Source organism: Moschus berezovskii, chromosome 26 (assembly GCF_049115385.1).
Source record: "Moschus berezovskii isolate FMDL1 chromosome 26, NW_MosBer_1.0, whole genome shotgun sequence".
Taxonomy (NCBI): domain Eukaryota; kingdom Metazoa; phylum Chordata; class Mammalia; order Artiodactyla; family Moschidae; genus Moschus; species Moschus berezovskii.
In genome coordinates this window covers 30,757,522-30,829,610 of record NC_142485.1, presented here as the reverse complement: position 1 = coordinate 30,829,610, position 72,089 = coordinate 30,757,522, and the positions used below count along the sequence as shown (strand labels likewise).

Genomic DNA, 72,089 nt, shown 5'->3' with positions numbered 1-72,089 from the left:
ATCTCTAGCTGCTGGAGAGGCTGCTGGAAAGGGACGTTGTTGTTGTTTAGTCGCTCAGTCGTGTCTGACTCTTTGCAACCCCATGGAATGCAGCACCCCAGGCTTCCCTGTCCATGGGATTTCCCTTGCTGGAGTGGGTTGCCATTTCCTTCTGCAGGGGATCCTCCCAATCCAGGGGTTGAAACCCGGTCTCCCACATTGCAGGAGGATTCTCTACCCCTGAGCCACCTGGGAAACCCCTGGAAAGGGAATGATAGCCCCCAAGTCAGGCACAAGAATCAACCACTCCCAGCTCATCCTTCTGAAGACTGCCGGATCCCAGGACCCTGATGCAAGGCCGAAGGGTTGCAAAAAACTGGTGAGACAGAGACCCTGTCGCAGGTGAAACCACCCACAGTGTATGACCTGGCTACCTGGCTGGGTTTGCACGAGGCCAGGACACCCAGTCAGTTCAGGGAAGGCTGTCACCTGTGTCCAGAGTCACCTGGTGGCTGGTGCAAGGCCCCTTTCCTCCTCCTCATTACCGTTACTGACTCCCACACAAACTGGTGGTCTAAAACTTTACTGGGTTTTTCTTCCTGAGAGGATCTTCTCACATTCACCCTGTCTCTCTCAATTTAGAGAGACAGTGAGAGCCACAAAATTCAAGTTATTCCCTGAAAGGTAGAGCCTGGGTGGGCCTCCAGACACCACATCAGCAGACGTCTACCAGCCAAAATGTGGCACCCTGGCCATCCTCCCTTTCTGATGTATAATTGCTTCCTGATTTTCTCTTTCCAAATGGAAAGGAATTTTATTTGGTCATTCAGAGTTTTACAATAATGCAAAATTAACATTAGGAATTCTGATGAAGGAAAAAAATAGATAAACCAAAAGCAGAGCATTTATGTTTTATTATTTTTATTACTAATAGTTTGATTATCATTATTAGGTTATTTTCTTTAAAATTATTTATTTTCAGATTATCATATTATTTTATTATCATAATTATTTTTGATTGGTGTAAAACTGGCTTAACATTGGTGTAAAATTTGCTCAACCATTTTCAAGGGAGCGACTCAGTGGCATTTGGTTAATTCCCAATATTGAATGACCATCACCTCTATCGAATTTTTCTCAGCCCCAAAGGAGCCCTCAGACCTACTGGCAGTCCCTCCCCATTCCTTCTTCTCCTTGGCCTCTGGTAACTATTAATCTGCTTTCTGTCTTTATGGATTTACCTATTTTCAATATTTCATGTGAATGGAATCACACCACATGTGATCTCTGGGCCTGACTTTTTTTTCCCAATGATTATTTTAAAGCACTGTTTTCTACAGCAAGAAGTAGCTAAATGGAAAACATTAAGCTTAGTAGGATTATTAAGTATTCACTCCTGAATAAACTTTCATGTTCAAGGGTGTAGTGGTGTTTTATTTAATCTTTTTTTTAACCATGCTATACTTTACATGCTCAGGACTAATTTGTCTTATAACTGGAAGTTTGAACCTTTTGATCACCTTCACCCATCCCCCACTCCCTGCCTCTGGCAACCAGCAATCTCTTCTCTGCATCTATGAGTTTGAGATCATTCAGTATTTATCTTCATCTGGCTTATTTCCATTAACACAATCCCCTCAAGACCCACTAAGGTCCAATAAATAAACAGATGTTTCGTTTATCCTTGGTGCACCCCTCTGCCTGGGCAAGCTAGTACCACTGTCTTTTGTGCTTTATTACTACTGTTATTGGGCTTCCCTGGTAGCTCAGTCAGTAAAGAATCTGCCTGCAGTGCAGGAGACCCGAGTTCAATCCCTGGGTCAGGAAGATGCCCTAGAGAAAGAAAGATGGCAACCCACTCCCATATTCTTGCCTAGAAAATCCCAAGGACAGAGGAGCTTGGCGGATTACAGTCTAGGGGGGTCACAAAAGTCGGACACAACTTAGCAGCTAAACCACCACTATTGTTATTACTATTAATAAAGCACAAAGGGCTTTATTAATTAATAAAGCACAGAAGCCCCCAGTGGTACTAGGGGCTTCCCTGGTGGCTCAGCTGGTAAAGAATCTGCCTGCAATGCAGGAGACCCTGGTTTGATTCCTGGATTGGGAAGATCCCCTGCAGGAGGACATGGCAACCCACTCCAGTATTCTTGTCTGGAGAATCCCATGGACAGAGGAGTCTGACAGGAGGCAGTCCATGGGACTGCAAAGAGTCAGAAACGACTGAGCGACTAAGCACAGCACAGCATTACTATTAATACACTTTATTTTCAGAACAGTCTTAGATTTATAGGAAAATTAAGCAGGTAGTACAGAGAGTTAAAATAGAGAGTATATAGGAATGTACTACCCTCTGCCCTTCATACGATTTCCCTTATCATTAGAATCCTACGTTAGTAATGAACCATTGTCACAATTAATGAGCCAGTGTCAATTTATCATTGTCAAAGTCCATAGTTTATTCAGATTTCCTTAGTTTTTACCTAATGTCCTTCTTCTGTTCTAGGATCCCATCCAGGACGCCCCATGGCAGAGTAATGTCATGTCCTCTGAGACTCCTCATGGCTGGGACAGTCACCAGCCATGTGATTTTGAGGACCTTGACAGTTTGAAGGAGCACTGGTCAGGTTTATTATGGTATCTCCCATTACCAGGATTTGTCTGATGTTTTTCTCAAGATTAGACTGGCATTGTTATGGGTTTTTGAAAGGAAGGTCACAGATGTAAAGTACCGTTTTCATCATATTTATATTAAGGGTACAGATCAACATAATGTATGACTGTTGATCTTGACCTTGGTCACCTCACTAAGGCAGTGTTTGTCAGCTTTCTCCACTGCAAAGTTACTCTCATGGTCCATCCTTTCCTGACTTTTAAATTTAAAAAAAAAATCTTGTTCTCAGGACTAGATTGCACTGTTTATGTAACCAAGTGGATGCTTTGTGTAGATGCAGCCTTGAAGGCTGGAGTGGCCTCGCTGTCTGTTCAGCATTGCGGCCATCAAAACAGAGGCAAACCTATTCAGGGGCTGTGTGTGCCCCAGAACTGCAGCCCCAGCGATGAACACAGGGCACCATCCACACTGACAGGAGACCAAAGTTTCTGCTGGGATGCTGGACACTTCCCGAGAACAGTCAGCGGTTCTTCTCTGCTTGAATTCTGCTTTAAAGCTCTTCCCAGTTTTATCAGTCATCACATCAGAGCTAGTGTGAGCAGGCGCAGGAATGCAGGAGCAGAATCATATTTCATGTAGTCATTCAACAAACATTCCTAAAATGGGTCCAGCATCCAGCAAGGGCGCGTCATTAGGGTCATTAAGCTGCCTGTGACAAACAGGTTTTTGTTCTGCTTCAGTGTTACAAACGCCCCTTCACAAAGTAAGGAAATCTATTTAATACATGGCATATAATAGAAGCCCCAAAGGTATGGTTGGAAAACCTATCAAATAGTCATGCTGTTGCTTTCATGAAAATTCAAGTAAATGAGAGATGAACTCTGGGCTCTTGACACCCAGATTTAGGAATAACCTTTTTTTTTTGGTTGCCTCGGGTCTTCTGGCATGTGGGATCTTCCCTTGCAGCGCTCAGACCCTCTAGTTGCAGTGCTCAGGCTTAGTTGCTCCATGGCCCGTGGAATCTGAGTTCCCCAGGGATCAAACCTTCGTCCCCAGCATTGCAAGGTAGATTCTCAACCACTGGACCACCAGGGAAGTCCCTAGGAATAAACTTTTGCCTGGATGTTTTCAATTAGAGATAAAGTGTAACAGGACAGATTCGGATGATGGAGTGAGAACGTCCAAGGTCCTTTTCATTATACTTTGCTGATACTTTCAGAGTTCTTCAGTGAAACACTTGAATGTCTTGCTTGCCGTTAATAAAAGCTTCGGAAAAGACAGGAAGAAAATAAGCACCCCTCTTTGTCAAATAAGACTGGGAGGGAACTGAATAAAGTTATCTGGGTAACTGGAGACTTTATATAATTATGTGGAACGTAACTTTCTGGCTGGGAGCTTTACATTCAGGACAGCACGTGGCTCCACTGACCCACCCTCTGGCTATGGCCCCAGAGCATGGGAGGAAGAGAGAGGAGGAGGGCAGAGCGTGTGGAGGTGGAGGGTGGACTCAGCTGGTAGTTTGAGTCTCGGGGGGGAAGTCGTTCTGGGGCTCAGGTGACAGATGATGAGCAGCAGACAAAAGCCTCTGCCCAGTAAACACACTTAGAAAGGTGGACAAGCAGAAGACCGGCTGATGGTCCGTTATCACCGTCACCCTGGTCAACACAGTATGGTCAGCTTGCACAGGGCATTCTGCTCTCCAAGGGCTGTTCTATCTATTTTCTCAAGAGATATTTAAGAATGGAGATTTCAGATTGGTCAGTGCCTTTGACCAAGTGATATAGCTGTTACAGACTGAATGTTTGTGTCTTCCCCAGTAAGCCCCAACCCCCTAGTGTGGCTGGATTGGAGGTACAGGAAGGAATTAAGGTCAAAGGAGGTCATAAGAGTGAGGCTTCCATCAAATAGGATTACTGTTCTTATAATAAGAGACATCAGAGAGCTTGCTTTCTCTCTCTGTCCCTGTACAGACATGCCAAGAAAAGGCCACTTGAGGTCACAGTAGGAAGATGGCCATCTGCAAGCCAGGAAGAGAGACCCCACCAGAAACGGAACATGGTCTTGGACTTCTGGCCTCTAGAACTGTGAGCAAACGAACATCTGTAGTTTAAGCCACCCGGCCTGGTCTTTTGTTATGTCAACCTGAGCAGACCAAGACATTTGGAGACACATGGAGCCTTTCAGCTGGAGCTGCAGGACTATGCCATGCTTGCCACTGAAGGTGAGGAAGTAGGCTTATAGGCTTAAAACCTTCTTATATTGGGGTACTTTGCAGTCACTGCTCAAGACGTGTTTCAGCCTCTCAGGAAAGAGTGAAAGGAGCTCTGAGTTTGGTTCAGGTACTGTCTCTGGTCCACCCGGCAGGGGGCTGGCTTGTCTGAGTTTGTCCGGTTTCATCCCTGCAACTCCACTTTGGTCACCTGCCCCCAATAACTTCATTTTAATAACCTGGTTTATGAATAACCTGGATTCCCCTAGTCTGAAATTACCAGCTGACTTTAGGGTGGGTCTCTCCCGACTCCTGTAGGGCAATCCGGTGAGGGATTGGGCTGCAGGCACAGCTGCACTGGGAACCAAGGTCAGGTATTGGTCAAGAAAACTATTACCATCTAGTGACCCGGTAACACCATTGTTCTGATCAGCTGATCACATCAACTCTGCTGAAAGCAAAATGCCCCCAAAGCTGGAACTTGGGGCCAGAGAAAATTATGGCAGAATAGTTGGAAAGCTCTCAGGTTTGTGGCCGAGTTGGGAATTCCTGAAGAGGAATTCCTGGGAGAAACTGAGTTGCATCAGGGTCCCTAAGACCTGGCTTTGATAGAGGGGGAACTAGGAAAGGGCAGGCTGATCCCATTTCTAGGGGAGTCGCCTTTGGGACTGTCAGCCACTCCATGACTCCTACCAGCTTTGATCTCCAGGGCAGGCCAAACGGACCCCTTCAATTTCCCTGAAATGGTAGGATTTATTTATGTCTGTATTGTATCTACAGATGTGTATGATGTGGGTTTCCTCCACTGTGTTTCTTCAGCTGCACTTTCATAATTTATTCTGCCAGGCTCGGCCTGTCCTTGACATACCAAGCCATTAACTTGAAATCAGAAAAGGTCTGAGAGGCCTCTACATTCTTTCCTCTGATTATCAGGCCCTATGCTAGCTGGATATAAAGTCACTGGGCTGGAAGGGGAAAAAGAATTGGCCTAAACGGTCATGGAAAAGTCTAAACAGAAGATTTTCTTTCTCTCTCCACTGGCAATGATTTATTTTCATGGTTTTATGAGACTTTAATGAGGAAACCTTATCTCTACGCCTGGTAATTATCAACCAAATTCCCATTTCCTGTCAGAAAATCCACCATAAGTAAAAACAAAAAAGGTGGAATCGGGAGACTCTTTGACCTCCACGAGCTGTATGTCTGAGGAATCACTCACTGCCACGCAGAGAATGTGACGGCAAAGCATGTGTGTGATGTCCCTTGTACACTTACCGCTGCCGCAACTGGACTGATGTACAAATCAATTTAGTGTAACTCCGTGCAAGCAAAGATGCCCCAGTCCTGCTGAATGCTGTCTCAAGACACAGCTGATTAGAACAAAGGGAAGTGCCATTCCCCTCTTCAGTGCTTAGTCACTAGGTCGTGTCTGACTCTGTGCAACCCCATGGAGTATAGCCCACCAGGCTCCTCTGTCCATGGGATTCTCCAGGCAAGAATACTGGAGTGGATTGCCAGGCCCTCCTCCAGGGCATCTTCCCAACCCACCATCGAGCCCAGGCTTCCCACACTGCAGGTGGATTCTTTTATTGTCTGAGAGCCACCAGGGAAGCCCATGAATACTGGAATGGGTAGCCTATCCCTTCTTCAGGGGAACTTCCCAACCCAGGAATCAAACTGGGTTCTTCTGCATTGCAGGCAGATTCTTTACTAGCTGAGCTACCAGGGAAGCCCCATGTCCCTCTTTATGATTTAACCTAATTTCTACTCCGGTTCAGTTCCTTCCTGCTGGGTAAATGAGTTCACACCTGAAACAAATGCCTGACAAGATGCTATGAATTTTGCCTTTTGAAAAGTTGAGTTTGGGTTTTGTTGTTGTTGTTGTTTTGGGGGGTTTCTCTGGCCACTAGTCATAGCTCTTGCCTGTACATAAAGAAGCTACAATGTCAGTCACCTGGTGAAATCACCATGATTCAAGCCACCAGGATGGATTCTCCCCAGAATCTTGGGATTGAAGCAGAGAGTTTGTCAAGCCTCCAGACCTCTAGGATGGAAGAGGAGCTCAAACAAGCTCACCAGAAAGGAAGAGGCCAGTGAGAGTGTTAGAATCTTTTTAGAATTTTAAGGTGCCATAGCACCCAGAGCAGCCGGGAAGTCAGAACACATCAAATCTTTATTTTCAGTTCCAGTTTTGTTAACAAGGTGAGAATCTCTTTTTCTTGCACTTTCCTCAAGGTGTAAAATTTGTCATGCTCCCAAATAACCTACGAATTTCTCCCTGCCTGTTCTGTCATTTAAAAAGAATTATGTTCATGCTCTCATCATATCTTCACTGACACCCGGGCCAGTGATAAGAGAACCATTAAAAAGAACGTAATGACTTAGTTTAAATTAAAGAAATACTCTTCAAAAAGGTATTTTCAAGTCACTGCATATAGGACTGAACAGCCTTGTTTCAGGTACAACAAAGTGAACTCCTGGAGAAACGGAGATGGCCTTCGTTTGCTCTTGCCCTCACTAGAGCTGGGTACCACTTCCCTCACCCCATCACTGCATCCCTTCCCCACGAGGGTAGGTAGGAACAGGACCCTTGACAACAGAGTTAGTCTGTAGCACAGGAGTGGTCAACAGGTTTAGACATCACTGCGATTTTTATTGTCTCTTCAGTGATTAATTCATTTATACCCTTGACTGTGTATATTGCAGGGGTATTCATGCCTGGCAGCCTTTTTTGGACTAATCAATGAGCTGGGTCAGGCTTTTTTCTTCTTCTCTTTTCTCTCTTGAGGAACCATTATATTTAATCACCTTGCTAAGATCACAATGAAGAACAGGCTCTTGACACACCAGTATTATCCAGAAGAAGCATATGGCAAGAACAAGGACTTCTATAAATTAAGACCCAGACAGTATATGGATCTAGAACAATACTATCCAAGAAAAATATAATGTGAGTCACAGAAGAAATTTAAAAGTTCTGGTAATGTCATTAACAACAGAAAAAGGAAACAAATGAAATTCATTTTAACATATTTTAGTTCACAATGCATTTCTAAAACATCACTGTTTCCACATATATCAATGACAAAATGCTAATTAAATATTTTCTTTTTTGCATTGAATCTGTGAAATCTGGTGTCTTTCATACTTATATTAAATCTCAATTTGGACTTAAATTCAATCTCACATTTTAAGTTTTCAGTAGCCACATATGGCCAGTGGCTACCCAATCACACAGCCTGAAGACACAATATTTATCTGCTCCAAATAACTATACAACCTCAGTCATTTACTTGCTGCTCTAGGTACATGAATGACTGTACTTAGTAATGGTGTGGAGTCTCCCTCAGAAAATTCTGCCTGCCCCGTCCTCTCCACTATCCATTCTGAAGCAGAATTTAGGGACTTACCTGGTAGTCTAGTAGCTAAGACGCAGTTTAACCCCTGGTCAAGGAACTAGCTCCCACAACTAAGATCCTGCCTGCTGCAATTAAGACCCAATACAGCCAAATAAATAAAATATTTTTTTAGAAATAATTTAGAACAGGGGTTAGAATTCAGTCAGGCCCAGTCTATCCCTGCCTGCAGAGAATCATGCCTTAGTTCACCAGCTGGCTGTAAAATTTAGATCCCTGATTCTCAAAGGTTGGGATGCAGAAGAATCAGCTTACTTAAATTCAGATTCCTGGGCAGAACTCCAAACCAAACTGGAAACCATGGTGGTTTCTAGAGGTAAGGCCACCAAGTGATTTTAATTCTCCCTTTAGTTTGAGAACCATCCCTTCAAACAACTTAGGATGGCGTTTCTCTAGGGACTTCCGGGTCGCTATTCATTCAGGGATTCGTTCAACTTCCCGCGACAACTCGCATCCCACACGTCGTCCTGGGCGCGCGGAGCCTGCTGGGAAGGCTGCGGGTCAATTTCCTCCCTACACGTCATCTTCGCCTTGCTCTCAGCCAGTTGCATCCAGAGACCTATGTAACAGCCACGCCCACCGAGGAACAGCCCTGGGGGGTGTTTTTAAGGCTCCAGCTCTCCTTTTGAACTTTCTCCCCTGTATTTTTGTGTGTGCCAACAGAGCTGGCCATGTGCAGCACCTGATGCTTACACAACCGCAGTCCCGGGGGCTTTCAGGGTATTTAGAAACATCTCCTCATTAATCTTCAGGGCACCCCTGTAAAGTAAATGACATGTGAAATTGTCTTCATTTGGCAGGAGGGAAACCGAGGCTTCTGGTAGTTGATGTGTGAAGAAAATTGGGGTCTTCCCCTCCTCCCACCACCCACTCTCCATTTCCCAGCAGCAGAGGTAGGTGGGACTCAGAAGGTGTAAGAGGGAGGGAGTCAGTGACTTGAACGTCTCCTCTTCGTCCACGTGCTAGGACTTGAGCACCCAGGGCTCTGAACTGCCTTCTGCTGTCTCTTTCAAGCCATAGGGAAATGACAGTGCAGGCTTGGGTTAGCATCTTGTTGAAAAGTCGAATTAAGCATGGTGAAGACAGGACTCATTCATCTTTTCTTTCTTTATTCCCATCTGCTGCACCTCCTAGTGTTCATGGCTAAAGAGGGGGCCTGCTGAAATGTTGAAAAAGAAACCCCTGCCCCCTGGATTCCATGTCACACATTAGTCATTTGTCAAATCCTGCTACTTTCTACAAAAGATTTCCTGCCTCTGACTTTTACAACTTATCACTACTGTGAGAAGTTCTGTCCAAATTTAGGTGATCTTCTGACCAGAGTGTCCTAAGCTTTTCCATTCCTTCCTTCCTTCTTTCAGTAATTCATTCATTTCACCAGGCAATTATCAACTGTTGTATGGGCAGACTGCTGGTGCTACAGATGTGGTCTGGTGACTTCATGAGAAGATACAATCCCAGCATTCTGCTTAGCTTACATCCTCGTTGGAGAACACTTAACAACAGATTATTACAAGGCAATGTGATTTGCTCTGCAATAAATGAAACAAGAAAAGCCTTACAGAGAAGGCTCTGAAGGATAAATGAAAGTTTGCTAGACAGAGAGTGGGAAGGAGCATCCTGGACATGGGACCAAGGTATGAGAGTTGACAATGTTTTGTCCGGGGGCTCAGCTGAGAAATTTGACATAAAATATCTAAGATATAGAGGGACGTTAAACCATAGAAATGGATGGGAGGCAGAATTTGGAGTTTAATTCCATAGGAATGAGAGACAAGGGTGGTTAGCTGATGCCTTCTTCACTGTGTTACTCCGGTTTCCTGTGAAATTCTCTCCTTGCATTGCCCATAGCAACCAGAACATTTAATTCTACAGAAACAAGAATTCGACTCTTCTCAAAAATGGAAGAAGTGATACAGGGAACTATATTCAATATCTTATAATAAACCATAATGGAAAAGATTATGAATCTAATCAGAAACTAATACAACATTATAAATCAACTATACTTCAATAAAAAATAAAATTATTTTTTTAAAATTGGGAGAAATGATATGACTACCTTGTAAATTCTGTGAGGACAGGAAAGACAGTCTTTCCTCTATGCGTCCCCAAAAGGTAGCCCAGTATCTGGTGTGAAGGAGGAGCTCAAGAAATCTTTGATGAGCTAGATTGACTACTCTGAAAGCAGTTTGAAAGGTGTATTAATTTCCTGTGGCTGCTGAAACAGATGACTAGAAACTGGGTGGCTTAAAAGAACAAATGTATCCTCTCATGGATCTGGAAATGATAAGTCTGAAATTGAGAAGCCGTGCTCCCTCTAAAGGCTCTAGGAGAGGACTGTTACTTGCTTCTTCCAGCTACTGGTATTGTGATCCATGGGGTTGCATGTGGCTGGTGTAAAGAGTGTCAGCCAGCGGGGCCTGATCTGGTCCAGAGTGTAAGGAAACATTTGGCCTGAGTTCTCAGGGAAGGGGCACTAAGTAGGTGAGGATGGGGTACAAATCAAGGAGAAAGTGACAGGATGGAAATGCCCTAAGGCAAGAAGCGCTTAGGGAGTGAAAGGGAGAGTGACCCGAGATCAGGTAAAAGGACACACAAGGTGCCAGCCCCAGGAAGCCTGCTGCAGGAGTAATATTAAGATGGTAGTGGGGTGGTGGGGGCAGTCAATGACGGGTTCGGGAAGGGGAGTGGCCTGGTCAGAATTTGAGCGGGACCCTCAAGTGGGAAAGAGGAAACCGAGCCAGAGCCAGCCTCCGGCAGCTCAAGAACACCTGTCAGGAAGCTGACGCACAGTGATACGCAGAGGTCCTGGCTGGGCTGCTGGGGAGAAGGGGTGCGTGGACTGTTACTGGTTTCTGGGGTGATGCCATAAGGATGCTCCAGGAGGGACTTCCCTGGTGGTCCAGTGTTAAGACTTTACCTTCCAGTGCAGGGAGTGTGGGTTCGATCCCTGGTCAGGGAACTAAGATCTCACATGCCTCATGGCCAAAAATACCAAAACATAAAGCAGAAGCAACATTGTAACAAATAAATAATGACTTTAAAAATGATCCACATCAAAAAAAAAAAAAAGAGAGAGAGAGAGAGATGCTCTGAGAGAGACTGACTGTATTTGAATAGTAACATTGGCTAGAGCCTGGACTCAGATGGTCACAGAGTTCGTGGCTTCTTGAAATATCCCCAAGAGGCAAATCTGTAGGGATAGAGTGTAGTTTAGAGCTTGCCTGGGGGTGGGTAAGGGGAAAGGGGGGTGAGTGCTAACATGCTCATGGATATGGAGTTTCTTTTGGGGGTGATAAAATGCTCTAGAGTCGATTGTGAAATAGTTGCACAGCTCTGTGACCATACTGATGTCATTAAATTGATACTTTAAAAGGAAGGGTTATAAGGCATGTGAACTGAATCTTGATAAAACTGTTGCATTTTTAAAAAAGTAAATATGCTTAGTACATTCAAAATCTAATCGCCTGCCTTCCTTCCACCAATCTGTCAAGTTTATAAGCTTGGAATGGAATATGCTTAGTCCATGAAATGAAGTGTAATTATATTGTCACTTGGGTGATAAGAAAAGATAGCAATCCAAAAAGGAAAGGTTTGTTTGAAAAAGTACAGACAAAGAGAAAGAATATATGCTGTGTAAGCAAGTCTCCTCTGTTTTATTTATTCTTTTTTTCATTCAACACATTTATGGGACATTTACGAAACATGTGAGGCACGGCATTAGGTGCAATTTTATGATTTCAAAGCAACACATAAGCGTATCTTCCATCACATAGACCTGAGACCAAGTTTCCTGTGGTTTATAACTAGGCTGTCAGGCCTACCATCTTTCTTCCTCCTTGCAAGTAGCTTACAAGAGCTGACTTTGGTCTATCACCAATTGCTTACAAAGATTAAACACATAATCACATTTGGAAATCTCTTGAGATTTACAGACATGTAAAACACTTTCATAGAAAATTCGTAAAAGAGCTGTGTGTCTTGAACAGCGAGTTTGTCTGATAGCACCCTTGAGGATCTTAAACTCACGGGGATTGGGTGTGGAAAAGCCATTTCGTCACCGGAACTTACAGATCTGCTGTGGTTTTAGAAGGGCAGGAAGCTGACCCAACTGGGATCAGTAGCCAATGCCAGGCTGATGGCCCCTGAAGAGACCAGCAGATCATGAAGTTGCTGTGGGAGACTCAGGTCTACCAAAGTCAAATCAGAACCCACCACTCCATAGGGCAAACCCAGACCTTAGATCCATGTGACTTAAAAGTGTTGTCGAAGGCCCCAGGCCAGGTCCTCAGAACCTGCATCTCTGGAAGAGGGCCAGTGATGCTGGCAATCCCAGAAGGTTTGCAAACTACTGTCTATGACAACTCAGATCTGCTGTGGATTTCAAAGAGCCCTTTAAAAGTAAAGAGAGTTGGGACTTTGTAAGTCAGGCCTCTTGGAGGTGAGAAAGAATTCCCTGGGCCTGCTCTAATTTATGCCAAAGTCTTCAGAACGTAGTTGAGTTGGGTTCTGGTGATTCTGCATACAGCAAGGGACAGTAGCCATTCATCTTATCTTCAACTTAAAGATCACTCTTTTCATCTGTCTTTGGTACTTGCAGGTCAGTCCAATGAACTTCCTCCCAGAATTAGCGATGAAGCAGTAAAATAGGAGTAAAGTTGTGTGTATGGTCCTAGCAAATGTTACTCTGATGGAACAAAATGAGTTTAGAGAAAGTAGAATTTTCCTTGGGAAAAGAACATAGCTTAGAACAAAAATCAAAAAAATTCTAGCTAAACAGTTAAGCCACTAAAACATATGAATTACTTTAGGTTTAAGGTTTTTCCTCCATTCAATGTCTGAATTTTCTTTATTATTCACCAATATTTATGATTCCAAAAGTGTCTTATTCTCATTTTTGTTGTTCAGTTGCTCAGTTGTGTCCGACTCTTCTCAACTCCATGGACTGCAGCATGCCAGGCTTCCCAGTCCTTCACCATCTCCCCGCATTTGCTCAAACTCATGTCCGTTGAGTCAGTGATGCCATCAAACCATCTCATTGTCTGTCATTCCCTTCTCCTTCCTTCAATCTTTCCCAGCATCAGGGTGCTTTCTAAAGAGTCGGCTCTTCGTATCAGATGGGCAAAGTATTGGAGCTTCAAAACCACTTAAAGAGTAACTACACCTTGTCAGGCAAATGTCTGAAATTTCATTATGTAACTTGAAGATTTTAAGAATGCGTGAGGGGAAAAATTGGTAGAACAGAGTGGGAAGGACAAACTCAAGACCGTGTATCTGTTCGTACCCCTCTAGACGTGGATAATCCATTTTTAATAGAATCACTGGGTTTCTTTTAGGGCTCCTTCCTTCACATGGGAGCACAATGAGCTCCACCGAATTAATTAGAACACAGTCCTTTACAGAGAAAGAAAATTTCAAACAATAGATGCTGTTTCAGTAAGCACCACAATGTTCCCAAAGCACTAATTGGCTTTCAGACAGATAACAAAGGCTGATTTGCCTTTCCTATTGACTTGAAGGTTTGCTAGCGCTTTAAAAACACATTACATAAAACCTTTAAATCTTTTGTGAAGATAAATGTGATATTTTTAAGCAGTGATCCTTTGCTCTCATGATTCAAGGTCTAGAGATGGCTCCCAGACTTCTTGAATCAGGGTGAGTGTAGATTTTCGTTTTTCAAGGTAAACAACACAGAAGGGGCTGTATGGTCCTATTGAGACCTGATCTGTTGTCTTTTCTTGATGAAAAGTCTCATCTGCAGGTGGGCTTCATTTAGCGCAAACTCATTTTTAATGCAGTGATACATGTCTATGATTCTGATCATATAGAAGTGCAGGTATCCCTTGTTTTGCAACAAGATCTCCTATAGCAGACTTAGAAGACTAAAAACATTTCAGTTCAGGCTCGGTGCCTCTTCTTTGGGGTTTCTTAAAACCAAGGTCTCTGAGGTGTCACTTTGCCCGAACAGTTACCTAATCAAATGGCCGAGTGGTTAGTGACTGGGATTCAGCTGTGTCACACTGACTCTGTTCCCTGTGCTCCACCATTTTTCTTGGAATTTTGGGTCACTCAAGGGTCCACTTTGCTGTGGCTGTTGCAGAAACCTTGCTCTCAGGGACATGGGTGCATCAAACTTATGCTCAATACGTCACCATTTCAAGCAATGGAGTGAGATTTCTGCAAGTATGTTCACACTCATCAGCGAGACATCCCTTTCCCCACCTGTGATGATAGTTGATTTCTCAGGTGTTGCTAGAGTTTACGGTGGCACTAGTGGTAAAGAACCACTTGCCAGTGCAGAAGATGTAAGAGACCTGGGTTTGATCCCTGGGTTGGGAAGATTCCCTACAGTAGGAAATGGCAACCCACTCCAGTATTCTTGCCTGGAGAATCCCATGGACAAAGGAGTCTGGGGGCTGCAGTCCATGGGGTTGCACAGAGTCAGACATGACTGAAGTGACTGATCACGCACTCACATTCTATATGGGATCCTCTGAGTCAGCCTTCCCACAGGCCGATGGGCAGACAGGCAGTCCAACTCCTGTCATGTGTGTGTTCGCACTGCGAATACGCTAGGAGAAGGCTCATAGAAACCCGTATCTATGGTAAACTCTTCTGCTCCTCAACGCAGGGAGAACATTTTGTGCACTCAGACTTTGGGAAGGAACCCATATCTTTCACTTTGTTCTCTGAATTCTGCAATTCTTAGTGAGTTTGACTGATGGGTGAGTCAAGCTAAGATACACCCTTTCTGGGACTTTGTATAAGGTGAAGAAACCCCATGAGCTGGATCAGAAATAGACAGCAGCTACTGCTTTCAAATGGGCCTCCTTTTTCCCCCCAATGGAAGAAGCCATACAGGATGGCTCCCAGGTGTAGACAGACCCCAGACAAGAGCCTACTTTGTGCAAAACATAGGGGCCAGGACTCCACAGAATACCTACCTGGGGTCTGGTCACTACAGTGGGAGGCCCTGTTCAGACGAGCCATCTGAGTACATGAAAAAAAAAAAAAGAAGAAGAAGAAAATAACCTATAGTAGAACAAATTAAAAACTAGAATTTTTCTTACCACTAGAAAAAACAAACAAAAATTATAAAGAAATATGGACTTTTGTGTGTGGAATCACCCAAGAATAGATTAACAGTTGTATGGCCTTGCATGAATCAAGGAGGTGGTTAATTCACCCACTGTGCGGAGTGTTGGGGACACGGCACAAGCAGTTAGGCCAGCATCGCCAGCAGGGCCAGAAGGATGGTAACCAGTGCACAGGCACTCGGCGGGGCGCCTGGGGCCGAGCTGGCCGGGTCCTTCAGCATGCACATCACCCGGGACCAGGACCCGTTGTTGGGCAGGGGGACGACGCCTGTCACTTTGCACATGAGGTTGTAGATATCCACGACTTTGATGGGAGCAGCTCTGAAGTCAGATTTGAAATCTGCAAGGGAAGGAAGCAAGTGGTCAAGGCCATGCTGGTCTGGGTAGGGCAGAGAGGGGTGAGTCCCGTGTTGGAGGGGTTACGCTTGGCATTTTAGCAACTCTAGGACTGGTAGATCCCCTTGTCCACAGAGCCCGGCCAAGGGATTGTGAACCTGGAAGGAGATCTGGAAGGTTCTAGGTTGTGAAAGGAAGCTGCTTTCTATAGTTTACGAAGATGTGAGTGGGTGCTAAGTTGCTTTAGTGTGTCCGACTCTTTGCGACCGCATGGACTGTAGCCCACCAGACTCCTCTGTCCAGGGGATTCTCCAGGCAGGAATACTGGAGTGAGTTGCCATTTCCTTCTCCAGGGGATCTTCCCAACTCAGGGACTGAACCTGCATCTCTTATGTCTCCTGCATCTGCAGGTGGGATCTTTACCACTTAGCGCCATGTTTCTTTGAAAGACAAATCAGACAACAAACTGATTTGTGCATAACTATGCACAAATCCATGCATAACTGTGCTTCCCTTGTAACGACAGAGCTTTCCTTGAGGACCCAAAGGCCACTTGAAACTGCTCATTTCTGCACGCCTCATCTTGCCCAGCTCCCCAAACCCCATTCGGTTGCATAGTTCTCTACCAGGCCACCTATCTATCAGGGAGTGGTTAGCCTGGATGCCCCCAGCTCAAGAATGTTTCCCATTTTTCTGCCACGTGGAGGTCCCAGGACTGGACAGAACTGGCAGTTGTAGAGTTTTTCTCAGTGTGGCTAATGCATAAGCCACAGAGATGGTCTCCTGAGTATGTCCGAAAGATCAATTGAACATTCCTTGGGAGCTTTTCACCAGCAGATAAAGTAACTTAGCTGTGGGGAAGATAAAGAAGCTGGTATTGGAGCCGGGGACCCGAGTGAAGGCTGGAAGCCATCTCATGAAGGAGAGTGCTTCCACCCAGACGCTGCTCCAGACTCTACGTGGACACAGGCCCCTGGGGGCAGGGCTGGCTGTTCACAGCATAGCAAGTAAGGGCGCTGAAGAGACCTTCTTTCTCCATAGGAGGCAGAAAAGATGCTGAATGAAATCATTGACTCAATGGACATGAGTTTGAGCAAACTCTGGGGGACAGTGAAGGACAGGGAAGCTGGGTGAGCTACAGTCCATGGGGTTGCAGAGTCGGACATGACTAAGTAACCGAACAACAACGAAGAGTGAATATGAGACATTAGTGATATTTATAAGCCGCTTCACATTTAGGTTCCAAACCAGTGCTTCCAACAAAATACCCAAAACTATTGAAGCTGAATTTAGGAGGGACTTCCACCCATCAATAGTGGCTTCCCTGGAGGCTCAGTCGGTAAAGAGGCTGCCTGCAGTGTGGGAGACCTGAGTTCGATCCCTGGATCAGGAAGATCCCGTGGAGAAGAAAATGGCAAGCCACTCCAGTCTTCTTGCCTGGAGAATCCCACGGACAGAGGAGCCTGGTGGGCTACAGTCCATGGGGTCACAAGGAGTTGGACTTGACTGAGTGACTGATTTTCACTTTATCCGTCAATAAAGGCCCAGACATGTGCTCTTTTTAAAATTTTTTTAAAAGGTAGTTTTGGGGCTGTAAGGACAAGTTTTCTATGTTAGAAAATAATCTTTATAATTGCTTTGCTAAAACGATCACATATCCTTGATTTTAAAAGAAACAGTGACAGTGACGTGACCCAGAAGGGTCCACACCAAATTCTGCTCTTACGTTAACCCTGAAATTACAGATACAGAAGCAACAGAGAGAACTCAGCCAGAGGGTGTTAGATCCAGGGCAACGTCTCAAGTGATGGGTTTTGCTCATTTTGAGGTGTATAAGTAGAATTCTATATAGAGAAGTTCACGGGTCTTACAGAGCAGCCTGCAGCCACTCACCAGCTGGATAACCTCAGAGGATGGGCACAGAGATGCTGCCTAAATCCTAGTTGCAGGCTCATGTCTGTGCTCAATAGAGGGGAGCTATTGATACTAATAGAATAAGTGCCCAGCAAGGGAATGTTCGCATTGAAAATATTTATCCATAGCTTATATGAACTGTTCACTTACTTTTAGGGTAGGGAGGGTAAGGATCTGCATTGCCTCAGGGTGAACACTAATTTCAAACAAATCCAGAGCCACCCTGCGAAGGAGAGCGTAGAGGCTGGAGTGCCAACCCTTCTCATCTGAAGGAAAACATTACAATCGGCTGAGGATGGTGGTTACACCTCCACAGAGAAGAATCAGCCGCAGCTGAGGAATCAGTGGTGAGGTGGTCCCGTGACACGGAAGACTTATCTCCCTGACTTGCTGTGGATGTAAGGGCATCCTGCCACATCACGTGGTGGCCGTGTCCTGTCACGTATGCAGGTGGAGGTCAATAGCAAATCCAAGACAGCCATCTCCAGCCTTTCAGACATCTCCTTCTTTAACATTTGGCAAGAAAAATTGAGGTCAAGCTCTTCTGACCAAAAAAAAAAAAAAAAATGTTAGTGGATGGACTTAGAGATTGTCATACTGGGTGAAGTAAATCAGGCAGAGACAGAGAAATTTCATATGTGCTTAGTCACTCCATTGTGTCCGATTCTTTGCGACCTCATAGACTGTAGCCATCCACGCTCCTCTGTCTGTGGGATTCTCCAGGCAAGAACACTGGAGTGGGTCATGCCCTCCTCCAAGGAATCTTCTGGACCCAGGGATCAAACCTGCATCTTCTGCATTGTAGGCGAATTATTTACCATCTGAGCCCCTAGGCCACCTAGAAATAATGTATGATATCCCTTATATGTGGAATCTAAAAAGAAATGATACAAATGAACTTCCTTACAAAACAGAAGGAAGACTTACAGACTTAGGGCAAGGTTAGATTGTTTCAATTAGGAACTGGGATTAACCAGAGAGAGCCTGTCTTCCAGAATGATTTCCCTTTCGCTTAGCTGGACCAGACTTCCTGACTTCTAAAGCTGTGTCTGGGCAGCTGTAGTGATGCTCAGCATCCTGTATGAGCAAGAATTACCTCCAATTAATCAGGAGGGCAGTACGTTTATCTCAAAGTGCGGCTAGATTGTTATTAAAGACCTCGCTCTTAAATTTTCTTCTGCGTAAACAGTCAGCGTGTAGAGCTATTCAATCTTGCATGCGAAATGAAGCCAGAAACGTGATGGTTTGCGGGAGGCTGTATCTGCCTGGAAACAGTTTTGCAATTAGCCCAGTCCATTTTCATCTGGGGTCGTCTTTCTGTCTATAAAAGACTTGGGCTTTTAGTTTTAAAGGAGCGTATGATGGAGGCCTTTGTTAATGGACAAAAAGCTCCCCACTGAATTTCAGCTGTTGCAGCTCTGGATACTTGGTTTAAAATTTTGGTTTGAGGCTAGATTCATTTCTGTTTTAAAATCTGCCCAAGATGCTTACTCATAAACACTCCAGCTGACAACTGTTTTGCATTCATGATCTGATTCCTCTCTTTGGGGGAGGGAGGAGGCGATGCCTTTGCATTTAGGCACCCCTGTCTCATGTTCCTCTGTGTAAAGGCCATGGCCTGGGATGTCTCCACCCTGATCTAGGGGTTGACCTCACAGCATCCTCAAGGCTCCATCCTGAACTCAGTTGGCTTCTGAGCTCCGCAGATCTAACCTGGGGCTTGGCTAACAGGTAGCTGTTATCGGTTGACGGTATTATGCGGGAGCATCATCTGAACTCTCTGAGGCCAATGTCGTGAACCCAGCTGTGCCCTAGAAATGCTTGCGGCTACTAGTCCTGTTGCTTACTTAAGGACGTGGGGACTTGGATGATTTGTGGGCAATGATCTGGACCCACGTGTGTTTCCTAACCAAGCTCAGCCTCCCAGAGGCACCCGTGGAGGGGGCAGAAGTGTCAACCTTATAAGTTGACACCTTATAGCTCTCAGCAGGTTTTTTTTGTGGTTGAGAGAGTGACCCAAGGTGGATGGAATGAAGGAGGGCTCACAAGCATCTCTGTCCCGTATGTTGAGGAGCAGGGCAGGGCTTCCAGGTGTGACCTCTAACCTATCACCTGATAGGAAAGCATGGGCTTTTGTGGGCTGAAACATTTTGATCAAAACATCCAGAAAGGGGAACTTGGACTGGATATAAGGGTAAGCTAATAAGCTTAATGTTTAATAAGGAGTGTGGACAGCAGGAAGGAAGATGAGGAGCTTGTGATCTGATCAGCTGACCCTTGGTGGTTGTTGACTGCTTTTCACCCCCTTTTTTTAAAGGGAGTGTACAGGTAGTAGTATGATTGTTAGAGCATTTGATACACTTTTCCAAAATGTGAATTTTACAGTGCTGTATTAATTAAAGCAAATGACCAAATGGGCCGCCCTCCGCCCCACCTCTCTTCCAGACCCAAGAAGGCATCAGGTCCAAGAAGGCAAAGTCAATCCGGCCTCATCTTAGACACTGCAAAAGTCATTCTGGCTCATCCTCAAAGTCAGTCACAAAACCGTTTTCTAGCCTGCCGTGAGCACATCCTAGCTTCTGGTGGGCCCTAGACTGGATGACCTGCACAGGGGTGGCCGCTCTAGACACGGAGGAAGAGTGGAAGTGTCAGACCCCGTGAAGCGAGCACATCGACTTTGGGACTTGTGGCTGTCAGCAACCTGGTGCTGGATAAGCTTTCCTGGACATCAGATGGCTGCGAAGGGATGTTTTGATGAATTAAGTAAAAAATGAATCACAAACATGTGGAATACATTTTCCTCACTGCGCTTGAGATTTAAAACTTACAGGGAGAAGTATTTGGCCACGTTTGCCAAAGCCAAGAAGCATTTGAAAGCAAGCCAGCCAAAGACATTTCGTGGAGACTGGCTGGCTTTGCTCAGCTTTGCTCATAAAGAGGATCCGTAAAGAAATCGCTCCAGCCTTTCCGAGTGCCGTCAGCCCCTGATGCCTTGGGGGAAGAATGACTAAGATCTCGCCTACCGGGTCCAAAGGCCAGGAAGATACCCCTCATGGCTCTGAGCTCGTTGTCGTATCCGTGCCAGCCCCAGTGCCAGCCTTCCGCCTTGCGGGTGACGGTGCTGTTCATCCAGAATGGAAGCGACTCTCGATTCTGAAACCAACAAGGCATTGACATCACCCTGTGACCAGGCCAGGGAGTGAGCGAGCATCAGTTTCAAACTACCACCCACCCAGCACAGGGCTTTCCTGCTCAGGGGTCTCAGCCAGGGTTGTCCGACCTTAGCCGGATCACTTCCCACTCCAGGTAGCTCGGACCTTTGGAGGTGGCCCATTAAATTTCTAAAGAGCCCTAGTTCTGAAGGTCTCTTCTTACACTGGGCTGAACTGTGCCTCATAATCAGTTTCAGAGCCACTAAATATAGCGTGTCAGAGACAGAAGGGACGGGAAAGTGTACCTGTGGTATAGTAAAAAATAGAGTTGGCCTTTGTCCCAGGTTCCCTGGCCCAGAGCACTTAAACGCTTGGAATTTCCTGAGTGCTGGGGGTGTTTTGTTATTCATGATGAGTCCTTAGTTCCCATACCTGAGTTTATGCTAATGGGATGGGATGATATTTGGGGTGGGGGGCTACATAGCTTCAGGATGGGGGGCTGGTCCATCCTGAAGAACCAAGGAGAGAGTTAGAACTTCCAGCTCTATCCTCTGATCTCTAAGACTGAGTTCAACCATGTGGGTAATGATTTTGTTACCCAAGCCAACACAATGAGACCCCATGTAAACCGTCAGGAACAGCAGGGTCCGGGGAGCGTCTGGATTGATGAACACACAGTGGTGGGAGGCTGGTGCACCCGACCTGGGTTCTCGGCACCCCTCACCGCCACACTGTGCCCTGTGCTTCTCTGCCCCTGCGTAGCATCCTTTATAAGAAGATTGTAATCATGGGTGTAGCAGCTTCCCGAGTTCTACGATTCATCTCAGTGAATTCTCAAAGCCAAAGGCGGGTGGCAAGAACCCTCAGATTGGTGGTCAAGTCAGACACAAATGTGGGCAGCCTGGGGACCTGGGACTTGGGATGAGCATTCAAATGTGCGGGCCGTCTTGTGGGATGGAGACTTTAAAGTATGAGTCTGCTCTAACCTGGGATGGTGTCAGAATTGAATTGAAATAGTAGGACACCTGATTGCTGTGGGAGGAATGTTGCTGACAAACACAGCGGCTAATGGACTTGCTTCGTTTTTCCAGCCCAGCCTCGGAAGCCCAGAGGCAGCAGGCCTGCACCACCCTAGGGGCCCCTCCACTGGAGGAACCACCCCTGTCCCCTGTTTTTCCAGCTCCACCCCGAGGAGCGACTCCAAGCACCGAAGTCCTCCTCCTCTCCATTGAGCCAGACTTTGAAGATGGCCCCGTGTTCCTCTCCTCCACGCCTTGTGGATCTTCAAGTCCTTTGACCATTCTTCATTCGGGATGGCTTCCAGACCTATAGCTGCCCTGTCACCTGTCTTTCCTTCAGAACTAAATTTTCCTAGACTTTACCAGCTTACTTGAGAGACAACAAAGCTCACAGGAGGTTTTGCAAATCCCGTGGAGACTAGTCAGCTGGACACAAACCGAGCTCTATGAGGCAGACTGAGCCTTCATTCGTGATAGTCCGATCATCTTCTGGCTCAGCAGGGTTTAATATGACAAGTTTTCCAAATGCAGGAGGTAGAACTGACTGGTTGTGATGAATGCATGGAAGCAGCACAGCTCAAGGACCAGGGATTTACAGGTCGGGTTCCCTGGTGGCTCAGATGATAAAGAATCTGCCTGCAATGCAGGAGACCTGGGTTCGATCCCTGGTTCGGGAAGATCCCCTGGAGAAAGGAATGGCAACCCACTCTTGTATTCTTGCCTGGAAAATCCCATGGACAGAGAAGCCTGGCAGGCTACAGTCCGTGGGGTCGCAGAGTCGGACACGACTGAGGGACTAACACTTTTGCAAGACTTGTAACAGCACATGTATGTCGTTTTGTGTGCTGTGCGGTTCACCAGGAGCCTCCCCCAACATCCACTTGGGCGTCAACACCTCTGTGGACGGTATTTTTTTCTCCCATTTTGGCACAGAGCTGTTAAGTGCCACTCTTAGAGTCATCAGCTGTTGGGAGGCAGGGCTGGGCTTGGAACCCGGGGTGTCAGTCTCCTGATCTTTGTGCACCTTCCAGGACCCCACAGCCAGAGGTCACCGCAGGGCCTGTCCCTTGCCTCTTCATTCACCGAGTGGCAGCCAGTTTGGAGACGAGAGTTTGAATAGGATGTGGGTTAAATTCCGCTTTGTTGCTTTCCAACTCTGTGATCCTGGGCAAGCTGCATAACTTGTCCGAGCTTCCGCTTCCTTGCTGGATGTGACAACACCCGCCTCAGAGACTCTGAGGGGTAAGCCCGACACACAGTAGGTGCTCGATAAACAGCCGGGGGCGGTCTCCAGATGCCACCGGCTGCAGGGTGAGGTGCTCGGGGCTTGTGCAGCACGGTTGAACCCTCCTTTGCTTATTTAGCTGTCATATCACATTGCACGCCCGTCCCGTCTCACCCCATAAATCGCTCCCTGGCATTACTACTTTCCAAATCACACTGTTTCATTGACTCTCTGTTTCCTCAATTTCCATCCCTCTTTCTCCAGCTGTAGCTTGTATTTTTCCACGGGAACCTATTTATTAACTTACTGCTTTTCTGGCTTGTACCCTCTTTTGTTCTTTGTGGTCATGCTCACAGCACATGCCAGCTTAGCTTCATTTGCTAATTTCATGTGCTGCTCCCCTCCCCACTCCATTCTACAAGGCAGGGATTCCTGAAGGACTAGGTAGGACGTGTCACTAGCGGTGTCACTAATCGTGAACCCATGGGACACATATGTCCCGGTGGGGAGGGACAGGCGGAAGGGAGATGAAGACTGCCTGATTTGAAAATCCCAGTCTAACTTCCACATGCAAACACACAGCAACGAGGCATCTCAGCCCTGAAGTTGACGGGAGATCTATATGATTGCAGGTAAAGCCACTGGCATTTTTATTAACATGACAGGTTGCTCTGGTGAAACAACTGTTCTTGCTTTTTTTTTTTTGGGAAACAACTATGTTTACTGATTTTAAAAAGTAATAATAACCTGGCTAGTTATGTGAGAAGCTAAGTAACTGAACAGATTACGTGACATAATCAGACTGAGTGGATTACATAACATAATCTAATTACATGACTTAATGAACCTCAAGAAGGGAAGTTGATGAATTTTTCCCTTGTCCTTCCTGGTGGCTTTTACTGATTCGCTTGGTCCTGTGTCTCCTCCCACTCCCCCCCCCGCCCCCGCCACATTATCGCAGCCGTGTAATGCACACCTCACACGTGCAGCCCTGCTGGTGGGGCGCTCCACACCTCCCACGTCCCCAGGCTGGGGGTCCTCAGGTTACTGGTTGAGGAGTCTCCATCCGTCCTGAACCTCCTAGGTCCAGGGACCGCCACACAGCGCCACCTAGCGACATCCTGGGGAGGTGCCCGGGCCCTCCAGACGAAAGCGTGTGTGTGTGTGTGTGTGTGTGTCTGTGTCTGTGTCTGTGTCTGTGTGTACCTAGCGACATCCTGGGGAGGTGCCCGGGCACTCCAGATGAAAGCGTGTGTGTGCGTGTGTGTGTCTGTGTCTGTGTGTACCTAGCGACATCCTGGGGTGCCGGGGCCCTCCAGATGAGTGTATGTGTGTTTGTGTGTATGTGTCTCTGTGTGTGTGTGTGTGTGTGTCTGTGTGTGTATATGTCTGTGTGTGCCTGAGTTGGGGCAGTGTGGACACAGAGATGTCCCTGCGAGTCCTGGGGACCTTGTGTAGTGACTGCACGTGGGAAGAGCATGAGAAGGAAGCAGCGTGGGGACGCTGGAAGGAGTGAGGCGGTTTCTCCAGGAGGTTGTGGCAGTCAGAGGGGCTGACCAACCATCCTGGTTTGCCCGGGACTGAGGAGTTCCAGGGATGCAAAAACATATGACTGACCTGGGCAAGCCGGGACAAGTTGGTGACTCTGTAGTGAACACTTTCTTGGTAAGTCAAATAAAATCTTCGCTGAGGGTCATTTGTCCAGCACCTGCCGGTACCCCTCCTCTGTATGGGGTGGATAGCAGTGCCAGGAGCCCTCCCCCCATTATGAGCCCCTACACTAGCTCAGTGTTTCTAAGGGAAGGACCGGGACAGCGTTCCGAGGAGGAACACTGAGGAGCGGCTGCTCCTGTGCTTACAGATTATGCTCTAGTATTTGCGCCTTGCGGTGATGCCTCACGACACAACCAGCTCACCACCAAACGCCTGCCAGAAGCTTGCTGAACTGGGGAAGCCAGGCGATTACTTGTGAGATGAGTGTTTTGATTTCCAGACTAGATCTTTGTCTCGTTTGTCCATGGTATTAACAACAACAAGTAGCCTTCACCGTTTACCCCCCAGATCAGCAAACCAGTTAATGACGTTTGTTCGGCACTTGCCAGGACCCATCTCTTTGACTCGGCATTTTTGGAGTCCTTTCTAGAGCCGAGCTGAGCTGTCGGGGGTGGGGTGGGGGCACTGTCAGAAATGGGGGTGGCGCTGGGAAGGAGGGTCAGGGTGACAGGAGTGATGGGAGGCCGGGGAGCAGCAGAGGGCGGCCTGGACAGTCAGCAGTCACTGCCGTCTGTCTGTGACCGAGGCATGTGCTTCGGTGAACTGTCCAGCATTGACTCACTTCGTGCTGTTGCATTTGGAGACTATATTAGCACATGCTGTTCTCACCGTTTCCTTTCAATTTTCCCTGGGTGCAGATGAGAAAATAGTAGCTAAGCCACAGAGAAAATTATTCCTGAGGAGGCAGGAGGGTCACCAGGTCTGGGGAAACATCTGGACGCCAGCTCTCGCCTCACACCCCAAAGTGACTTCTCCCCTGATGGCCAAGGAAGTGGAAATCCGTCCTCTGTGGGTTCTGTCCCCTGACCACAGGCTCTGGTGGGGGCCTTGTCTGCGTGGCCCTGCTCTGCCTGGATGATCTCCTCTCCCGTCTTTCTCTGGAAACATGCTGTCTACACCACTGGATCCCAAGCCTGGCTGTGCACACTGCACCCTGAGCTTATCCCGAGTCTCACTTTGGGTGTTTGGGTTTGCAGGTGGGTAAGGCGGCAACCCTGTCTGTGTAATAGTCATCCCCTGGGTGGCTGGGATGCATCGTTCAGCCTGGAAACAGCTGGGAGTCTTTCACCTGGCATTTGTCCTGGGCTGTGTTCAACGATTATCTGTCCTTTCCTGAGAATGCTTCGTCTTAACGCTGGTTGCCACGCTGAGTCTGTGTTTCAGCCGCCGTGGGTGCCGAGTCAGGCTTGGAGTCGCTCACATGGGGTGCTTTCCAAAGAGGAATCATGGCGGCCGACTGGCTTCTCCCAGTATCATTGGCCGGAGCCAGGTTCACTGATGGTTACAGATCTTGACTGTGATCCCTCAAGTCAGCCCCTGAAAGTGTAATTCCTGCTGAGAAGTGGGGTCAGGGACCCGAGTGTCCCTCCTTCTCTCTGGATGAGGCCTCTAACCCCAAGTCTGGGGTGCTGGGGAACAAAGGTGAAATCAGGTCCAATTAAAATCAGTAAGTAAAATGTGAACCCCTCTCTAAGGTGTGTGACAGGCCTAATACAAATTAAATCGACCTTATTCCCCCAGGACAGGGTTCTAGCAGGAGCTTCCCTTGCCCTCCATGTTGCAATAAGCTCACAGCATCTCAGGCTGGAAAAGGCACCTGGTGACGTCTTGGAAGAGGCCTCAGTCAGGACACTTGTGGAAGGGAGCATGGTTTGGCTGGCTCCGGGGTTTTGCTGCCAGGGTTAAGGTCAAGCTAGGTGACAAAGCGCCATGTCTCAGGCTTTGTGGCATCACCATTTTAAACCCTCCTCCCAAGAGGCTTCTTGTGGGGTGACTCCTCAGAACCCCCAAGAGCGGTGGTCACAGACCCTTAGATGTGTGTTTGCCACACTGCTGTGAAAACAAGTCCCCCCAATTGTTTCTCCATCTTAGAAGGCTGCCTCTTTCTAGAACAGAATTTAATGTCTTAGCCCCAGGCCTTGGGCAAGCCCACTGCCATGCACAGCCTCGTTCTGGAAATTGGGAAATGCCAGACAGCAGGAGCAGCAGGGCCCAGAGGCAGCAGAATTCCTTAGAGAAAAGAGAAGAGCTGGAGCAGGGCGCCCAGCGGGTGAGCTTGCTTTTACTTCTTCTTTCCCCCAAGATCGTGTTTGCTGAAGCGCGCCGAGGGTGAGGAGGGCATCGCGTGCCCTCCGACGGCTTATGGTGACAACCCTGGTCACCACCAGAAGGCAAGTGGCTTCCAGCCCCCAACACAGGCATCCTGGACCTCCGGCACCTTAGGCCCGCAGGAAACCGCTCTGGCTGCCACTAAAACTCAGGAGCCATGCTCTCCAGCTTGTCTTGATTTCCCCAAGTATTTTGGGCCCGGGCCTAACTGCTGCTCAGTCCCAGGCCTGAGAATTGAGCCTGGCATTTCATATCCTTTGCCGGTTTTTGAAATAAATCTTTCCCCAGGAGACCAATATGGGCCTTTTTTTGGAAGCTGAAGCCTGCATTTGCTGCATTTCTCTCCACACAGATGAGAGTCCGGAGGATCCACAATGAAGTCCACATCTCACAGTCTTTCACAGCTTCTGACCGCATTCGGCCGCCTTTCTGAGCACGTTGTCAGGAGGGGGACACTGTCCAGGAGAGGCTGTGGGAATCAGTCCCTGAAGCTGAGTGGGGACTGGGGACAGCTGAGGTGTCCGCCCACCCCTGGACTCCAGCTGGGGGCTGACTGGGCCAGGACGATGGCCCCTGGTGGTTTCAACACCTTTTCTCTGTTGAAATCTCTTCTAGGGCTACTAACAGTTCGCTCAGGTGAAAGGCCTGACTTAGCTTTCCTCTCTGGGTACTTAGTCACTGATTTATTAGCCTACAAAGTAAACAATCTGTCAAAAAGACCTTGATGCTGGGAAAGATTGAGGGCAGGAGGATAAGGGGGCAACAGAGGATGAGATGGTTGGATGGTATCATTGACTCAATGGACGTGAGTTTGAGCAAACTCCAGGAGATGGTGAAGGACAGGGAAGCCTGGCCTGCTGCAGTCCATGGGGTTGCAAATAGTCGGACAGATCTGAGCGACTGAACAATAACAACAAGTAATCAAGAACCAACTGTCTATGTTTATGAATTCATTTCCTGATTTCATATTCCACAAATAGGTACTGAGTCTCTGCCATGTACCAGGTTCTACAGAGGAAAACACAGCCTAGGATGCCACAGACCTGCCCTCAAGGAGCGTCCACCCCGGGAAGCATCACTGGGCCTGCCTCCTGAGGGTCTTTGGACCACCCTAGACATTGTGACAACTCCAGTGGCTCAGTGGGTGAAGAATCTGCCTGCAATGCAGGAGACGCAGGAGACGTGGGCTCGATTCCAGGGTCGGGAAGATCTCCTGGAGGAGGAAACTGGCAACTCATTCTGGTATTCTTGCCTGGAGAACCCCATAGACGGAGGAGCCTAGTGGGCTACAGTCCAAAGGTCACAAAGAGTCGGACATGACGACTGAGGGAGCATGCCTGCACACAATCTGCCCAGCCCCTTACTCAGTGCCCCCTGCTGGAGGCATGGATGCAGAGCATGGGTGGATGAAAAGGTTTTCGGGGAAACCCCATGGGCTGGGCCTGGGTGAGTGCGGCCACCTGCATGGCTCAAAAGCTCCAGTGAAGGTGTGACCCTTGTCCCCTGACAAGAACATGCAAAGAGAGGGTTTACAGAGGATGGTGACCAGGTCTTAGGGAGACAGAGGTGGAGGCACCATTTAGGAAGCCCTGTTTCCATGCTTGAAGAAAGGAGCTTGGCAGGTGTGACTGGCTGGGGCTTAACCTAGGCGGGTGGCCTGGGTTTGTTTTTTTTTTCTTTTCTGCTGCTTCATGGTTAGTCTTCTGGGAAAATGAACACATTCAGCTTCCTGCCCCTGTAGGAAAGGAGGCCAGAGAAGGCCAGGATTTCCAACTGGCACTAGTTGGAAATCCAGTCTGTATATTAACTCTCACAATGAAAAACAATCTGTGGGAGCCACTGGGCAGGGGGCCTTGCTTTTATGATGTCAGGATAATGGTGCCATTCCAGGAGACAAAGTCAATCTGCTTCCCTGCCTTTATCTTTTTCAGTGACAGCTCTCCAAGCAACCATTTAAAAAAATAAAAAACAGAAAGAACTCAATGGCATCTTCCTGCTGGAGCAGCTGCCTAAGAGCCTGCAGAACTTAAGTCGGTGGCAAAAAGTTGGTGTTTATATGGGAAGGGCATTTTTGCCAAGGAAACCAAATCTTGCATGTTTATGGGATGGCGGTTGTAGGGGAAAAGGAAGGAAAGATGGGATTCTGTTTTATTGGCCCCAACCAGCAGTAATTTGTCCTGACTCAGCTGTTTTCATATTTAAGCCAGAAAGAAAAAAAAGACTCCTCTGCTAGCCAAACCTCAACTCAGAGCAGCTGCTTTTAAAGCTGAGAAACTGTCCTGCTGCAGATGCAAACTGAGATCCCTCGCTGGGCACTGGTACCGAGGTTACAGAGCAAACACAGTGTTCTGTCCCCACGTGGGGAGAGATTTTGCAAATAAGAATGGGGTAGGTTAACAGTCCTGGCACAGAGCAGCAACAGGGGCATAGAGCGACGCTTTCAATTGTCTGTAGTCAAGTAAGTTTAGTAAACAGCAGGGAGAAGTAAAAGAAAAAAAAATCTAAGCAGGGAAAGAATGGGTGCTCACTTTTAGGATTTTTCAGAAGATAGAGTAAAACCCCAATGTTAAATCTAAGTATCAGAAATTATAAATTAAAATTAGAAATTATAACTTTTAAAATTATAAGTTATGAATTATGAAATTATAAATTTTAACTAGAAATTAAAATCCTTAGATTATTAAATCTAAGGATCAACTATTATAATTTTCATATGTGAACCTTGAAAATAAAAATGTAAATTTGAAGATAGTAAAATGATTAAGATATTCAGTCTAGGAGACTAAGGTACATCAAAAGACTGACTAAAAGATATATAAATTTCTCTTAAGGGGACCAGGGACCGCCGTGATTTTCTAAAGAAACATTTATGTTTTTACGTTATATATACCTTGAGTTACAGTGATATATACTGTATAGTCATTGAACTTTCCTCTTTGAGTTGGCTGCTAGGAAGCTCAGAACCATCTTTGTGAACTGCAGTTCACATCAAGGAATCCCCATTTTCCACACCTGGGTCCTAGATGTCCATTTATTTGCCTGATCAGTGTTTCTGCTGATGGCCACCTGCCCTAACTCTGGCAGATTAAATACCAGTCTTAGGTCTGATATAATCATCCCTTAGTGTCCATAGGGAACTGTTTCCATGACCCCCTTGGGTACCAAAATCCATGGACGCTCACGTCTCTTATACAAAATGGCATAGCATTGCATATAAGGACACACATTCTCCTGTGTATCTTAAATCACCTCTAGATTACTTAAGATACCGCAGTCAATGCAATGTGATATAAATAGCTATAAATATAATGGAAATGTGATGTAAATAGTTGCTGACACTCAGCAAATTCAAGCTTTGCTTTTTGGAGCTTTCGGGAATCTTTTTCCCCCTGAATATTTCTGCTTTGCGGTTGTTTGAATCTACAGATGCGCAACCTCAAATTCAACTGTACAACAACCCTCTTGTGCCAACATCTGCCACTCTCTTTTACCCTCTAGTCTGATCAGTTTGCAGCCCAGCCTCGAATTCATACCGACAAGGACTCAGGCCCTGTCTGGGAACTGACTGTACATGGGACCGCAGATTCCTCTGGAAGGGGGTGGCGGGGTGGACTTTCCCATCTGGCCAGGTATCAAAGCTGATGCAAGAGCCTAGTGAGCATGGTGTCCGGGCAGACAAGGAGAAGGCTGCTGAGGTCTTTAGGGCATCGAGCAATTAGGGTTTGGACTCAGAAGACAAGAGAAGCTCTGTAAAATCAAGTTGGCAAACCCAAGACCTGGACCTGCATGCGGACTCTTGTCTGCCAGTCACTGCTCTTTAAGGTGAAAGCAAAGCGGAGTCTCTCCTGGCTGTTCGCTGCCCTAAAGCAGTTGCTTTGGTTCACAGTAATTGTTCCACTTTCAACTGAATAGGTTACATTGTAAGCCTGGGTAATTGAGTTAAGGCCCGTTTGTTAAAATACAACAAGTCTGGAGCCACGAAGTCTAAACCTTGGCTCTGGGTTGGAGCCTCCCGTTTGCATCTGCAGTCACCTGACCAAGCCTTTCAATTCTCTCAAGAAGGAAATAACGCAGCCAATGAGCGACTTGGGTAAGAACGAACATTTTCAAGTGGAAAAGGTGAGTGATTATTCACCTTTGGCTGTTTGATAGAATTTGTATCATGGATGTCGTGTTTTTATGTTTACCTCAGTTATGAACCATCCTTCGTCGGCCACTAGGGTCAGAGGGGAGACAAACTTCCCTTTCTTGTAATGGAACCTGCTCGGAATGTCTTCCTTCTTGTAGACAGTCATGTGGTCCACTCGCTTCACTTTGGTATGTATCTGTAAAGAGAGCCCAGAAGGACCAGGTTTGTATTCTCTTTCTTACATATACGTGACTGCTTATTGGACCTGAAGGAGAGGATCCTCTTATAAAAAAACTTACTTATGTCAAAAATACTACAGCAAAATTAAAATACGAGTGAGAAATTGGTCTGCCTGGCATTAAATACCCTCAAGCTCAAAGAAATGCATTTATTCTTTAACTAGACCTAGAGCACGTCCTTACCTCCACCTGACTCTAAAAGAATTAGTAGGGATGTCCCTGGCAGTCCAGTGGTTAGGGCTCCATGCTTCCAAAGTATGGGGGGCTTGAGTTCGAACCCTGATCGGGGAACCAGGATCCCACATGCCACATGGCCAAAAAAGAAAAATACTAGTAACTGTTTGCCATTAATTACACCGCTGATCTGATGAAGACGTAAACCCTGTACGTATTTTCAGTATTTAGCAGCAGCTTAAATCTGTATGGCTAAAATTAAAATCAACTGGCTGATGCTTAACCATATCAGACATTCATTCCTGGGTAGACCTGAATAGAAAATTGAGTTTATCCATTCAACTCTGGAAAATAATGAGTCTTTAGGCTGCTTGGTAGAGAGTTTCTAATGGCCCTGGGAGTTATGATTTCCTATATTACAAAACCCATAATTCTTAAGGAAAGGAAGGTGCATCCACAGAAACATTTTAGATAAGTGGAAACTCTGATGGCACGAAGTGGGTCTCACAAACTCTTGTGTCCATCATGTGACAAGCTGTCATCCAAACAGAGCCCGCGCTCCTAAACAATCCACCAACTGCTTTAGGCAGCTTGCACCTGCCTGACGTACACACCACATTGGAAGCAAGAAGCTCTTCCCAGCTCACAAGCCGCTGATCCTCTGGCATCCTGCGGCCCAGGTGCCAAGTTGGAGACACGGGTGGTGCTCCATGCCCATGAAACAGAACTTCTTCGCAAGAAGCCATTGACTGTGGGAGCTGCCAGCGTGGAAAATATTCTTCCCAGTTTCTCACTTACGGAGTTCACAGAATGCTGAGCATACATGTTGAATACCTGCACTTGCTGACCATGGAGCTTGAGAAAAAGGGGGGCATCTGTGTGGGGAGGGGATGAGGCTGGGGGAACAGCTTTGTGGGCACCGTGTTCCTCAACCCCACACAGATCTCAGACTCTTAGGTGGGAGGGAGCAGGCAGGATTGGGATGGGGGGGTCTCTCTCTGGGCCAAAAGGCAGGACACTGCCTCCCCCGCAGCCTGAACCAGTGCTCCATCAACACCAGCTGCCGTGAGGATGGGTGGAGGCACCAGGCCCAGCTGAGGCCCATTCCTGTCTCCCTGTGGGCAGCACCCCACTGCAGGTGACGTGGGACCCCTGGAGGAAGATGGCAATTCTCTCCAGGAGTGGGCGGAAGCCCCAGGGCCTGCACTGGGAGACGACCAGGCCACACGGGGCCAAGCAGTCAGCCAGAGGTGCCACTTGCTCCTTTAGCTCCTCAGAGTGGTGTGCCAGCCACTCAGACGGAAGTATTGTTCAGAGGGACAGGTGAGTGGGGGGTCTCACCAATCCCAGGTGCCCAGTTCCCGGAGGGCAAGGACTGCCACACCCTCTTGGGAATGGCGCTCTCCAGGGGTGATCACTGTCCTTGGTGACCGTCTGCGGTCCCTGCCGTGGGCCCAGCAAGCTTCTCTGTGCTTCAGAGCCACTCAGGAGAGTGGCGATGATGCCACCAGCTGCCAGGACAGAGACGCAGCAGGAAAACCGGTCAGGGAGCCGCTCAGCAGCTGAGGGTTGGAGCCCCATCCCTGGCCGACCTATGGCACGTGCAGCCTGAGCCCGAGTTCACTGGTCACCTTCTCCCTGTGCCCTGATGGGAACAGGCTGGACTGGCCGCTTTCTTCCAGAGAAGAGCACCTGGTGCGGGCATCTGCTGTGCCCAGCTATGCCTGACACGTGCTGCATGTTGGCCAAGAAGAAAGCAGCCCCGTTAGGGGCTGAGCCCCTGGCATGCTGAGCACTGCACATCCTTCGTCTCGCTTCAGAGCCACTAACATTCCGAGCTCATCTCAGACAAGAGAGGACACGGGAGGATGAACCGCTGGACAGAGGTCACCTGGCGAGGGAGTGGCCGGGTGGGTCATCTATCTCCAGAGTCCTGGCATCCTGAGGTTGCCCGGCATTTCCGCCTTGAAGCTACAGATAAAGACCCAGCACAGACACCCCCGTCCCCCACGACTCGGCCCACCACCCACCCTTCTTACCTCAGAATGCTTCCCGGGGGCTGGCCACAGGCTCACGACTGGCCCTCGCCCCTTCAGCTGCTGCAGGTCACGGAGGCTGATGTAGTTATCCAGCTCGATCACTTTGTCTGTCCAGGAAATGTCAGTCATCCCGTGATCTGAGAAGATGATGACGTTAAGGTTGTCCTGCAGCTCCCGTTCCTTGGGGCGGGGTGGGGGGCAGGAGAGGCAGTCAGGACGGCGTACCTGCTGTCTTGCAAAGAGGTGTTTTCTTTTCTTTTTTTTTAACTTAATTTTTTTTCACACCAAAACATTTTATATGGGGGTATAGCCAATTAACAATGTTATGACAGTTTCAGGTGGACAGTGAAGGGACTCAGCCGTACATATACATGTATCCATTCTCCCCCCAAACTCCTCTCCCATCCAGGCTGCCACACAACACTGAGCAGAGTTCCCTGTGCTCTACAGTAGGTTTTTGTTGGTTATCCTTTTTAAATATAATAGTGTGCACCTGACCTTCCCAAAGTCCTTACTTAACTTACGGGCTATAGGAGAAAGAGTTCGTCCTCAGTTCTGAATTTAATCATCTACTTGTCTGCCTTGATGCAACACGGCTCAAAATCGTAACAGAAGCATTTTGGGGAGGGGAGCCCAGGAGCCCACGCTGAACATGATACATACAGGCTCCAGGATTTTAAGGTGGCCGTTTGGTTTTCATCCTCTGGGGCTTGCAACATACTCATGTGGGAAATATGACGTGCCCATTTTACACATTTGAAAACTTAAGCACAGGAAAATTTTTAAAATTAATACTTTAAGTCAGACAGAGAAAGTAAAATATCATATGATATCATTTTTATGTGGAATCTAAAAAAAATGCTTGAAATTATTTACAAAAAAAAATTAGACTCATGGGCATAGAAATCAAACTTATGGCTACCAAAGGGGAAAGTGGAAGAAGAAGGATAAATTAGGAGGTTGGGACAGGGAGGCCTGGCATGCTGTGATTCATGGGGTCGCAGAGAGTCGGACACGACTGAGCGACTGAACTGAACTGTATATAAAGTAAACAATACGGTGGTGGTGGCAGTTTAGTCACTAAGTCGTGTCCGACTCTTTGCACACCCCTGGACTGTGGCCCACCAGGCTCCTCTGTCCATGGGATTCTCCAGGCAAGAATACTGGAGTGGTTTGCCATGCCCTCCTCCAGGGGATCTTCCTGACTCAGGGATCGAACCCGCATCTCCTGAAGCTCCTGTTTGGCAGGTGTATTCTTTACCACTGGGCCACCTGGGAATACTGTAAAAATACAAGGGACTATATTCAATACATTGTAATAGCCTATAATGAAAAAGAACCATATACATATATGTGTGTGTGTGTAACTGAATCGCTTTGCTGTACACCTAAAATTAGCACATTGCAAATGAACTCTACTGCCATAAAAAAATAAAATTAAGAAATAATACTTTGCTTAAAGTCATTCAGTAAGGGTGTGGCAGGATCAGGGAGAGAACCCAGGCCTGGTTTCGATGCCCATGGCGACCTGGTGACCAGACTGATAGCTTTGGGGTAAAGCATCAGCCCATCTCACCCGCTGAGCCAGGCAGCCATGCAGATCGGGTCACTTCAGCGCCACCGGCCTGGCTGCTCACAGGGGCTATGGTGGTGTTTGGGGAGATGCTGTATGAAGAAAGGGCTTCCCTGGGGGCTCAGCTGGTGAAGAATCCGCCTGCAATGCGGGAGACCTGGGTTCGATCCCTGGGTTGGGAAGATCCCCTGAAGAAGGGAAAGGCAACCCACTCCAGTATTCTGGCCTGGAGAATTCCAGGGACAGTATAGTCCATGGGGTCTCAAAGAGTTGGACACGACTGAGCTACTTTCACTGTATGAAGAAAAAGAGAACCTACCCCCAGACCCTCGAGCTGGCCCAGTCAGCTCTCGGAGTAAGAAGGGTGATGTTGAGGGCTGGGACAGTCCAGGAAACAGGGGAGAGGGACAGAGGGGGCTTAGCCCAGGGGGCTGGGCTTCCGGTCACCTGGATCCACTTGGTCATGTACGCCATTGCGGTGTCCACGGCCTTCACGGCGTCGTTCCTCTGAGGCGACGAGGGCCCGTAATGGTGGCCTTCCACGTCGACGCGCTCGTAGTAGATGGCCGCCAGGTCTGCCTGGCCACTCCTGGAGGGCAGGGAGAGAGGTGCGGCTGAGAGAAGCCCCCCAGCCTTCTCCCCTCCCGACCTGCAGCCCTGGTGGGGCCTGTAGGCTGAGCGCAGCTGACACCCTAAAACAAGCAAGCGGGTTCTCCCAGGGAGAGACAGGAAGAGTGCATCCAGACCTGCCAGTCCCGAGCACCATGGTGACGAAAGCCACAGGATGTGCTTCTGCGTCACCTCCCCTCTCAGCTCATCAGGACCCAGGAGTCAGAAGAGGTGGCCACAGGCAGGGGACGGTTCTGAAAGCCCTTCTCCCTGCCAGGTGACTTCGGAAGATGACAGAAAAGAGGAGCGATCATTCACGTAACGGCTGTCCCATTGCTGCTGGCCTTCGAGGAAGCCTCTAAAGAAAGCACTGAGCTGTAGTTGTACCTGACTGGGAGGGATAAGAGCAAGCTTTAACCAGGCCACCTTGCAGGAGGCAGACAGGTTTGTGTTCAAGGCTTGACATCAGTAGACACCCCCAGCACGCTTGTTCCCTGGGCACCCAGGAAGGCTCAGCTCCAGGGTGGACACAGAGTGAATTCTAGCGCTGACCACACTTCCTGCCTCCCAGAAAGACTCGGTGCTGGCTAAACGCCCCCTCTGGGCCAGAGTACTGGTGGTAAAAACCCAGCTATGTAAGCCTCCACGCAGGGCTGAGACAGAGTGGGAACTAGACAGATGGACTGGACTAGGAGGCTGAGGGAGTCAGGGAGGAGAGAAAACACGGGGCCATGTGCCCTCCCTGCCCTGCACAGCGGGGGGCTTCCCACCGTAACTGCCCCATCCCCAACCCCTCCCAAAGCAGGGGAACAGAACTGCATTGGTGAGGATGCTGGTGATGACAAGTGTAGCAGTACAAGCAACTGACAAAAGAGGAAGCAGTGGAAAAGGAATGAAGGCTAACTCCTTTGCTTGGACTTTACAAGGATTAATAACAAATACTCTTGGCAGACTGCCTCATTTATCTCAAAAAACTCTATCTAAACACACAAGGGAGGCGGCAAGGCCTCTCTGGGTGTGGTCTCCCTGACCCTTAGAATGAGAGAATGTGTGTCCTTAACGCCTGCAGCGCCTTGGGCCTTGCGATCTACAGCAGTGGAAAAAGAACCCCAGAGTAGTTCAAGAGTGTGGTTGCAAGAACGAACCCCGCCTGTCCTTCAGGTCTCAGGGAGATGTGTCTCCTTCAGGAGCATGTCTGGATGCCCAGGCTCAGCTGGGTCGTCCTTCCGGGCGCTCCTGCAGCAGGTTCATCTCCATGCTGTGATTCTTCACACTGTGCTCTAATCGCCCATTTATGTAGCCTTCTCCCCTCTAAAGTGCGGGGTTCTTTCGCCCTGCGGTGCATTCATTCTCCATCGTATCTCAGCTCAGCCTAGGATCTGGCATACAGTAGGAGCTCTGTAACTGTCGGTCGGAGGTTTAATAATAATAAGCGCTCAATGTGGGTGTGCGGGCTAGGTCGCTTCAGTTGTGTCCGACTCTTTGTGATCCCACGGACTGTATAGCCCACCAGGGTCCTCTGTCCATGGGATTCTCTAGGCAAGAATACTGGAGTGGGTTGCCATGGCCTCCTGCAGGGGATCTTCCCAACCCAGGGATCGAACCTGCATCTCCTGCATTGCAGGTAGATTTTTTACAGCTGAGGCACAGAGTGGGGAAGCCCCAAGTGCTCAATAAATGATATATATTCTGGGTCAGGCACTATGTTGAGGGTTTTTTATGCATTAGCAGAATTCATCCTTACAGCAACCCTATCAGGCATGAAAAACCGAAAAAAGAGAGTTCAAGATGGTTGTCCATATCACTCAGCTCATGAGAAGTGGAGCCAGTACTGAGACCCCGGTGGGGCTGACTCGACATCCTGATCCAACACCCTGAAAGGACTCAGCAGCCCACACCAATGGGGAAACATTCTGCTTAACCCAACTGACTTGTGGAAATGGTTCTCATTCGGCTATCAGGTCCCGCCAACCCCAAGAAAGCTGGGTGTGAGGCGTGGCGAAGGCAGCGGCGAGACGTATGTAGTCACTCTCATTTCCTGGTGTGAGCTCTGTGGGATGGGCCTCCAGGCTGTGGGTCTGTGGTGAAGAGCGTCCCCAGAGAACAGCTTTGGCAGATTTTGCAGGTGAGGAAATAGGCCAAAAAGGATGCAGGGAGTTACTTGGCCTCGCAGACCTGAGTCACGGCTTCTGTGCTGTGTGTGTTTAGTTGCTCAGTTGTGTCTGATTTTTTGTGACCCCGTGGACTGTGGCCCACCAGGCTCCTCTGTCCATGGGATTCTCCAGGCAACAATACTGGAATGGGTTGCCACACCCTCCTCCAGGGGATCTTCCCAACCCAGGGATAGAATCCAGGTCTCCCGCACTGCAGATGGATTCTTTGCAGTCTGAGCCACCAGGAAAGCCAAAGAATACTGGAGAGGGTAGCCTATCTCTTCTCCAGGGGGAGTCATGGCTAGGACTCAAGATTGTGAACTTTCCACGTGCAAGGTCGGGACACTTTGCTCCGCAAGCCCAGGCTTTTGAATGTCCACACTGATGCCATTCACTGCACAGGGATGAAGTCCAGAGCAGGTTCAGCCTGGCATCTTCCTTCTCCACAGTCATACTCATCAAGAAGGCACAACCTTTAATGATACTGTGACGTCCTCATACCTCGAGGTGTACTTCATTCATGGTTTGGAGGATACACTGGTTTCAAGGTAAGGGAAATTGCCCGTCAGGCATGATTTTCTCTTTTTAGAACAAAACAGACGGATCCTTCTTTAACAAATACCATGTCCTCTCTCCTCCATGATGTTGTTCAGTTGCTAAGTCATGTCCGACTCTGTGACCCCACGGACAGCAGCACACTGGGCTTCCCAGTCCTTCACTATCTCCCAGAGCTTGCTCAATCTCATGTCCATTGAGTCAGTGATGCCATCCAACCATCTCATCCTCTCTTGCCCCCTTCCCCTCCTGCCCTCAGTTTTCTTAGCATCAGGGTCTTTTCCAATGAATCGGCTGTTCACATCAAGTGGCCAAAGTATTGGACTTTAAGCTTCAGCATCAGTCCGTCCTCCATGGTGGGGACTGGGTTAAGTTATTATTTGGTTGTTTCTCACAAATAATATTATCATCATTCATACTTGCTAACATGTGGATGATTAATAACAAATCCCCCTGCATTTACAGACAGCAGAGAACAAAATGTCACTGAAGGTCCCCATAATGTAGGCAGTGGGGAAGAGTTCTTACTCAGGAATGGCATTTTCATGCCTATCCCTAAACTTTTTTGAGGCCCATGTTCATTACACTGATGGGCTGATGGCATTTTCTCCACCATGTTTGTGCATAGTGGAACTTTCCACAAAATCATGCCCTCAGACATGCCTCCCCGTTTAGCTGCCTTATGTACTTGAGCCTGGAGCATCCAAGACGTGCTGGTCCACACAGCACATCCTGTGTTCACTGTGCATACCTCCAGGGTGGGGCTGGACTTGGGGAGAATTTCACAAGGTTGACGGGTTGCACTGAAGTTCAATGAAATTCTTTCAGGTCATTACGTTTTAGACACTGTGCCTTAATACAGCAGCCACTGGGCCAGCTTCTTTAAGGCTGTTTGGCATATTCACAAATCTCCATGTGGTCAGAAAGCTAGTAAGTCTCACAGGTTTACCTGATGGCTTTGTGTCAGGAAGCTGTCAACCCCAGATGCCAGGAACACTGGAGCTGCGATGCTTGCGATTTGGGGATTTATATGCATGCCTTTTGTGAAAGACGTCTATGTGGGAGCGCGTTGATTCATGAGGGACCGGAGTCTTCAAGGGCTGAGCGTGCTTGCCTGTTTGGAGCTTAGCTGACAAATTCTTGGTGGCCAGCTGTTTTCCACATGGATCTGGTCTCCATCACAGGTCAGCTCATTTGTAACGGAGGGGCCGGGTGAGGAGCGATGGATGGGAATGCCTACAGATCTGTTTCTGGCCCTTTATAGCCTCCAGCCCAGGAACCATGCCAGAAAGACATGTGGCCATGAGCCCAGTTACCTGAAAGCTATGTGGGGGTCCCAGCCCTGGGGTTTCAGGGACACCCAGATCTCCCATCACCTTAGGATTCTGTCCAGATCTCTTTGCAATGTAAAAAAGTTCAGGATGTCACATCCATTCTGTCCAGATCTCTTTGCAATATAAAAAATTTCAGGATGTCACATCCATTTTCCTTACTGAAGTGGATTTGAAAGAAGGAATTAGGCAGAGAGAAACGGAGGCAGCTTAAAGGGATAGTTGAAATTGTTGACTAGGAGAAAATTCAAGACTTAGAAGTTAAGTCAGTTTCCCTGACTCTCGTCTGCTATTCAGGAGAGCTCTACTGACTTCTGCATTTTTCAAACTGGGTGTGATGATAGTTAAGAAGAAGAAGAAGAAAAAAAAAGCTTTTACGTTCTAATATGCCATAGGCTTTGTACGTTTCCAAAGAAGGTGGCAGAGTAGCAGTTTCTCCAAACGTTTTCCACCACAGATCATCCCTTTTTTATTTTTTGCTAAAAACTTTTCAGTGTCTTCTGAGAGCCAAGCATTCACTATATCATGATTAGAGAAACGCTGACATTCACACTGCTTCTCTACTATCCATCAACATAGAGAAGAAAGTCCCAAATACCTGGAGACTTCCTTGCTCTCAATTCAGTGTTTCCAAAGACCGCCCCTACCTAAAGTTTCTCACGCTAGCTGGTAACAATCACCACGTGAAAGGCTCACCACCTCTCTGAAACATTGAACCTATCCCAAAGGGTTCTTAATCCACTTGAGCATTCTTTATTGGTCCTGGAAACAAGGAAGAATACTGGCATGGCTAAGAATTTGGGACACTCACTTGAGGACGTCAAGAGCGCCGCTGACCGCGTTGACAAAATTGATATCCGTTGGGACAGATTTATACTCGAGGCAGTAAGTAGGTCTGACGCCAAGAATCTCAACCTCACAACCTAAGGAGGAGAAAGATGGTAAATGGTTACCTTCTTCAGTAATCAAGATAGGTCATGGGACAATTTTAGGAAGCAAATAACATTATTTGAAACAAAAACTTGTGTTCCTTTTTATTAAATAAAAATGTATTAGTGATAGGTGGTGTATTTAGCTCTAATTTTGTTTAAGTGGGTCTTAAATGTCATTTCCATACAACACTTGGGTAGGAGGAGAAGGGGGTGACTGAGGGTGAGATGGTCAGATGGCATCACAGACTCAATGGACTTTGAGCAACTCTGGGAGATAGTGAAGGACAGGGAAGCCTGGCATGATGCAGTCCATGGGATCTCAAAGAGTTGAATACAACTGAGTGATTGAATGATGAATGACAATACAACACTGGCATCTTCTGACAAGAAGTAGCAAAATTGGTTAATGGTTATCTTTCTCAGTTTGAAACAATGACAAAAATTAATTAGAACACAAAATGTCTCAATTAAAACTTTTTTTCTATAGAATTTTTACAACTACTAATTCTTCTAGTGTATCTTTGCCTGTTCTAGAATCAAGTAGGGAAAGTGAAAGTCGCTCAGTCATGTCTGACTCTTTGCAACCCCGTGGACTATTCAGTCCATGGATTTCTCTAGTCCAGAATATTGGAGTGGGAAGCCTTTCACTTCTCCAGGGGATCTTCCCAACCCAGGATTCGAACCCAGGTCTCCCGCACTGTAGGCAGATTCTTTACCAGCTGAGCCACAGGGGAAGCCCAGTATCAAGTATAAGGTAGTATCTGACTAGCCTGGGAGTAATAGTCTGACTGGACTCAGAAGTACTGTACTGATGGAAATGCCTAAAAATCACTGAGTTCAAGCAAGGATTCTAAGCTAAACTCTTGCCTCTTCCAAACTGAAGTAAAAGAATGAAAGGCATTTAGATGTTAGGAGCTGCTGTGGTCTCGGTTTTTTCATCACAGGCCCTGAACAAGTTGAAGTGGTTGCCCTGAGAAAGACACCAAACCTTATCATCAGAAAATAGAGCAGGAGAGGAATGAGCCAGCCTCAGTTTAAAATAGTTGAGTCTATTTCTTGGGTACCAACTAGGTCAGTATGCTCAGACATAGCATCTCCATCCGGTTTTGTTCTAGAATCTAGCCTAGTGGGAGAGGACCTCGTGAAAACAGTGTCCGACTTGGTCTCCAGTGAGGTGCCTGTTTACTGGGTGAGAACTCAGACACAGGCACATGTAATTCAGATATCGTTTCCTCCTGGAAGCTTTCCTCGAATCCCCATTTGGACTCAGTCTTATAGACTGTGTCTGGCCGATGTGTTGGGGGATGGAGGTGGAAAGAAAGAGATGCCCCAAGCGATGAGAGCAGTGGAAACAAGAATTCAAAGGGAGAAACAATACAGTGTGTGGAGACCAGCAAGTACGGCAACATTCCCAGGCAAGGAGGGGTCTGGAGGCCAGACGGTGAGCTTTCTTGTAGCCCAGAGAAAATGAGTCCCACGTAAACTTGGTACAATCCTTATGAATCCTATATAATACTGGATTGTGCCTCCATTTTATTAGGCGGAGCTGAGTCAGAAAGGTGGTGAGATTTTCCCACCGCCACAGGGCAAGTGTGAGGAGGAGCTAGCATTAGAATCTAGGGTTACCTGACTCGGAAACTTCAGGTATTCTTTTAAAATAGTACCTGATGAATTCAGACATGCATGGACAGAAATTATGGAAACTAAGGACAGAGATATTGCAATACTATTAAGATTTATTCAAGTTTATTGAGAAATAAGTCAAAATAAAACAATCTAAGAATGAACAAGATAGGGTTTTAAAATAAAACAACAGCAAATGATGAAGTCTCAAAAAACAGTTCAGTTCAGTTCAGTCGCTCAGTCATGTTCCACTCTTTGCGATCCCATGAATCACAGCATGCCAGACCTCCCTGTCCATCACCAACTCCCGGAGTTCACTCAAACCCACCTCCATAGAGTTGGTGATGCCATCCAGCCATCTCATTCTCTGTCGTCCCTGTCACCTCCCGCCACCAATCCCTCCCAGCATCAGAGTCTTTTCCAGTGAGTCAACTCGTCGCATGAGGTGGCCAAAGTATTGGAGCTTCAGCTTTAGCATCAGTCCTTCCAGTGAACACCCAGGATTGATCTCCTTTAGAATAGACTGGTTGGATCTCCTTGCAGTCCAAGGGACTCTCAAGAGTCTTCTCCAGTACCACAGTTCAAAAGCATCAATTCTTTGACCACCAATAAGTATGTGAAAATTTTTTTTGAAAAATAAATTGCATATTTTAAAAATGTTTAATATAATAACCTGTATCCAAAGTTCCAAGTTATTTCAACAAAAATGAAAGGAAAAGCATTTTTATTTTTGTTAGCAGGAAGGAATCATTACTATATGGCTTTTATTCTAGACACTGATTTTAAAAGATTGGAATATACAGAAAAAAGCTGTATGCATAACTTCCAAATCACTAAAGGAAAAAAAAAGATGCGTAAAAATCAAAGTACATGAGAAGTTTTTTTTAAAAAGGAAATATCCAAGAAGCACCAATACTGAAAGCTTAGTTAAAGAGAAAATCAAATATACTTGTTTCAAAATAAATGTGAATGGGTTACACTCTATTCTTGCAAGAATGTCAACATGAAGTAACTATAAACTATTTTAAATTTATAGTTTAAGTAAAAGGACACAGAAATGTTAGCTATAAAAGAGTAGACCAAAGAAACCCACCAAAAGTAAACCAAAAAATCAGGTCTATCGATAGTATTAAAGTTAATTATGGTCTCATAAGCCTGAAACAGCTACAAATCCACATTAATCATTTAGAATGTGAATTAGTATTTATGTACCATAAATATACACAACACAAAACACAGAAGGCTTGGAAATATAAAGTGCAAAATTACAGTCTTGGTGGGAGACTTTAATGACAGCTCAAGATATAAAGAGTAAAGAAATATATAAGATACAACTACATAAACCTACAGAGGCATTGAATGTTAGTATCAATAAGCTGTAGTCAATGTGCGTGCGAGCTCAGTCACTTCAGTCATGTCCAACTCTTTGCGACGCTATGGACTGTAGCCCACCAGGCTCTTCTGTCCGTGGAATTCTCCAGGCAAGAATACTGGAGTGGGTTTCCGTGCCCTCCTCCAGGGGATCTTCCCAACCCAGGGATCAAACCAGGGTCTCCTGCATTGCAGGTGAATTCTTTATCATCTGAGCCACCTGGGAAGCCCAAGTTGTAGTCAACAGACATTGAAAATTTATCTTATTATTATAGAATGTTATTATTGAATCTTATTATTATAGAATTCTTATAAGAATGGAATTATTATACAAATACAACAGTTGGAAAAGCTGACCATATTCTCATCCACAGAGAAAATCTCAATAACTTCCCCAAAGTAGAAACTTTATAGCACAATGCTTATTATCTCTGACCACAGGTAATAAAACTAGAAATTAATCATAACAGTTAACTAAAAATAAATCCAACTCATTATAAATAAAAAAGAAAACCTCTATGAAACTTGATGTAAAGAGGAAATGAAAACTTCACTGACAGGCTAGTTATTAACAATGGTGAAAATTCTACATTTCAGAACTTCATGGGACACATTTTCATTTAGGTCAGAAGCAAATAGGAACATTGCCATCACCACTGTAATTTGTTACTGTTATAGAACTTCTTATCAAGGAAATTAACAAGAAGCAGAAATAAAACGCACAAGCATTCCTCTATGGGAATATTTTAAAAGAACTTTTTGTCACCCGTGGCAAAATACTCATTTTGCTTCATGACACAGTACAGCACATACACACTCACAGAAGAAACAGATGTTGCACCAAACCATGTGCACTGCCTGCTAATATTCTTGTTCCATTCTGTTTTATGTAGGTATTTTAAAACACTGGTTTGCAATCCATATTTAATATCGCTGTCCTTGTGAATCAAGACCAGTATTTGAAAAACACCAGTATGAGGGCATCCGCTTAGGAGTGAATTTCTGGGTTGAGCTCCTCTATAGTGGCAACGTTAGGTAATATTTATGCCATTTTTGATTGTATACATGCTTTGACTTGCAAGCCACTTCAGAAAACATTTTCTAAGAAAATAAAGTTGCATATGCAAGCATCTTTAATACAACATTATTTAGAATGTAAAATTAAGAAGCAATTTAAACATTTGGTAATAGAGGTATGTTTAAATGATGGCACATCCAAATAATGAAATGCCATACAGGAATTAAAATTATGTCATTTGTGTTCACTGGCATACTATTTTATGTGAAAAAAGGCTAGTGAATAGTTGGTAAAGGAATTATCTCAGTTTTGTAAATGTTTAAAAGATGATTATGTCTAAGAAAGAGTGGAAGTGAATATAACAAAATATAAGAAAGGGTAAAATTTCAGTGGCTGATATGGTAGACTTATTCTTGGCTAAACTGAAGTCATTCCGAAGTTCCTTTCCATCCCTTAGTATAAAAAGAGGAAAACTTTCTCGTGCCCAGGCTCACTTATGACTAGGAATGGCCATGTGACCCACCACTGGCCTTGATATCTGCTGAGATGCTTCAAGTGGGACGCTTTGCTTCCACGTGAAAAATAAACATGAGGTGCCAGCACTATCTCTTTTCTCCTTTTGCAGTTAGGAATGTAGGTTTTAAGGATATGATCTCTGGACTGGTGGCAGCCGTTTTGAAACCATGAATCAACAAGTATGAAGATAAAAAGATAATATGTTAATATGGAGCAGAAGGATAGAAAAAGCCTAGGTTTTTCAAATGACATGTTAAGGTGCTGAACCACATAAAATACATACTTCTTATGTGATACAAAGAAATTCCTATGTGTTTAGCCATTGTTCACTGTTGGCTAGGCTTTCCAAAATTTGTGTTAAGTAGATTCTATCTGATACAAAAGGATCATAGTTGACTTTTAAATTCCCATTATTGCTTATTGAATTGAACAAATTTTCCTAAAATAAATACCTGTTATTTTTGTAATAAGAAACCAAAGACATATTTTTTAGTTGTAACTTCCAACTTCCTTCTAAAAGACCCGTTAGGACACAAAAGTTCTAGTATGAACATCCACTTTTTAAAAATTATGAATAATGCTGATATAAACATTCTTGTACACATTCTTGGATGCACTTAAGTATGCATTTCTGTTTTAATTTGCATAGGAGTAGATTTGCTAAATTTGGGATATGCATACGTTCACCTTTATTATTAGATAACGCTGAAGTTTTTCAAAGCTGTTAAATTAATTTGCTCCTCCCAGCACTATATGAGCCTGTTTCTCTCCCTTTGTCATCACTTGGATGTGTAACTATTAATTTCCATTTAAGTATGACTTTAGTTGCATTCTACTATATTATATGTACTATTTTCATTATTCCTCAGTCTAAGATATTTTCCAAATTTCCATACTTACTTCTTTGAACTATGAGTTATTTAGAAGTCTCTGGTTATTTTACAAATATGTGGATTTAAATTTTTCTATTATCAACCATAATTGCACTGTAGTCAGAGAACACATTCTGTATAATTTCATACAGTTCCAATTTGTTGAGAAAATGCCCTGTGGCTAACATATGGTCATTTTTGACAAACGTTCCATGTGTACTTGGGAGTGATGGGTATTTAGCAGTAGCTGGGTACAGAGTTGTAGTAATATCAATTAGGTAAATATGCTAATTATGTTGCATAAATTTTCTGTATCTTTCTAACCTTTTTATTTTTTTTTAAATCAATTACTGAGAAAGATGTCTTAAAAATCTATCATCATTGTGAATTACTCATTTGTTTCTTCAACGTTTGCTTTATTTATTTTGAGATTGTGTAATTAGGAGCATTAAAATTTAGAATTATTACAACTTCTTGGTAGATTTAACTTTTATATCAACGTGAACTGTTGTTCTTTATTTAAAAATAGTCCAAGCTTAGGGTCTGCACTAGCTAATGTTATGGCTGCACCTGCTCTCCTTTGGTGAGTGTTTGTGAGCTGTGTCTTTTAAAAATGCTATCACTTTCAACATTTCTGCATACTTACATTTAATGTAAGTTGTTTTGTTTGGTTTTACATTTTGGCCGTCCTGCACAGCATCTGGGATCTTAGTTCCCTGACCAGGAATGGAACCTCTGCCCCCTGCAGTGGAAACTCGGCATCTTAACTGCTGAACCACCTGGGAAGTCCCAGTGTACATCTTTTATAAGCAGCATATATTGGTTTTTGTTTTTAATCCAGTCTGATAATAGTTGTATTCAATGTAAATTTCTATTAAAGCTTAACAAAAACACATACAAAGTGAATGAATGATAAACGTACTGTTGAACAAATTCTGACAAAGTAAATGCAGCTGTGTAGCCAGGACCCAGCCCAGGACACAGAACATGACCTTCACATATGAGTACCTTCTCACGCCCCCTTTAAGTCACTGCCCTTCCAAGTGTAAACACTATTCTAACACTGTAGATTAGCTTTACCTGCTTTTGAACTTTATGTAAATAGACTCCTTCAGATTAATTGGAGTATTTAATGAAATATTAGGGAAAAAAAATAAACTTTTACATGTATGGACTTAAGGAAATTTTTGTGTTTAAATCAGCCACCCAAATACATGTCTTGAATTCATGATTCATTTGATAACTTTTGTCTCCTTTCTTAATTCCTTTCAGATTATGTATGTACGATTATTATTGTTCAATTTTCTCTCCTCTATTACCATGTATTTATATATTTTAATTAACATCTATCTGGCATAGTGCCCTAGAGGTGATTTTTTTTAATTGAAATATTGGCTTATTGAAATATAAATTTGTACTCCCATAACTTTCCAGGCAATGCAAAGACATTTGAACACTTCAACTCTGAATTTTACATTTCTCCCACCTTCTATGCTTCTCTTGTCATGTATTTTAATTCCTTGTGAATTTTTAATCTAAAAGTTATTATTATGAAATATTGTTATTAATTTATCTTTTTCTACACATTTACTATTTCTGTGGCTCTTCATTCCTTCCTACATCTCTGCTCTTACATCTGTGACCATTTCCCTTCTGCCTAAAGAGTTTAGCCTTTCCTCTACTCTAAACCTGCTGGCAATAAATTCTCTCAGTTTCCTATCTCTAGAAAAACATCATTATTTTGCCTCCATTTCTGAAGGATATTTTTCACTGAATCCAGAGAAATATTTTCCTTCCAGTGCTTTGGGAAATATCATTGCACTGTGTTTCTGGATGCCAACGTTTCTGTTGGAAAGTCAGCTGTCAGTCCTATCCCTGCCCCTCTGCACAATTTTCTGCTGCTGCTTTGAAGATTTTCTCATTGTCTGAGGAGTCAGCAGTTCTCATAGCCACGGTGTTCTCTCCTGGGTCTCACAGCACTTCTTGAGTCTGTGACTCAGTATTTCTTGTCCATTTTGGAAAGTTCTCAAATATCATCTCTCAACTATCACTTGTGTCTTATCCTCTCTCTCCAATCCTTCCTCGTGTGGCCTTTTCACGATGTCCCATCTGTCTTGAACATTCTTTCCTGCCTTTTCTCATCCTTTTGCCTATTTAAGCTGGAGCGTTGTCTTCAACTCTAGAATTCACTTTTTTAAAAAGGGTTGGAGCCTGGTAGGCTGCAGTCCGTGGGGTCGCTAAGGGTCGGACACGACTGAGCGACTTCACTTTCACTTTTCACTTTGACACATTGGAGAAGGAAATGGCAACCCACTCCGGTGTTCTTGCCTGGAGAATCCCAGGGAAGGGGGAGCCTGGTGGGCTTCCGTCTATGGGGTCACACAGAGTCGGACACGACTGAAGTGACTTAGCAGCAGCAGCAGCAGTTTACTAGTACAAGTCTCCATTTTGTCACTTAGTTCTTTTGTCATACCTCTCTTTAGGTCGTCTGGTATCTGGATCAGTGGGTTTGAGTCTATTGTCTACTGTGTCTCTCTTGATTTTTCAGTCAAGATTGGTCTATTTATTTCCCCTGAGTTTTCAGTCAGACCTTGTTTTCCCATATTCTGTTTTTTTTTTAATAGCTGAATTCTCTCTATGGAAAATTGTAGCTATCATTTGACACTCTGTATGTTATTAACTTCTTCTGGAAAGCATATGCTTTTGCTTATCATGGGCATGTGGGCTATAGGCAGACCATCTTAACCCAGAGTGAATTTACTTTTTAAACGATTTATTTACTTGTCTGTACTGGGTCTAACTTGCAGCACATGGGATCTTTCATTTGTGGCATGTGGGACGTAGTTCCCTGACCAGGGATTGAATCCAGGCCCCCTGCACTGGCAGCACTGAGTCTATACTAGGCGACCACTGGGGAGGTCCCAACCCAGAGTGAATTTAGTCAGAGATTAAGATGATTTCATTTTCCAGTAGTCATGTATGGATGTGAGAGTTGGGCTATAAAGAAAGCTGAGCACCGAAGAACTGATGCTTTTGAACTGTGGTGTTGGAGAAGACTCTTGAGAGTCCCTTGGACTGCAGGGAGATCCAACCAGTCCATCCAAAAGGAAGTCAGTCCTGAATGTTCATTGGAAGGACTGAGGCTGAAGATGAAACTCCAATACTTTGGCCACCTCATGCGAAGAACTGACTCATTTGAAAAGACCCTGATGCTGGGAAAGATTGAAGGCAGGAGGAGAAGGGAATGACAGAGGATGAGACGTTTGGATGGCATCACAGACTAAATGGACATGAGTTTGAGTAAACTCTGGGAGTTGGCGATGGACAGGGAGGCCTGGCATGCTTCAGTCCATGGGGATTGCAAAGAGTCGGACAAGACTGAGCGACTAAATTGAAGATGACTTGAAGCTCCACTTGGGCTTTATGAGGGCTTCAGTCATCCAGAGGTCATCACCCTTTGTCTGCTTCTAGTTCATTCTTACTCCAAGGATATTGTCTGTTATTGTCACAACTCAAAGTCTAGGATGTTTTCTATATCTCGTCTCCATGGTGACCGTGAATGCCAGTCTTTGTCATCTCCCCCATCCTGAGATCCTGTTAAAATCTCAGTTTAGTGTCTTAGTCTCTCAGGGGCTGTTTTTGAGGTCAGTGTTTGAATGGAGGAGAAATATGGCGCCAGTTGTCAGATACACCCAGTTCTCTAGATCTTGGTCTGTGTTTGATGCGTTACCTCCCATCCAACACACACAATCCAGCAGCATTTTCAGTTTTTGCTGGAGAGAAGAGTTGTTTCAAAGTACCTTTGTCTGTCATTGTACCAAGTGGAATCCCAAATTTCAATAAATGATTTTTAAGAATAAAAAGTTAATAATTTTATTGGAAACATATCTCATAATGAAAAGAATAGGATCTTTAAAAAATCAGTTTGTATATCCATGGATGAATATGATGGATCTGTAGAATGAGACAAGTTTAGAATTGACTCTATTCCTATTTGTTAAATCTAAGTACTAAGAAAGTAGTTTACATAAATAAGTAGATGGAAATAGAAATAGTTTGTCATTTAATTCTTTGAACTGCTTCTTTGAATGCTAACATTCACATAGTGATCTATCATCATAAATTTTTAAATACTGCTTCAGCTGACAATTCAATTAAGTTTTTCTTAAATAATTTAAAAGAGAGCATTGGAAATTACTTGGGTTTTTTTTTAAAGTTTTGTTATTTTGTCACTGCATGCATTCTTTCCTATACACCTACTCTAATATTTTAAACTGTTCCTTTGTTTGGCCCTGGAGGCTTTTAAATACTAGGGCAATGCACCTTAGTAAGGTTCCTGATCACCAAGGGGTACTCCTTTCTTGTATAAAGTGGGAAAAGGACGTGTTTTTAATCAGAACAGACTGCACTGTATGTGAAAGGTGATGGGCTTCTAAGAGATTCCTTTAATGGTGCTCTTGGAAATCCTTACAGTGTGAAGACCCCTGCACCAGGGAACCGGGCAGTAGCACTGCCACTCTAAGGGAGCTTCAGAAAGCAGCAGGGTTGAGAGTGTCATGGGGAGCTGGAGGTAAGATGTGACAGATGGCTGTCATTTATTCTCAGGCTTGTCCCCCAGCTGAAGCTCTAGAAGCTGAGCAGAGAGAGGGAAAACCTTCACTGCAGAGAAAACCAAGCATTTTTGCTCACTGTCTCTGCAGATAAACAGAAAGCCAGATGATGGAGTGAGAGGACTGTGTCTCAACTCAACAGAGATGCCCTGAATGCAAGTCCTGTGGGAACAGTTAATTTGGATAGAGTCTATATACCTCCATGTGGATCTGGGAAGGGAGAGCCCAGTCCCCGAGTACACAGAAACAGGGGCCAGTGCAATCCTTCTGAGCACTCTGTCCTGAACCATCTCTCCCGGGTGGAATCTCAAAAGGCAACACCAGTCACCAGACCTCTAGTATTGAAAACCCAGAACGAAAAAATAACTGGCATAGGAAACAGTCAGCCAGCAAAGACAGCCACGGTGCAATGAAACATGGAATTAGTGAGTGGTAGTTTTAGAGAGGGCAAGGCTCATTATTCCTGGGAGAACTTGTGTGTTGGCTTGGTTTTATTTTCCTTAGTCTTTATCTGATGGAAATCAGCGCATCAGAGGGGCTTTGTTGCGTGGATCCCATGAGCTGTTTCTCTGGTCAGGAGTCTGTGGACCCCTCTCTGGATCCACCATGGGCTCAGTCTGTGGGCCTGGGTGCCCTGTGACTGCTTCCAGAACATTTTCATGGCCTCCCCAGGAGCGTGAGTCTGGTCAACTGAGGGCCTTCAGGTCACCCTAGCCATGCCTGAGGAAAGCAGGGATTCCTGAATCTCTGCACAGGAGTCTATGGGGAAACAAAGGCAGTGGTCTGGATTTAGAAGTTTCAAAGACCAGCCGGGAACTTGGCAGGAAGCGTCTGGCTTCACCAGCCCATCCAGGGCAGGCCTTGGCTTTGCTGCATCTTGTTTTCTCATGGTTCCCAGGGAACTTGGAAGGGAACTGCCCTTAATTAGGGCTCATTGTCTAGGTCCTTATCTTATCTCTGTCAAAAGGCTGTTTTCCCACCTCAGCAACCCAATAAAAATATCCTGAGCTGAAAATAAAGAGTTAGACGGAACTTAAAAGACAACCCAAGAGAACCACTAACCATGCACCTTTATGCAAACAAGAAAAAAAAAAAATTGAGCCTTTCTTCTTCACAACACTTAACTTCCATCCACTGGAAAATTATTTTAATATATCCTAGCAACACTTGACTCTCATGGACCAAAATACTGTCAAAATAAACACGGGAATCGGCGATGGTGACAGTGTCAGCCACGCCCCCAAGGACGCGGCATCCGAACACGAGGAACAGCCCTTCACAGCAGCCTCACATCAACCCTTTTTATTTTACAGCTGAGAAAGCAACAGCCTCAGGTGGAAGAGGTGACTGCCCCAAGGTCTCCTTGCCGTCTACTAATCAGCTTCCTGGCTCTAATACTTTTCCGCTGTTTTCCTGAATAATCCTTGGTTCCTGGCAGCTCCCTCCAAGGGCCACCAAGCTGAGCCCGTGAAAATCACTCCTCTCCAAACTTCCTAGAACACAGGTCTCGCCTTCCAAGTGCTGCTCGGCTTGCCAACTCTGATGCGTCTTATAACAATAACCCCTGCGAGCTGCATTTTATGTGATATGAGGCAGGTGTACGGCCGCTGAATACTTGTCTCAGGAGAGCTTATTAAAACAGCTAAGCCAATTAGCTCTCTTAGACACATGTAACCTTTTCCAGGGAGACACATTGGAGGCGCAGGAGCTTGTGGGGACAAGTCCCTGGCGGAAGCTCGGCCTTTGATCTCAGAGACCCTTTCCCAGGTCAGCCTGGCCCACAGGGCTGGGAGGACTCTTCTGATCTGGGGGCCTTGGGGCTGGGGGGACTGGCCCAGGCACAAGGTGCCACAAGGGCTGGCCATGATCAGGGGCAGAGAGCTGGGATAAGAAGCACCCATTCAATAGAGAGGATTGTGGAAACTCCACTGAGAATGACTCACTGGGCATAAGAGGTGACTGATAGGAACCCAAGGGCAGGGGCGGCATGTGCCTAACCCTGGATGAGCAGCTGCTTTTGGAAGGCGGTGGGGAAACTTCAGCAAGGCATTGTGAGGCCCAAAGTGGGTTGCAATCTCTGCCTCTGGGAGTCCGATGGGAAAGTCTCTGTCCTGGGTCAGGGATCACACTCCTCCCCAGCAGACCCAGGTGAGGCGTGAGGGAACCCCCTGGCGTCCCCCTCCAAGCAACCACGAGCAGCATCTTTGGGTCTCAGACACATGATTCAAGGTCATCGAAATCTTGCAAATGACTGCATGATCACAATTATGTCATGCTCCCCCCAGGGGCGGAGGGGGAAGGCATCTTGACTGCTGTACACGGGGTGTCCCTACCAGAACCTCCTCCCTGAACAGTGGTTTCCTGGTATTTGGATCCGAGAAGGATTCTCTGCTGGCTCAGATGGTAAAGGAAGGAACTTGGGGGCACACGTTTCAGTCTCCAGCAGCATCTGTATCCTTATGTGGAGTGTCAGCTGCTGGTCACAATTACCCATTTCAGACTTTGTCTGTGTCGTTCAACCGTGTCCAACGCTTTGTGACCCCGTGGACTGTGGCCTGCCAGGCTCCTATGTCCATGGGATATTCCCAGGCAAGAGTTCTGGAATGGGTTGCCATTTCCTTCTCCAGGGGCTCTTCCTGACCTGGGGATCAAACCTGCATCTCTTGCATCTCCTGTATTGGCAAAAAAAATAAACTTCCATTGGGCTAAACCTCTGAGACTCTGGGGCTTATCTGTTTCTACACCTGATACTAATCTAACTAATACTCCCTATTCCTTGAACTCAAGTTCCCTTACCTACTAAAACCTAAGTCCCTGGATCTTAAGATCCAGCCATTTCCAGTTTCTGGGTTCTTGACTCCTGCGTTAGTCTCTCAGCTGCAACCTCGTCCTATTCTCTGTAGTTCCATGAACACATATGCCCAGGCCTGCTCCTCTTTGAACCTTAGCACATGTTCCTTTCTTATGCCTAAGATGCTCCTAGAAACCTGTCCCATATTCGCATCCAGCACCACATCTGCTGTAATCACAGCATCATCCACGGTGCAGGCTGACTGCGGACTCCTTGTCTGCCTTGAGACCTGAGATGTGCTTGTTTATCATCAGAATATACCAACTCCTAGCAGGAATCAGTGGATTCACTAACCAGAACAAAAAAGGTGTTGTTGTTTTTTTCTCCTGTTTAATTGAAAAGTGTGGGAAAAAATCATGACAAATTTTATTCTTTGTATATTTTGTTTCCATCAAAAACCAGTATGAGATGCGGTACAATGATCATTGTCACTATACAACCCCAGACTCTCCTGCAATAGAGGGAAATTAAAGAATACTGTGGGGTTATTATTATGAACCCTTCTTGATACTACATTGAAATTAAACAGCTACAGAGTTTGGAGCTGGCCAGTGATGCTGGAGATAATAAATCCAGATGCTGTCTTTGCCACCCCCACCATGCCCCTCAACAGGGAACCTGGGGATGGCCACTCTCCTGGAACATTTTCTTTAATCTCGTTTCTGCAGCAAGTGGGGCCAACAGATTTCAGCTGGACTGCTCTCCAGTGGGCCCTCCCCTGCCCCTCGGGGGATGTCAGGCCGCTCACCAGATGCCTTCAAAGGGTGACGTCACTCTCCTTTGTAGTACTTTTCACGGCTCTTCTGTCTTTCCTCCTGTTTCCGGAGCAACCCCTTTGCTTCCTCTGCAGCCTCACTCGCCCCATCTGATCCTCGAGCACCAGCTTCCCCCAGGCCGTGCCTGGGACCCTCTCCTCTCTGCTTGTCGCCTCTCCCCTGGCTGACCTTCCTGGCTACAGCTTCATCACCCTGGGTCCTCCCTGCACCACCTCGATGTGTCTCCAGCTCCCCTCTCTGAGCTCTGGGCCTGTGACTTGACAGGGTCAACTCAGACATTCCTCTGCCTCCACACCACTCCTCTTTCAATTTTCCAGGTTAGGCAAAGACTCACCCTCCCTCTGTACCAATCTGTAAGCCAGAAACCAAGTGTCCCCCTGGTCACTGCTCAACCCCTCCATCCCAGATCCAGAGCGTCACCAGGTCTGATTTTACTCCCTTAGCATGTCCCCAACCCACCCGTTCCTCCTCGGCTCTGTTACCTTCATCCACACTGTTCTCGCCTCTCCTAGGTCCGTGCAGGACCTTCCTGGTGGGCTGGCCGCCCTTCGTCCACCCCCTCCGGATGCCTGTGCTCCCTGCTCCAAGGCCCTGCCAGAGTTCTCTTATCAAATTCACATACCATACTGTCCCCTCCTTCCTTAAGACCTTCCAGTGACTTCTAGTTCCTCTCAGGATAAGAATAGTTTTCAGTTGGCCCATGCATGGAGCCCGGCCTGACCTCAGCTGCTCTCCACCCCACTTACACCCTGTCCATCCTCCTCTCTTGGTTTTTTGAAACTTCCAAGCTTCTCTCATCCCTTAACACGCGTCATCTGCTCAGATCGGATGCTCCTTCCACCACTACCCTGCCTCCATGCCCTCAGGTGTTAATATACATCGCCCTCTAGGGTGAAACCAGATCCCCTATTAGATGAGGTCATAACGCAATCGACTTTTCATCATTATACTTTAAACAAGTGGACTTTTCATTTATCCGGGCAAGTATGAGATTATCATCTGCCTCCTGGACTGGATGGATGGTAAGTTCCCTGGGGGAGGGGGCAGAGGCGGGGAGAGCCTGTATCTGGTTTTGCTCATGGCCGTCTCCTGACAGCTTATTACGGACCCTGAGTCACACCCTTGTAAGATGTTTTGTGAAGAAGCAGATTTGCCATGATTTGTGAAGAATGGGAGTGTGTCCCTGGCTTTCTCTTTAAGGCTTTCCAATGACTATAATGGACATTGCTGAGAAACCCTGGCCGAGACACCATCCTGTAAGAGGAGCCTAGCTGACTGAACAGCTCTGAAGGCTCAGGAGAGCTGGGGGAGCAGTCCGCAGCAGGCAGCTCTCCAGAGCAACACCACCCTCCCCAGTCTCTCTGCCTCGGAACTGGCTGAGCCTCGAAAGCAGGCTTTCGAAGATAGATCACGTCTGTGAGACAACCTCTGACTTGAAATGCAAATGTGTCATCTTTTCCTTGCTGATACAGACAGGCCACAGCATCAGTGACACAGATCTTACCCCCAGGTACCAACAAAGGAAAGCAACCCAGGTGTCTTCAACCCAGAGTTGTTGTTCAGTCCCCAAGCTGTGTCCAACTTTTTATGACCCCACGGACTGCAGCACGCCAGGCTTCCCTGTCCTTCACTGTCTCCCTGAGTTTGCTCCAACTCTGTGGAGTCAGTGATGCCATCCAGAGACTCTTAGAGAATGCTGATCCAAGCCTACTCTTGGCAGACAACATGAACCAGAGGGTTTGGGGGGTGTTATTGATACTTTGATGAGTTTTTAAGACATGTTTCTCTCACATTGAATAAAAACCCAAATCTACTAGATATTATAGATGTATATATGTTGTCATGTCAAGACCATCTGATATTTCTCATCACTATATTCTCTTGTATTGTATGAGCACTGAATTGTGAGTGTAGTATGTATGTGTTTGTTTTTCTAGCAAAAAATACCAAAACACAAAAAACATAGTTTTGATCAGTTTTCTAAAGAGATCTTGATTTATAAGTGTAGGGAACCGAAAATTACTTACTAACTAAAGCCTCTTCGGGTCCTAAAATTGCAACCACCTTAAAGGTCAAGGCCAAACTGGTAGTGTCACTGGAAAACTTAGTGAAAATCTGGGTCCCTGTGTTTGAATGATAAATGTTTGGAAAAAAATTCCAGTCTTTAATCCAGATTTTAGAGTCACATATAGATAGAATCCAAGAACTTACACGTTTGCATGATTGATGCTGGGCTCTTAGACTGCCCCGAGACTAAGTTCATTCATCTAAGTTTGGCCCAGGGGAAGCTGTCAGGGACCTAGCATGGTGGGGCAGGGCAAGATGCTGTGAACAATCTGCAAGTCCTGATCAGTAGCCAGGAAGTGTCTCCTCACTTATCCAGACTAAATCAACTTGATTTTAATAACCCAAACTGGACTGGGAAGCTTCCTTGGTGGCTCAGACAGTAAAGAATCCATCTGCAATGTGGAAGGCCTGGGTTTGATGCCTGGGTTGGGAAGATCTCCTGGAGGAGAGCATGGCAACCCACTCCAATATTCTTGCCTGGAGAATCCTCATGGACAGAGGAGCCCAGTGGGCTCTAGTCCATGGGGTTGCAAAGAGTCAGACATGACTGTGTGACTGAGCATACACAAACTGGATTGGAGCTGGGTCACATACCCACCTGTTAACGCCCCACCCAGCCCACCTCTGGGAGGCAGGGGAGGAGAAGCCGGTTGGAAATGTGTCTTTCCCCACATAGGGTGTCTTATTTGTCCCCACACCTACACAGGATAGAGGCCATTTCCACACCCAACACCATCCCCAGCCATATGAAAGTTCTTCCTGACTGGTTGGCCTTACGGAGTTAGTGCTGCAAAATCATGAGTGAAGATGTAAACTTAGAGTCTTCAGACACTTGCTCCAAGAGTTTTAACCACAGACTCCTAAAAGGCTGCTGTTTTTGTTCCTTTGGGAGGGGTTTCATCAGAGTCGTGAGAATAAAGTTAAAGACTTCTGCCATTGTGTAAAGTACATCAGTTGTTCACAGAGCTCAAATTCTATTTCCATGCAATGGTTTACTTACCCTCCTATATTCCCGCATGTCACCTCCTCTCCTCAAGGCATCCTTCTCCTTCGTTTGGTCTCCATCTGAAGTGAATATTGGAGACTCTTCTTTTCCCCGCTCAATAAAACCCCCCAGACTTCCAACCAGAGGGATGGAACAGGGAAATAAAGTTAGGGGATGACACACCCTCAACTCATCCTTCACAGAGCACTCCTAGATCCTGGCTGATCTGGGGGAGTCTTCCCTCCAAGTATTTGATTTAGGGCCTGGGATCATTTCCTGAGGGGATCATCTCCCCCCTGCACAGCTCCATGGCACCACTGGGTGGGGAAATAAAGGCTCTGTTTACAATATTAAATTTCTCAAGACTTGAGGTGGGGTCCTTTGGACTCTTCACCAGTGATCAATTTTTCAGTCTGCTGCTTTATCTACCTGACAGGAAGACTTGAACTCCTGCCATTTCTAAATTGCACTTCTAAATATTGACTTCATGGCGAGACTCGAAGTGTCATAACACAGCTCACTGGAGCAATGAAGATTTCCCAGGCCTCGTCAAGAGGTCTGTACAATGTCCAGCGGGGAGTGGAGAGGGGAGAGGAGGATTTAAGAAGAAAAAGAAAACCAAGTCACGTTTGGAAGAAAAGCCACTGCACTCTGATTAATCTTGCAGAGACCAAGGGCCAGGTGCTGTGTTTGGAGGGGACTGAGGAGGGAAGAGAAAAGACAGCAGTAGCCATTAATGCCTCGGCGGTCAGCCAGTAAGAACCGAGGGGCCGGAGCATGCCAGACGTGGGCTGGGAGGCAGGGCCTTCAGAGCCAGCGGGTTCTCAGTACAGTTCAGTTCAGTCGCTCAGTCATGTCCGACTCTCTCTAGGTATTTTGATTCATGTTAATCAGTTCAGTTCAGTTCAGTCGCTCAGTCGTGTCTGACTCTTTGTGACCCCGTGAATCACAGCACGCCAGGCCTCCCTGTCCATCACCAAATCCCGGAGTTCTCTCAAACTCACATCCATCAAGTCGGTGATGCCATCCAGCCATCTCATTCTCTGTCGTCCCCGTCTCCTCCTGCTCCCAGTCCTTCCCAGCATCAGACTCTTTTCCAGTGAGTCAGCTCGTTGCATGAGGTGGCCAAAGTATTGGAGTTTCAGGTTTAGCATCAGTCCTTCCAATGAACACCCAGGATCGATCTCCTTTAGAATGGACTGGTTGGATCTCCTTGCAGTCCAAGGGACTCTCAAGAGTCTTCTCCAGCCCCACAGTTCAAAAGTATCAATTCTTCAGTGCTCAGCTTTCTTCACAGTCCAACTCTCACATCCATACATGACCACTGGAAAAACCATAGCCTTGACTAGACGGACTTTGTTGGCAAAGTAATGTCTCTGCTTTTTAATATACTATCTAGGTTGGCCATAACTTTCCTTCCAAGGAGTAAGCGTCTTTTAATTTAATGGCTACAATCAGCATCCGCAGTGATTTTGGAGCCTCCAAAAATAAAGTCTGACACTGTTTCCACTGTTTCCCCATCTATTTCCCATGAAGTGATGGGACCAGATGCCATGATCTTAGTTTTCTGAATGTAGCGCTTCAAGCCAACCTTTTCACTCTCCTCTTTCACTTTCATCAAGAGGCTTTTGAGTTCCTCTTCACTTTCTGCCATAAGGGTGGTGTCATCTGCATATCTGAGGTTATTGATATTTCTCCCAGCAATCCTGATTCCATTTGTGGATCCAGTTTACAAGGACTGGACGGTGTCTAAGAAGCCAGAGACTTTTCATCCAATTTCTATCGAGACTTCCACATAGCCAGACAGTTAGCTAATCTTCATTTGGAGGAAATTCTAGATTATATTTCTTAGCTTCTGCCCTCCTGACAGGTAGCACCTTAAACTGACCTCAAGGTGTATTTGTCATGTCACAATAACTGGGACTCAGAGAAAGCGACTGGCTTTTTCTTGCCCTTCAGGAGCCATTTTGGAGGTGCAGCAAGATACTTTACATGCAAACTAGCGTTGAGACTTTGTAGCTACTCAGAGATATATAAATTCAAATTGTTGATTATGGTTACGGAGCCAGATGCCCCAAGGTGAGATCAAGAGTGATGCTCTGTAATAGGGCAGAGAGAACTCTGAAATACGGCAACTGTCTCCTTAAGGGTCTTCCCCCACCTTTCCGCTAGCATCGGCATCCAAAGCCACCCTAAAGGTCATGGGAGAGGGGGAACATAGGCAGATGAAGCATGTGGGAGAAGGGAGGAGATTCCAGGGGAGGTCCTCTTCAAGGCAGGAAGAACTCAATTTCCAAGAGACGGAAAGTTAAATTAACCCGATACCATGGAAGGTGACCCTTACGGCACCGGAGCAATATTCGTCTTGATGGTCTATTCTGAGGTGGTCCCTAAGACAGTGCAATTCATCTGTGCCTCTCCTGGGCCTACACACCAGAATCCTTTTGCTTTTCAATGCCGATTACTGAGATTGACCTCAAAATGCAGCATCGTTTGGCTCCGGACCTCATCACGTTGTGCTGAACCTGAGCTTACCTCTTCTTGGAGTCTTATTAGCTTGTCTGAGGCATCCACTTGTTTTCTTACTCTTAACATCCAACTGTTTGAAAAATGGAGCATCCATTTAAGGTGATGGCATCTTCTAAACCCTACCCTTACTTGAAAGCTTCTTCTCACATCAGCCAAGGTAGCCGTTAGGAACCAAACCCCAGGTGTCTCCTGAAGCAACTCTAATACTCCCCAACTCTGCATCTGGCAGCAGGACCAGTCTGTCTGTTCCGCTGTTCGGAGGTTAAGTAGCAGATATGATGTGAAAGCCACCCTGGTAGTTCCAGGCTCACCTATGGATGCTAGTCACTGCTCGGTGGCGGCTTTAGGGCACTTGCCACAGCATGGCAGGTTGCCCTGTTCTCCATCTGTCTGTGTTCCACACTCCTCCTCTGGGAGCTGGCATGGCCCTGAATGCCCTGAACCACTCTCCACGTGACTGCCTCCAACCAGCATCCTCAAACTCCTGCTCAAGGCCCACGTCCTCCATGTGGGCCACCTGTGACTCAGCCTGGGCTTACTCACCCTTCTCTCCAGACTCCCACATCCCCCAGAACCCGCCGTGCTCTCACCATTTCATCAGGCTGCTTTGCCACCAGCCCAGCCCAGTGAAATCCCTCCAGCAGCTTCTCTGCCTGTATCCCTTCATTTCTTCTAGGCTTCCCCCATCTCTCCTTCCACAAGGACCATCATCTAGGATTACACCATGAAGCAGTAGGAAAAAAGTGACTGCAGCCATGTGTGTGGAAAAGTCAAATTGCCCACTTGCCTAGCAACACGTCCCATCAATGGGAAGACAGAGGTGAGTCGATATTTTTGTTGTCATGGAATCCTGTCATCCTTAATGACAGCGTTTTGGCTGACAAAATGAGAGCCTCCCAGACTTCCCTGGTGGTCCAGTGGTTCAGACTCTGCACTTCCACTGCAGGGGGCACAGATTCCATCCCTGATTGGGGAAACTAAGATCCCATAAGCCCTGGGGCACAGCCAAAAAATAGAACAAAAGAAAAAGATGAGAGATGCTGAAGCCTCCTTGAGGCCTCCAGGACAGTCTATATGACTGCTTATCTCCCTCATTGAAGTAAGTTAAGTCCTTCAGTTTCTCACTGACCTACGGTGTGCAGGCAGACTATTCACATAGGGACTTCATTTAATGCACAACCAAAAAGCTGTAAGAGCTTTGAACCCTCTTTTCAGTATTGTGAAGTCACTCAGTCGTGTCCGACCCTTAGCGACCCCATGGACTGCAGCCTACCAGGCTCCTCCATCCATGGGATTTTCTAGGCAAAAGTACTGGAGTGGCTTGCCATTGCCTTCTCCTTTCAGTATTGTAGGGGATCTCAAAATCTATAGAAATGGTACTCCAAATTCTTTTGTAAAGCAAATAAGCACCCTATTACTTATCTCTCCTGGGTATTCAAAATTTTGCCCATGAAAATGCATCCTATACTGCAGACATATTGCTGAACCAAGGCTAGTAAGAGATGGCATGGTGTCTGGTCTGATGCTAGCGTTCAAACCAAAATATAAAGGAGACTTCCCTGGCAGTTAAGAATCTGCCTGCCAATGCTGGGGACACAGGTTTGATCCCTGGTCTGGGAACTAAGATCTCACATGCCACAGGGCAACAAAATACAGAGGAACACTTCCATAAGCCATTTTTTGAACAAAGACCCCAGTTTTTCAAATCCTGGCTTGGTCTTCAAACACCTCCACGTGCATGCTTGTCCTCAGCGATGCCACTGTACTTCGAGGGTTGGAAGGCTGGAGAGGCCTGGAGGTCAGCACACTCACCTGGCCAATAGTACATGTAGACCTTCCTTTTGGCCTTGGTCAGAGTGACCCACAGAGGTTCTGATCCGTTCCACCAGAGGGGCAACCGGCTGTCTCTGTTGATACCTAAGTCAAATGACTTGTTGGTGTCGGGGTCCCACATGTAGTTCCCGGTCATCTGATGGACCTCACAGTGGCGACCTGCATTAATGAAGACACAAGGCTTTCAGTGTATTGTTCTGGTGTTTTTCATATCACCTTTATTTTCTGAATTTATCAGCCATTGACACTCATTTAGGGAGAACTGCATATATTCTTGGGTGGGTTTTTTTTTTTAATCAGATGTTTCTTTTCTCTTAGATTGTACCATAAAGGCAAACAACCGAGTAAGAAATCCAATACTGACTGACAATGGGGCCATTCTGAGTGAAAGTAGTTGGTCAAGTCTGAAGCTATTTTAAGATAAACTGAGACCATCGTGTGTAAAACCTGACCCATTGTTCGTGGCTCAACATCTAGAAAAGAATCAGTGTGTACACTGTAGATTCCCGTGGGCTTGGGTTCTGTTCTCAGCCCAGAGTTCTCTATGCAGCCTTTCCAAGCCCTCCTCCCACCGGATCACGAATCTAGACGCCATGGAGTTTGTTCCCATTTTTCCCGGATAAAGAGGAGTTATTGCTTCAAGTGCCGAATGATGATAGAACCCCTGATGTTTGGAACAGAATGGTGAAAAATAGACTCCGCTTTGGAAAACAAAGCAGGAAAACAGCCCTCCCAGTGGAGTGTGGTATAGACACGAGGGGAGCTTCTGTTGGGTGCAGAAGTGAAAGACACAGCGCTTGGACTCATTTGAAACATGAGGCTTAAATTATTTATTTTGGAGCAATCTGTTACATCTTTAAAGTAAAAATAACACAAACATTGGCAAGTGCATCAAAAATTGCTGTGATTTTAGCGAGCATCCTTTGGCACCAGGATGAAACGCGCTTCATCGGGCTCACTGATGATGCTCCGTCAAATGGCTTTTTTGTTTCCTTGTTTGTTGGCTGTTCTTTCTTCTTGCCAGCACCTACCCCTCAACACCCACACTTTACTTTTAATCAAAAAAGGAGAAACCATAAAATATAATTTTGAAAATTTGTAGACTCAAAATATCCCCAAGTAAAAACCTTTTATTTCATCATAGAAACTCAGGCGTTCCACAAGTGATGCTTTCAATTTAAAGCCCAGAGAGCCAAACAAAATTATTTTTGCCCAAAACTATAGAGTTAGATTTTTGACCCTGATCAAAGCTTTCACATGTGAATTGACAGAATTAGCAAATAAATAAAAACTTTGAGCAAATTATCCAATGACTAAAGAACTTCTTCATTTCATTTATTCCTCCAACTGCTGCTGCTGCTGCTGCTAAGTCACTTCAGTCGTGTCCGACTCTGTGTGACCCCACAGACAGAAGCCCACCAGGGTCCCCCGTCCCTGGGATTCTCCAGGCAAGAACACTGGAGTGGGTTGCCATTTCCTTCTCCAATGTGTGAAAGTGAAAAGTGAAAGTGAAGTCGCTCAGTCATGTCTGACCCTTAGCGACCCCACGGACTGCAGCCTACCAGGCTCCTCCGTCCATGGGATTTTCTAGGCATGAGTACTGGAGTGGCTTGCCATTGCCTCTTCCAACTAACATTCATTAAATGCTCCTATGAACTATACATTGTGATAGATGTAGAGATTCACATTTGAATAAATGTGGTCCCCACACTCAAGTACCTTGTTATGCGTGTTGTTGTTTAGTTGCTAAGTTGTGTTTGACTCTCTGCTCCTCCGTGGACTGTAGCCCTCTAGGCTCCTCCATCCATGGGATTCTCCAGGCAAGAATACTGGAGTGAGTTGCCATTTCCTTCTCTGCAGAGGATCTTCCCCACCCAGGGCTCAAACCCACGTCTCCTGCACTGACGATTGGATTCTTTACCGCTGAGCCACCAGGGAAGCCCTTGTTATGTATAGCATTGGCCAAAAGGTTTGAACAGTAGGGAGAAGGGGTGTGTGTGTGTGTGCGTGTGTGCATGAGTGCAGCAGTCTCTACTTTTAATTGGAACTGTTTCGATTACTCTAGAAGAAATGCATGAAACCCAGATGAAAACAGGGGCTAATATAATTCAGTTTTGAAAATGTGCTGTATTCAGAGAAGCATGAAGCAAACAAACAAAAAAATATTTTTAAGTATTTACAACTTCCGTCCTTTACTTGTATGTCTCAGAAACCCTACAATGTCATCTGATGAAATGTCCTTCTTCTTTTCAACACTCACATTCAACCCTCTAGACCCAAAGCTTACAGGCTTTCTCACTATCCTTTGCTTTTTCCCTCATGGGTGAAAAGGGATGGCCTCCCCTAGATTGTGGAGTTGTGATATGACTGGATTATGGGGTGTGTGTGTGTGTGTGTATGTGCAAGAGAGGGAGGCAGAGAGAGAATGTTCTCCTGGAGAATTTCTGCTAAACTAAACTCTCTACCGCTCCCACTTGTATTTTGTAAACACCCACAAGGCCTCACTGAGGAGAGCTAGGATCTATGTGTGCAGCTAATGCACAGCTCCACCATATTTTTACATTTCAGATGATGAAGTCTTCTTTCTTGTGGTCATCTGAGTCTCTTCACTTTTTCCCTAAAGGGTCTTTGGTTCTCAACAACAGGTAGGAACGAGCATTAACTTTTGTATCTTCTTTCCATACCAATTGGTCACGGTGCCTGTAGACTCTGGTGAGCCTCAGAGACCTTAATTATGGCCCTCTCCAGGGAAGCATCTTTGAAACAAGACCTCCAGAAATGGCTTTGGTCACCACCAGCACTCGGGCTGGTCCGGGCTGGCCCAGAGTGGCACATCCCTTCTAAGGGGAGCTCAGACCTAAGCAGGTAAATCATCCATCCCCACAGGCCCGAGACCCAACCCCTCTCCAGAGGATGAATGACATGGGCACCAGCAGGGAGGGTCCCAACCACTTCCTGGGAGAGGATGGTGCCCAAGAAGATCCCGGAACTGGTGGTTTCCCTTCTATCATTAAAGGGTTTCGAAGTGAAGAGGGAGATCTTTCAACAAGAAGGTCATCTTGGAACTGTGTTCAGAAAGTGGGTTTTATTCTTTGGGGCTTCCCTGATAGCTCAGTTGGTAAAGGATCCGCCTGCAATGCAGGAGACCCTGATTTGATTCCTGGTTCGGGAAGATCCACTGGAGAAGGGAAAGGCTACCCACTCTGGTTTTCCTTCTATGATTAAAGGGTTTGGAAGTGATGAGGGGGCTCTCTCAACAAGAAGGTCATCTTGGAACCCTGATCGGAAAGTGGGTTTTATTTTTTTAGTGGATTGGGCTGTGAGTTGAAGTGAGAGGGTGTATTCTTCAAAGACTTAATCACAGATGCCGGGCTGGTCCCCAGGGGCCTCCCTTTGTTCCGGGAAGCACTGCCTTTCACGGAAGCCAGCAGGAGACGGTCGCTTTCCATCTCCTCGTCTGCTCAAATCTTCTCTCCCAGCTGAGCTGATTTTCCTTTGCGTGAATATATGAAGGCTGGCAGTCTGTCTGTGACGGTCTGAGTCTGCTTTTCCTCAAGCTGGTTTCCTTACCCACCCTGGCCTTCTCTCGCTCTTTTGTTTTTATTGCTCGGGCAGAAGCGGAAAAGAACAGAACAGAACAGAGCACGATGTACCAGCTTCTGCAGCCCACAAGCTCTCCTCTCCATATTTCTGCCTGACCCGTGTCTATTTTTATGCATCTGCAACTCTTCTTGATTTTTCTCTGCTCTTTCTAAACGAAGCCTCGCTGTGGTTTGATTACTCAGACCCTTTGCTCCAAACATCAGTAGAAACTTTCCTGACACCATCACGGACCATAAATCTCAGGTGGATTTCAGGGACAGTGTTAACTCCTCTCCCTCTTTCCCCCCAACCCCACAACGCAGCTCTGTGTACACATATGCCTATGAATATATACATGAATTGGAGAAGGTAACGGCAAGGCACTCTAGTATTGTTGGCAGGAAAATCCCATGGACAGAGGAGCCTGGTGGGCTACAGTCCATGGGGTCGCACAGAGCCGGACACAACAACTAAACCAGGACCACCATCATGCAGATAAATACATTGCACACAGTAAAACCTCAGAACATCAACTTATATCATTAATATGAGGGTAGAGAGTCACACTGACAAATGGGATCTGGAGATCAGTTGGAGCCTCCTTTCTTCTGAGCTCTCCACGTGATGTGTCCCAACCTCATTTCCACTGAATTCTTGCACTTCCCCGTGACACTCACTACATTGCAGGCGTCTCTCCTTCTAGACTCCTGCCGCCATAACATATGGCACCCCAGAAGTGACGCTCAGTGCTTTACTGCGTGGCACAAAGAAACCCGCTCACATGAAATAGACATGAGCTGGGTCAACTTAACTGGGGATTCAGTGGGGTGTGAAGAGGAAGACTGAGAGCCGTGCAAAGAACTGCAGATTGAGGGCTAGACATCCAGGTTCTTAAAAGAACCTGGCTCTTTCAGCTACCCCCACCAAGGTTTCCTCCTTGGTCCCTCACTCAAAAAACTCTAGCCTTGTATACCTTACTGGTTTATCTCTGCTACATGGCACCTACCTCCAAAGTTTCTCCCTGAATTTCAAAGTTCTCTCAAAAGCAGTTCAGCCCTCCAGAGTTCCTACATCACTCCTAAGTTTGCACAGCTCATTAGCTTATGCATGCGTGCTAAGTTGCTCAGTCCTGTCCAACTCTTTTCGACCCCATGGACTGTAGCCCGCCAGGCACCTCTGTCCATAGGATTCTCTAGGCAAGAATACTGGAGTGGATTGCCGTGCCTCCTCCAAGAGATCTTCCCGACCCAGGGATTGAACCCAAGTCTCTTATATCTCCTGCATTGGCAGTTAGATTCTTTACCACTAGTACCTCTTGGGAAGCCCTCATTAGCTTATGAGTTCAGTTTAGTTCAGTTGCTCAGTCGTGTCTGACTCTTTGTGACCCCATGGACTGCAGCACACCAGGCTTCCCTGCCATCACCAACTCCCGGAGTTTACTCAAACTCATGTCCATTGCATTGGTGATGTCATCCAACCTTCTCATCTTCTGTCATCCCCTTCTTTTCCCAACTTCAATCCTTCCCAACATCAGGGTCTTTTCCAATGAGTCAGTTCTTTGCATCAGGTGGCCAAAGTATTGGAGTTTCAGCTTCAGCATCAGTCCTTCCAATGAATATTCAGGACTGATTTCCTTTAAGATGGACTGGTTGGATCTCCTTGCAGTCCAAGGGACTCTCAAGAGTCTTCTCCAACACCACAGTTCAAAAGCACCAATTCTCTGGCGATCAGCTTTCTTCACAGTCCAACTCTCACATGCATACATGACCACTGGAAAAACCATAGCTTTGACTAGTTGGAACTTTGCTGGTAATGTCTCTACTTTTTAATATGCTGTCTAGCTTGGTCATAACTTTTCTTCCAAGGAGCAAGAGTCTTTTAATTTATTAGTTTATAGAATGCTTTAAAAAATGGGGGCAACAGTTATCAAGACAGTATGGTACTGGCATAAAGACAGAAATATAGATCAATGGAACAAATAGAAAGCCCAGAGATAAACCCACGCACCTATGGACATCTTATCTTTGATAAAGGAGGCAAGAATACAAAATGGAGAAAAGATAGTCTCTTCAACAAGTGGTGCTGGGAAAACTGGTCAGCCACTTGTAAAAGAATGAAACTAGATCACTTCCTAATACCATACACAAAAATAAACTCAAAATGGATTAAAGATCTAAATGTAAGACCAGAAACTATAAAACTCCTAGAGGAGAACATAGGCAAAACACTCTCCGACATAAATCACAGCAGGATCCTCCATGACCCACCTCCCAGAATATTGGAAATAAAAGCAAAAATAAACAAATGGGACCTAATTAAAATCAAAAGCTTCTGCACAGCAAAGGAAACTATAATCAAGGTGAAAAGGCAGCCTTCAGAATGGGAGAAATTAATAGCAAATGAAACAACTGACAAAGAATTAATCTCCAAAATATACAAGCAGCTCCTGCAGCTCAATTCCAGAAAAATAAACGACCCAATCAAAAAATGGGCCAGAGAACTAAACAGACATTTCTCCAAAGAAGACATAAAGATGGCTAACAAACATGTGAAAAAATGCTCAACATCCCTCATAATCAGAGAAATGCAAATCAAAACCACAATGAGATACCATTTCACACCAGTCAGAATGGCTGCTATCCAAAAGTCTACATGCAATAAATGCTGGAGAGGGAGTGGAGAAAAGGGAACCCTCTTACACTGTTGGTGGGAATGCAAACTAGTACAGCCACTATGGAGAACACTGTGGAGATTCCTCAAAAAATGAAATAGAACTGCCATATGATCCAGCAATCGCATTCCTGGGAGTACACACCGAGGAAACCAGAATTGAAAGAAACACATGTACTCCAATGTTCATTGCAGCACTGTTTATAATAGCCAGGATATGGAAGCAACCTAGATGTCCATCTGCAGATGAACGGATAAGAAAGCTTTGGTACATATACAGAATGGAGTATTTTTCAGCCATTAAAAAGAATGCATTTGAGTCAGTTCAAATGAGGTGGATGAAATTGGAGCCTATTCTACAGAGTGAAGTCAGCCTGAAAGAAAAACATCAATACAGCATACTAACGCATATATATAGAATTTAGAATGATGGTAACCTTAACCCTGTATACGAGACAGCAAAAGAGACACAGGTGTATAGAACAGTCTTTGGGACTCTGTGGGAGAGGGTGAAGGTGGGATGATTTGGGAGAATGGCATTGTAGCATGTATATTATCATATGTGAAATGAATCACCAGTCCAGGTTCGAGGCATGATACAGGATGCTTGGGGCTGGTGCACGGGGATGACCTGGAGAGAGGATATGGGGAAGAGGGAGGTGGGAGGGGGGTTCAAGAAAGGGAACACATGTACACCCGCGGCGGATTCGTGTCAATGTATGGCAAAACCAACCAATATATTAATGTAAAGTAATTTGCCTCCAACAAAAAAAAAAAAAATGGGGGCAAGGGGAAGGAAGGAAGAAAATAATAAAGGACAAAAAGGAAAAAACAAAAAAGAAAATGTTTCTTTGAACAGGAACTGCCCACTTCAGAAAGCCATTCTAGTTAGAGTTGTTATATTTATTTTAGCCAAAAAAAAAGTTGTAAGATTCCCGGTAAAATTTGAATTTCAGATAAACAATTTATTACTATAAATGTATCCCCATTATTCCATGGAACATACTTTTGCTAAAAAATTATTTGTTGTTTACCTAAACTTCTAATTTAACTGAGTATCCTGTATCCTACCTGGCAATTCTGGGGAAAGCATCATTTATTTGCTCCTATTTCATAGTCACAGTGAAGGAGAAGAAGTGAAATCAGGAGGTATTCAACTGAGGTAATGGCACGTGCAAATAATGATGAGATGAGGGGTGAACGTTTTATTCAGGTAAAATGTAGAACTTTCCACTCTATCACTCAGGGCTCCCTTTCCTGGAAAGGCAAGATCTCCTTAATGACACTCTGAGCTAGTACAATTCAAAACAGAGCTTCACTCAGCCAAGTTCCTGGCATGAAACATGGATGGTTGTCAAAGGGATTGTTTGCAAAGGGGTGGCCAGGGCCCTGGGGGGCCAATAAGAGATGGTGAAACAACCCGGGCTTATTCCACTTTTACCCATCGCGCACCTGCCCCCAGGCTTGAAGGGGAGGAGCTGGTGTGGCCAGCAGGGAGCCTGGGGGAGATCAATACCTGGCCTCTGCTGTCCCCCCAGTGCTGTCCCACTAAGGCGATCCGTGGGATCCTCCAGGGTCTCCAGGCAGGCCAGAGAAGGGTGAGGAGGGCAATGAGACCAATAGAGAATCCCCAGCACACCCGCCAAAGAGAATCCTAAGGCGTGGGCTTCTCAAGAAAATCATTCATGTTGACTTCTTAGGTGGAGGAGTGAGTCCTTAACTGGATATGGGGACCACCTGAGCCTGAGGTCCCGGCACACAGCCTTGTGAGTATATATGACCCTACACACATCTCAGGAACTGAATCTCCTTTTCTAACTTGTGCGTGCATGTTGCTAAGTTGCTTCAGTCATGTCTGACTCTGTGCGACCTTATGGACCGTAGCCCACCAGGCTCCTCTGTCCATGGGATTCTCCAGGCAAGAATATGGGAGTGAGTTGCCATGCCCTCCTGCAGGCAATCTTCCCCACCTAAGGATCGAACTTGCGTCTCAGGTTCTTTACCATCTGAGCCACCAGAGAAACCCCTGGCCTAACCCACCACCTGTGAATTCAGAAGTAAGGAATGACTCACTGCATTTTATATGTATTAGCTGCAAGGGGGTTGAATATTTTGCTCACTGTCCCAGTGCTAATAAATCATATGTGGACGATGGCGGTGTAAAGAGATATGAGCGACTCGAACTTGGACCATCTCTCTTTCATCATCGTATTCTGGGCACTTCACTTTTCATGGTTGCAATAGATTTAGTGGTTATATTTGCAATCTGGAACATAAAACTTTGCTGATTTCAAGATGAGACCTCTTGGCCTTTTTTAGACCATTTATTTATGTCTCTAGACACACATGCCGAGAAACGACGACACGGTGAATTCAATCACTAAACACTCAGGTTCTACAACCAGTGAGGGATTTCTCTATTATACAAAAGCTTTCTGAATTCTTGGGGTGTATAATCACCTTTACAAAGTAATTCTAATCTTTAGTTTCTAAAGCCATTCATTGTTTTTCTGACATCCATGTGTTTCCATTAGATGAATATGGCCACGTCTACTAGATATCAAAATAGCTGGTTGAAGAGTGAAGTCATACTTTAGGCACATCAGTTTAGTCAAAACATAGAGCTATAAATACAGGTTACAAAATATTAATGCAGACTTTGGAAATGATTCTTTTAGAGTACACACATTTTCACCCAGTGGCAGCACTCAGGTGATTTCTGAGCCCAGAACTGCACGCAGGCATCTGTGGTCTCACCTGCTGGAAGTCTGGGTTACAACCACGCGTGATGGAAATTGAGGCTAATCTTTAAATTCTCAGAGCCTCACTTTTCCATCTCTAAAATGGGAATAATAATACTTCCCTGGCTGGACTGTGATGAATATTAAAGACAAAAATAGTTTAAAAACATATGTAATGCTTACTATGTTCCAAGGTTTGTTCTAAGTCCATCTGTTACAGGTTGAATGGTATGTGCTGTGCTTAGTCGCTCAGTCATGTCCGACTCGTTGCGACCCTATGGACTGGAGCCAACCAGGCTCCTCTGTTCATGAGGAATCTCCAGGCGAGAATACTGGAGTGGGTTGCCATGCCCTCCTCAGGTTGAATGGTACCCTCCCCAAAAAGATATATTGAAGTCCTCAATGCCCAGTACCTCAAAAGGTGACCTTATTTGGAAAGTGGATCTTTACAGAGGAAATCAAGTTCAAATGAGGTCACAGGGGGCCCGTAATCCAATCAGACTGACGTCCTTATAAAGGGGGGCATTTAGACAGTGGGACCGACATGCACAGAGGAAAGATGCCGTAAAGCCACAGGGAGAAGATGGTCATCAACAAGCCAAGGAACCCCAGGGACCCCAGATGCTGTGGGTGGCAAGGAAGGACCCACCCCTGGCGCCTTCAAAGGGACCAGGGCCCTGTCAACTCCTTGGTTTCTGACCTTTGGCCGGCAGAACAGCAAGACAATGCATTTGTGGTATTCCAAGGCACCCAACTTATGGTACTTACAGCAGCTTTAGGAAACCAGCACGTCAAATCTTCATGATCACCCTAACGGGCAAGTACTCATGGTAGGCCCACTTTACAGCTGAAGTAACTGAGGCCCAGAGGTAGATTGATTGAATTCTCACACCGGCAGGTAACGTGGAGCCAGGATTCAACCAAGGGAGCCTGGACCCAGAGTCCTCACTCTTGACCATGATGACCCTCTACACTAGCTCACCGGGGGTCACTAGTTCACCTGGCAAGCCTGGAGCTGCTGCCGCTGCTGGACCAACTTTCATGCCATCATAGAGCATCCGCCCTCAAGGACCGGGAAGGAGATCAACCCTGGATGTTCATTGGAGGGACTGATGCTAAAGCTGAAACTGCAATACTTTGGCCACCTCATGCGACGAGTTGACTCACTGGAAAAGACTGTGATGCTGGGAAAGGTTGGGGGCGGGAGGAGAAGGGGACGACGGAGAATGAGATGGCTGGATGGCATCACCGACTCTGTGGACATGAATTTGAGTGTACTCCGGGGGTTGGTGATGGACAGGGAGGCCTGGCGTGCTGTGATTCATGGGGTCGCGGAGAGTCGGACACGACTGAGCAACTGAACTGAACTGAACTGAAGGGATCAGGGGTCAGGTTCCGGGAATCAGCCCACTCAGGAAGCACTTTACCTGGGCCGGAGTTAGACTCAGGAGGGATCATGACC

General features: G+C 46.1%; 1 protein-coding gene across 1 annotated transcript; it reads right to left on the bottom strand.

The window, feature by feature from the left end:
• Positions 1-15,337: 15,337 nt before the first annotated feature.
• On the bottom strand, positions 15,338-62,090 carry ENPP6 (ectonucleotide pyrophosphatase/phosphodiesterase 6). Its single transcript, XM_088832668.1, has 8 exons — positions 62,087-62,090; positions 61,614-61,793; positions 40,463-40,574; positions 35,451-35,592; positions 33,431-33,610; positions 31,037-31,174; positions 20,595-20,724; positions 15,338-15,661 (listed from the first exon to the last, which is right to left on the bottom strand). The coding sequence occupies exons 1-8, from the start codon at positions 62,088-62,090 to the stop codon at positions 15,447-15,449; spliced, it is 1,101 nt and encodes a 366-aa protein (XP_088688794.1). The 3' UTR covers positions 15,338-15,446.
• Positions 62,091-72,089: the final 9,999 nt, after the last annotated feature.

What these genes read in the sequence shown, in the direction of transcription:
- ENPP6 (XM_088832668.1), bottom strand. An exon ending in GGCGCTCTTGACGTCCTCAA is followed by an intron (nt 35,593 to 40,462) that starts GTGAGTGTCCCA and finishes CCTGCCCTCCAG; the next exon opens with GAGTGGCCAGGCAGACCTGG. An exon ending in AAGGATGGTTCATAACTGAG is followed by an intron (nt 20,725 to 31,036) that starts GTAAACATAAAA and finishes TGTTGGTTTCAG; the next exon opens with AATCGAGAGTCGCTTCCATT.